The sequence below is a fragment of the Cibotium barometz genome, chromosome 17 (assembly GCF_041138505.1).
Source record: "Cibotium barometz isolate CiBa-2024 chromosome 17, ASM4113850v1, whole genome shotgun sequence".
NCBI classification, from domain to species: domain Eukaryota; kingdom Viridiplantae; phylum Streptophyta; class Polypodiopsida; order Cyatheales; family Cibotiaceae; genus Cibotium; species Cibotium barometz.
Window position 1 is genome coordinate 223,361 of NC_141062.1, and position 72,089 is coordinate 295,449.

The following is a 72,089-nucleotide window of genomic DNA, read 5'->3' on the forward strand; positions in this document are numbered from 1 at the left end:
GATGTAACTATTGCAGGAAACCTGGCCATCTCATGAACGAATGCCGCAAGCGCATCGCCAATGAGAAAAAGAAGTAGTCGGGCATGTCAGTTCTCACGAGGGCACAACAGGTGCGAAGGATGAAGCAATGAACATAGCTCGGTTAGATATACAGTCAGATCGGGCATTTGTGGTCACATGTAGTTACGATCCTTTGTTGGACACGTATTGCATGTTAGTGGCTGAGGCCCAAGATACTTTGTACTTTGACAGTGGTGCTTCAAAGCACATCACCTCATGCAGGGGTTCATTTGTCTCTTCACGGGATGCACCCAAGGGGGGTTTTGTTGCATGTGCCAACAATGCTTCATACGTTATCAAAGGCATTAGGGAAGTTCCGATAGTTGCAGCCAATGGGGGCGTAATCATGCTCAAGGATGTGTTGTATGTGCCAAGCATCAAGAAAAATCTCGTTTCAGTCTCGGCAATTGCACAGGCTCATTTTTTGGTCCTCTTTCAAGAGGACAAATGCACCGTGCATGGTCACAGCAATGGGGATGTTATTGTGATCACCGGCATGTTAAAATGGGCTATACAAGCTGGATATTTATGAGAGGGGTGCATATGAGAATGCTTTAGCAGTTGATGCTTCAGTCCTTGGTGACACTGACTTGTGCCATGCTCGGTTTGGTCATTTGAGCTTTGGTAGTTTGCTTCGCCTGAATAGACATGACATGGTACTTGATTTAGCCTCATTGTTTGAAAGCGCCAGTCAAACATGTGTGCGAGGGGTGTGTACTTGGCAAAATGCATCGATCCTCATTTCCCAAGGATGGATTAGTGGGAGCTGCCCGAAAATTACAGCTTGTGCATAGTGATGTATGTGGTCCGATGTGATGAACCCCATCTATTGGGGGATACTTGTACTTTGTGACCTTCATTGACTGCAAACCTAAGCACGAGGACAAGCAGACCAAGGCTAATGTACATGCAGTTCCCGATGTGCAGGGAAACACAAAACATGATGCAAAAGAGCGGATGGTATGCAAGGCTTGGGGTCAAATCAAGGATCAGCCCGCCTTATTCATGTTTGATGACTGTGCAACTGATAACTTCATTTCTATACAAACATCTCTATACAAACGGCAGCTGCATTGGGTATTGAGGTTGAGAACATGGGACCTCAAATTGAAGCTGAAGCTGCTTTTATTGGTAAAGAGGTGCAGGTTACCCCATTGATAGGGAAGTTGCGCATACATATCCAGGGCTACCTTGATAATGAACATTTCTTAGTTGCACCACTAAATGGATGCGATGTATTGTTGGGCAAGCCATGGCATCATAGGCCCCGCAAAGAGTACAAGACCAATATGATTTCTTTTATGCATAAAGGTCGCATGCATTTCATTGATGCTGGCAAAGAAGGGGATTCCATCCCACTTGTATCTCACATCCAAATTTATAAAGAAATGAAAAAGAGTCTTTCTGCGTACTTGGTTTTTGTTTGTGATAGCATTGTACCAAGTCATCAAAATGTGGATGCTATGACTTATGATAGGTTGAATTTTCTTCATGCATTCAACGACTGTTTTGCTGATGCACTGCCAGGTGAATTACCTCCCCAAAGGCCCGAAGATCATCGCATAGATCTTGTGCCAGGTAGTTCTCCACCTAAAAAACCCGCATACCTTGTGAGTGCTGCACAACAAGAAGAGATCATGAAGTAGGTAAATAAGCTTTTAGAGAAAGGTTTGGTTCAGCCCAGTTCCTCACCTTATTGCTCTCCTGTGCTTCTGGTTCAAAAGAAAGACGGCTCATTCTGCATGTGTGTGGACTATAGAGCTTTAAACAAGCTTACCATCAAGAACAGATTCCCAATTCCACGTATTGATGATATTTTGGATACGCTTGATGGTTCGGCTTGTTTCAGCCGACTTGATTTGAAGAGTGGCTATCACCAAATACGAGTGGTGCCACAAGATGCCCATAAAACTGCATTCAGGACAGCCTTTGGATTATATGAATTTTTGGTGATGCCTTTTGGTCTCACCAATGCTCCTGCCACGTTTAATCGTATGATGGATAGGATATTCCGACCCCATCGCAAATTTACAAGAGTATTCTTTGATGATATCTTGGTTTTCTCCAAGAATGACCAAGAACACAGAACTCATTTAGTCACAGTGTTCGAAGAGTTGCAAAAGCATAAACTTTTCATTAATGCCAAGAAAAGTGAGTTCTTCCTTTCAGAGATACATTATTTGGGTCACATTGTATCCATATGTGGACCCGTATTGATTGTTCCTGACTTGCAAAAATCATTCGTAGTAGAATGTGATGCTTGTGGCGATTGTATAGGAGCTGTCCTAAATCAAGAAGGGCATGCAGTTGCATACGAGAGTCGTCGTTTGCATGATGCTGAGCTTCATATGGATATCTATGAGAAAGAGCTTTTGGCTGTAATTCATGCCTTAAAGATTTGGAAAAATTATCTTCTTGGGGCTGAATTCGTAGTCAAGACAGATCATCAGAGCTTGAAATACTTTCTATCTCAAACAAAGATTTCCGAGAAGCAGATGAGAATGGCAAACTTTCTTTCCATGTTTCATTTTCAGATTGTGCATACTCAAGGAAAGAAAAATGTGGTGGCCGATGCATTATCCAGGAGGCCTTATGTAGCTGCAGTCTCAGTGGCCTCTCATGGGGACTTATATGCTATGCGAGATTTGTATCATTTGGATGCTGATTTTTGCCATATATGGACTGATTTGATGGCTGGTCATTCACATGCCTCTTATGTTATCAACGACGGTTATCTTATGAAGGATAACTGCCTATGTGTCGTGAAGGATTTGTGTCCAAAGGTTATGGAGGAATGTCATGCTCCACCTTATGCTGGTCATAGAGGTATCATGCCACTACACGCATGATTGAGAGATATTTCTTTTGGCCGAGCATGCGTAAAGACATTGAGGCTTATGTTCGTGCATGTATTACTTGCCAAAAGGTGAAATTTGACAGGCAAAAACCTCTAGGTTTGCTTCAGCCCACCATTGCCTATTCCCTCGCAACCTTGGAAAAGTATTACTATGGATTTTATTATGGACTTGCCTAGATCCCCGCATGGTGATGATGCTATTTGGACCATTGTGGACAGGTTTAGCAAGCAAGCTCATTTCTTGCCCGTCAAGAAAACCATTAAAGTTAATCATATGGTAAAGCTTTTTCTTGCTAATATTTTCAAGCATCGTGGTATGCCTAAATCCATTGTTGGGGATAGAGATCCTAGGACTACGAGCCTCTTTTGGAGGGCTTTATTTGATAATATGGGTACTAAACTTGAGTTTTCATCAGCTTATCATCCCCAAACGGATGGCCAAAGTGAAGCTGCAAATTCAGTCGTGTTGGATTTATTGAAGTGTTATGTGGCAGATCAAAAGACTGCATGGGAGAAGTATCTTCCACTTGTTGAGTTTGCCTACAACAATACGATCCATGCCTCCACGGGAAAGGCTCCGTTTGAGATTATTTATGGCAGAGTGGTATTGCCACCCATCCTTCGTACAAAGGATGAGATTTTTGTAGCTGATGAATATGTTCGTGACTTGGATGTAGCCTTTACTCAGGTGCGAACAGCCATTGCAAGGTCACAAGATAAGCATAAAATGGCTGTTGACAAGCATAGAAGGGACATGCAAGTCAAAGAAGGTGATTGGGTTTTGCTGAAATTTGAGAAGGCTAGGCTTCGGAAGAGGCCAGGACGAGAAGGATCATATCCTAAGCTTTCTCCTCGCTATTATGGACCCTTCAAGGTGATTCAAGAGATCAATGAAGTGTCATACAGGCTTGCTTTACCTAGTCACTGGAAGATTCACAATGCATTTCATGCTACTGTACCTACATCTGGTGGCTGCGTAGGCTTTCCATCTCCAGTTGGTGCTCCATCTCCAGCAGGCTGCGCTTGTTCACCAGCAGGCTGCGCTTGTTCACCAGCAGGCTGCAGCTGGGTGTTCCCTTCTCCTCCTCCAGCAAACGGCTGCCTCTTCTCCACTGCAGCCAGGCGACCATACATGCTGCTCTTCCATGCCTCTTTAGGCTGAGCCACCTTCTCCTCTTCAGCTGGCGGCTGTGCTCCTACAGCCAGGCGTTACCTCCCTAAGGCGGCTGCTCCACTACAGCCAGGTGTTACCTCTCCTAAGGCAGCTGCTCCCCTCATTCTTCACTTTTGCAGACGGCTACGCCTCCTTCTCCTCCACAGCAGGCGGTTGTGCTCCTCTGCGTGGAATTGCGCCTCCCTTCCATAGGCGGCAACAAGTGGCTTTGCACCTCCTAGGTGGCTACACCTTCAACACATGCAGCTCTCCTCATTCTCCTCGACAGGCTGCTGTGTCTTGGTGTCCATCACTAGTAGCTACACACAGACACCTCGGGTATTGGTCTTCCATCTGCAAGCTACAAGTAAGTGAATTCAGATTTAAGTAAAGAACTTTGTTGTAAATCTGATAAGGGATTCTCTCTACAGCTAACACCCGTTCGTCGGTGCCGAGTAGTCCAAGCTTTTGGAGAACCACGGTCCAAAGGTGCCGAGATCGGGAGAGCCAGGCGTTAGTACGGGAGCGCCTGTTTGTGCGTGGTCCTGGAACACCAGTGGGGTGCACTCCGCGGAGTCCAGTGAAGGCACAGGACCGTAGAGACTGGACCACTCAAGTGGTCTCTCTCCTTCGAACATCTACTTCGAGCCTCTTGTTTGGTATTGTTTTCATTTGTACATGGACATCATCTGGTTCATTGAACCCATGGAGCATTGTATTTGTTAAATACTCCCAATAATATATCATATATTGAGGGGGGGTCGGCTCGTTCCGGCCCCAGTGCTGGTGTCCATCTATTTCATTTCATTTCATTTCAAATTTCAGTTGTTGTTAAGTTGTCCATTTCAAATTGTGATATTAAGTTGTGCTATTACGCGTGTGGGTGTCCAACGGAGTCTTTTCCCACTTGACGGGATCGGTTTCACCTACTCTTCTCTACCTACAGAGGCAGCCCCTGCTTCAATTTGAGGACCCATGTCCTCCACTTCAATACCCAAAGCAGCTGCCATCTGAGTGGATATGAAATTTTCAGATGCACAATCATCAAACATGAACAAAGCGGGCTGATCTTTGTGAGCTGTCCCCAAGCTTTACATACAACCCTATCTTTGCTATCATGTGAAGTGTTGCCCTACACATCCGGAACCATATGCACATTAGGCTTTGATGCATTTGCATTATCACGCTTCTTCTTGTTTGGGCATGCCTTTGCAATATGCTCGGTGCTACCACAAGTAAAGCATTTCCCCTCACTCATATATTGCTTTTTCTATTCCGGAGTGAGACCATAGTCTCTCAGTTTGAAGGGACGCTTCTTGGTAGTGTTATTTTGAGCCGTTGGACCATTTTTATCTTGGTTTTGGTCCTTTTTAGGTGGCTGTCCATCATTTTGCAGGTTTTGGACAACCCTCTCTTTGCCTTGAAATGAGAGTTTAGCCTTATTGGATCGACTCAATTTGAGTTCCAATTGTTCGGTGGCGGTGGCGGCTGCGATTAATTGGTGTAAGGTATGACCAGGATACATTTGTAGTCGCGCTTTGTACACAGGTTGCAATCCCGATTGAAACCTTCTCTTCCTTTCCACCTCGGTGACATGCATAAATGGAGACACCTCCAAGAGCACTTTCCAAAACTTTTGTACATATGCATTTACCGATTCCCCCTCATTTAGCTTTACCCAATCCCACTTCATTGTTATCTCATTCAATGCATTGGGAGGCAAGAATTGAGCATAGAACCTCTCCTTGAACTCTTCCCATGATCTAACAGGATTCGGTGAAAGCTTCTCCGTGAGCCACCAATGGGTAGCATTGCCTTTCATGAACATGCTTACATGCCGGATCATGGATTTTTGAGTGAAATCCTCATCTCACTGAAAGCAATATCAAACTGGGCAATAAAAGCAAGTGCCTTTGATGCATCATATTCCCCATGCTATGTATCAAACTTCACAGATTTGTCTCCGGCTTTGAAGTCACGAGACTTTGAGGCATGTGTGTGCATCTCAACATGTTTTCCCCCATGTTTGTTCATTGGGACAGCCCCTGTGATGATTGGTATCATTTTTGCACCAAAAGGTGATGCATAAGGCATAGATACATGTGCCCTGTAAGCATGAGGCATGGCTGGCCCCTCAACATGCATTGATACATTTTCAGCCATAACTTCTCCCTCACGAGCACACTCGAAGGCATGAGTGGCATGAGAGATACGCGGAATACCTGCACCAACAGAAAATTGTAGCCCATGTTGCATGTGTTGTGCATGCACATTTTCAGCCAGCAATGGCATTTGACATACATTTTGACCACTGCCATATAAACATTGTATCCTTCACGGGCTACATAAGGTGTTCTTGCATGGCGTGAAGTCACTGATTGTTCCTCTCCCATCACATGGAGATTCATCCTCTTAGACATAAGTTCTTGTTCGGGCACTTGTGGGGATTCCAAGACATGTGGGATTGTTGCCTTTTCTGCATGGGCATCCTCGGTATGAACCAAGTATGCACGTGCTGCATCCCTCGGTTGCATGTGCAACTCTTGAGCAATCATTGCCATTGCATGATCCATATAAGATTCAGCTTTCTTGGCCTTCAAACGATCATGTACCAATGGATCCTCGTGGCGGTAGAGATTCAATTCTTCTTGTTGTGCATGGAGAAGAGCCTGCATACGAGTAAGTTCAGCCCTCAAGACTATGGACTCTTCTTCCTGCATCTTCTCTTTGCCACGAGATGGCTGTCCCACATATTCATGTTCCCTATTGTGCACCACATGAGTTTGCTCATCCTGTAAAGCATTGGAGGCATGCATTTCATTGTCCTTGCCTCTTGTATTAGCATCTCCAACATTCATTGTATGGCTGTCCATAATGTTCTAAGTGTAGAGATAGCTAGTGTTCATGGGTGATTGTCTCTCACGATAGAAGTGAAAGAGAACCGTATGCTCTGATACCAATGTAACTTGGTTGAACACAATGCTAATCAATACACTTAAATACACTAAGATTTGATGGACACTTGCTCAAAATACAAGAAGTAAATTGCTGAATTGACAAGAGACACACAATGAGCCGGAACGGCCGACCCCTCCCTCAAATAAAGTATTGACCTTGGGAGAATCAAGTACATAGTGTCATGGGCATTTCTGACCAGATTTCCATACCAATGCATATGAATACAGTATTGCAAACAAGTGGTTGTCGATGTAGACTTGCAACCCACACTACCCTCTCAAGTGCCCATGTTCCCTACCATCTGCTCTCTATTGTTCCACCAACACATGGTAGCAACAATCTGCAAGAGAGCACGTAGGACAAGAGAACACTACATAGGGTATGTGATCTTGTAATCCGGTTCCTCCCTCCTGCTACTTGCTCCCATATTTAAACATAAAAGCTTACCACCAATAGCAAGTAGAATCGATGACAACGGAAGTCTTCGCGATGGAAGTCCTTGGAGTGTTGAGATCTTTGATTTGTCGCTGACAAAAGTCTTCAAGAGGATGAAGGGAATCTTGGGAAAGCTCCCCTATGGTTCAACTTGAGAAAGGAAGGCTGAAATTAGGGTTTTCAACAAAAAGACTAGAAATTACAGCAAAAATGAAAGTTATTTTGCTAAATTTCAGTCATCATCATTGGGAATGAGTAGGAGAGTGATTAGCACTTGGAAACACTCTTGAAAGCTTGGAAAACACCCTAGCAAGTTGGGTATGGCTATGGAGAGCTTGAAAATGGAGAGATGGTGGAAAAACAGAGTTTTCAGCCTCCAAAAATCTTCATGAAGAGAAAACACGAATTTTCTCTTAATAAGTGAATTGGGGTCCAATCAGGTGAAGGGACATGGGGAGATGCCCATTTATGAGTAAAAGGGGAGGATCAGGTCCTGGACATTGAGTCTTGTCCGCCTCGGGACTTCAGTGAGTGTGAACTTGGAAGCGGTCATAATTTATAAGTGACTTTTGGGCGCCCAAACTTTAATGAAATGGGAACGCACTCACTTATAAATATTGGCTAAGTCCTAAGGGCTATTTGAGCCTAGATTGGGTAATACTTACCACCTCTTCACATGCCACACAACCATGTCAGCAGACAGTTTCACACGCACGGTTCATGGGCGGGCGTCCCCTTACCCGAAACTACACATTGGTCAAGCAAGCATGAAAACAGCATGCAATTTCAATTGCAAGCTGTTGTAATTTCAATTGCAAGCAAGCACATAAAGATGCTATGCAATGCAACATTGGTATGGACAATCCCCGTTCATGAGACTATACCAAAATAGACGTGCTCCAAGCAAGTACACGAGGTACTAGACCCAATGGAACACCAATCCACCAAGCATTTCCGGGCATGTACACGGAGGAACAAGTCCCAACGAAAAGCCAAGTCTATAGTATCACATGAGTGGCATCAATCCCCGGCATAAACAACTGCCATGGACACCAGTCCAATGTACATACATAATAAGAAAGCACGAGTGGACCGATTGGGTGGCCAAATGGTGACAAAGAGCAACACACATCTCTTTCAAGGACGTCATCCTGTGCATCTTAACTTGATCCTCTGCATCCAAATCTCGTAAACAAAGCCTACTTTTGCGAAGAGAGAGAAAGAGACCCCTTGGCTGTCAGCCCCTCGGTGCCTCCTTCAGCTCGCCTTCTTCCCAGAGAGAGATAGAGTCGTGCTATCTAACCCAAGAGTTGCCTTGAGATGTCTCTACTGGCTACTTCCACACATGCAACCTGCCTGCATCCACCTGGCTCCTGTTTGCTAGCTACAGCCCATATGCGCAGCCACTTGGTCTTCCACATGTGCAGCCTCTTCCTGAAACCTGTCTGGTTGCTTTTTGCTGACAGTAGTCCATGCTTAGCCACCTGGTCACCTGCCTGGCCCCCGTTTTGCTGTTTGCCCGCTTGGTTGCCCCTTGCTGCCGCGCCGACTGTAATCCATATGTAGCAGTAGCACCTGGCGGCAGTGGGGCAGTAGCACCCCATGCCGCACAACAGCGCCCATCGGTGTCCTTGTACTATTTGCAGGAGCACTCTAGCTCCCCTGTTTGTTTTACTTTTTCAGGTTCCCATGGGTGATGAAGTGTTTTGTGTGCGAGTGTTTGTTCAACCGCTCAGATTTCTGAAGGCCGGTTTCATGGTTCCATCGCCGGGATATCGTCGACTTTCTCAAGTGGGCCCGTGGTTGTCACATCAAAAGCTTCAACATGTGGAAACTGGAAAGGAAGTACAGGAGATAGTGCAGGATTATGAGTCTTTGCCCATATGAGGTGAAGAGCAAAAGCGGAGGATGAAGCTCAGGGGAAAAGACACCAAGGACAGGAAGTAGTCAGCTAGGAACAAGAAGCAGTTGAAGTGTTATGGTGCAAGAGATGGGTTGAAGGTTATGGCTTTCGACACTTTGTCACTGGTGGTATCTTCACGAAAGCTTTATGGGTTTGGAAGGCAGCTTCTTTCTATGTTTAGCAGTGGTGATCTACTATGCTTCATCAAGGACTTGTGCTTACCACTTGGGTGGAGTGCAAGCAGGTTTTGGGTGCTTGTGGATGTATCAGGTGAGGCTCAGTTGGAAGTAGAGGAACTTGACGAGGTTCTTATTCCAGACCAGATACTGGCACACAAGGACAGAAAGGCACAAGGTAAAGTTTCCCGTCGCTATCTTGTGAAGTTCAAGAACTGTTCACCGATGGATGCGAGTGGATGGAGGAGGGTGACTTAGCAGATTCACCTAAGGTATTGCAGCTTTATCTTGATGCTTTTGAGTTGGAGCCGACTCTTGCGACGGTTCATTCAGGTTCAGCAGAGCATGGGTTTGGAGCATTGCCTGATGCTCAAGAGGGGGGTAGCACCTCCACTCCCTTGTTATAGACAGGCTCAGTTTTCATCTAGGAGTCGCTTGGTGACATCTTTGTATTCACCCGAAGGTACTGAGGCTGACAGTACATCTGCTTATGGGACTTCTATGATATTGTGTACTAGTCACATGAGATGGTAAAGTTGGGTATGGTTCACAGTCGGCCGCACCCTGAACTATAACTGCAACTATGGATGGTTTTTGCCTTTGGAACTAAAGTATGACTGAAGAAGATTGGGACATTGATCTTTGTCATATGGTTCTGGTTGTTCTTGACCACAAGATAGGTAAATTGGATAGTGAGATGATGCTATTTGTGGAGTTGGTCTCCTTTGGAATGGCATGGTTTCGTTGAGCTCAAAGTTTGCAGTAGCAACCTGAGCTAACACTTCGAGACTTTATGGAGGGCATAAGTCTTGCGAGTTGTCCTAGAGTTGGTTTGGTTCATATATGGATTGAACTCTATCTATGCATCTATTTATACACTTTCTGAGGTATTATTGTATTCTGGTGCCATTGGATCCTGGTACCCTTTGGGGATACATGGATAATACTTTGGATGTGTCAAGGTGAGATGCATGTCTTCCTTGTTGTGAGTGAAGACAACCATCTCTCTCTCTCTTCTCCCCACAGTGTGGATAGGCATCAGCTGAATGTGAAAAGGAAACCCATGTTAGTGGCCAGCCCAAGTGTGAAAGGGGATAAAAGGGATTTTGAGGTTATAAGGTTTTTAAAAACCTTCTAATGATAAAAATAAATATTATTTGAAAAGCATGCGTTTGTAATCCTTGGCTTTTGGCAAGAAAGTAATGAAAAAAAGTGTTTTTGCGTACTTGATTTTTGTACGAGTTCTAAGCCCATCAAATAATGTTTTCAAATTTTTAATGCATGGACTATAACAGACAACTCCTTGTCTAGGTGCTATACTTACTAACAAGATAAATTTTTTTACTCTCGAAAGCAATAGGATGACCATCTTGCATTAATACAGCACCAATGTCACTAGCATCAGTTCTTACAACCACAAAGAAAGGACGTGAAAAATTAGGTAATTGTAACACAGGTACATGAGTAAGTGCATATTTTAATGCAAGAAAAGATCTCTTCTTGAAGTTTGGTCCATTCATAGGATTTGGTTTTCTTTTGAGAAGTTCAGTGAGAGAGTGTGCCTTATATGCAAAATTACGTATAATTTTGAGATAATAGCTACACAACCCTAAAAGATCGTAATTCATGAAGATTCTTGGAATGCGGCCATGTCGCAATAGTTTCTATTTTCTTGGGATCAACATGGATACCTTTAGCAGAAACTATATATCCGAAATACTCAATCTTACTTTGAAAGAAACTACTCTTTTTGAGATTAAGGTAAAGTTCATTTTCTTTAAGCAAATTAAATACAATTTTCAAGTGTTTTTTGTGCTCTTCTTTCTCGTTCGAAGTCGGGTCAAATTCAGACGAATTCGGGCTGATTTTGATGAAGTTTTGGCTTGAAGAAGCTTGACGTATGAATCTCCTCTTATCTTTTTAGACCTTTTTGAGTAAAGCAAAGATGTAATTTATTATTATTATTTTCCACCGTTGATTTCTATAGAGCTTCCTCTACTACTGTGTGAATTCAAATCCCAAGATCTTCCACAAAGTCCCTCAGACAAGGTATAAGATTTATGCAAGAGGACACGTCGGACGCATCCAACGGAGCGGACTTCGAATCGGTTACAGAACTAAGAGCCGAATTCCCAACAAGGAAAAAAAAAGATGGCACCGTTCACGTTTTCCAGGGCAGCCTGATGGGAGGAAATCGATGTCCATTAAGAGCTAAGCTTAAGCTTTGTATTATGCCTTTGTTTAAGGCTTTGGGTAAAGTCTTTACTCCTTGGATATATGGTTTGATGTGACCTTGAAAAAGACCTTCAACCAAGCCTCAAAGCCTTGAATTTTTCTTCTTTCACACAGAAACCAGAAAATTGCACGTACTTTCTTTCTTTTGCAAAGCCTTCCTCCCTTTGATTTTTCTCAATATTTTTTTTACCTTCTCTCCCCCCTTTGCTCTGATACCTACTACTGAAACCACTCGGATCATGGAGAGACACACCATCCAACCAAATACCATCTGGTTCATCACTTCCATCATATTACCATAACCAAAAAATTAATAAATAATCATAAAAGCATAGTATAGCATGAAAACACAAAAGAGAATCATTGGGTGCAATCCATCCCCCTCAAGAAGTGTTGGCATCCTTCCACCTCTTGAGTATTTATGCTTTATTAATAAAAATAGCCCATAAGTCAAAAATAGATGCACGCTTATGCATGGGCTTGCCCTTTAGAAAAATGGGGGTTGCTTTTAACACAAGCTTAGGTAAAGTGTTCCTATCTAACCACTAAAGGAGAATTACAAAAAGAACCCTAAGGACTAATTCATGTGCAAATAAATAAGTCCACCCCCAACATAACAAAAGTGGGCGGCTCAATAGGTCCACGCCCGAATACATCAAAATGGGACGGCCAACAACAATACAAAATCTTGTAGTAGATACTACGGTAAAAAAATACCAAAATGAGAACCATCTCGATAACAGCTCACACCATATCGCCGCCATCACGTCCCAGCACTTACGAGCACAAAGCCCGTCAATCTCACCAACCTATAAGGTTGTCCATTCAAACACACTACAAGTTAGCAACACATGCTAAAAGTTCACGACAGCACATAAGTAATAAATCCAACACTTAGTTCCAGCTATCCCTAATTTCATATGTCCTATACATAGAATATTAGGAATCACCCAAGTGCCATGCTACTATGAACATAGTAATATTAGGCGTCCCCAATCAACCACAGGAAGATGGACAAACAAACCATGACACTCTACTACTTTATGCAAATGACATGGTCCTACTTTCAAGAGATCCATTGTATGGGTCTCCTCCTCGACCATGATCCCCTCATTAGCTCCAGATCCATGACATGCTCCATTGCCACCATCGAGCTACCTTTCCGCCCGCATGACGTAGTTGAGGGAGACCTCCCGGCCATACTCACATTAGACCCATGCTTGATATTTTGGAGAGTGGTATACCATCTATTGGGGGTTGATGCTCCTCCACCCATGTAACGTAGCTGAGGGGGGAGACCTCTCGGCCATACTCATTAGACCCATGCTTGATATTTTGGAGAGTGGTATATTAGTTGATGCTCCTCTCATGTTTAATGTTTCATGCTCCTGATATTCCATAATAAGATTTCTATGGATAATTTTGTATCACTCTAGTGAGATAGTTTTGAGTTCTATTTTATTTTCCATTACATGATGAGATATGCCATGGACATTATTATATCACTTTGGTCTCATATAGGCACCTTGGGTCTTTAGTAGTAGACTCATAAGGTCTTTAGTAGTAGACTCGTAATACATTTTTCTTTTTTTCTCAATCATGTGTAAAAGTTCCACGACTGTTGATTTCTCCACCTCTAAGTAAAGTTCATGCGAGTCTCATAGTGCGTAAGAGTTGGTAACCAGCTCTCTGTGAGCAGAGCAACAAGGTCGAACAAGCTGAGTTCTGTAGCTACAACACATTTGCAAAATCCATAGTGCAGATCAAGAGCTGGAAATAGAGCACTGTTCTTGGTGCATCATCTTCAAAAATCTGCATGTTTGAGCTGTTGTTGAAGCGCTCATACCATAGCTCTATGTGAGGTCCATCCTCGGCAAGAATCATGCCGATTTCAGTAGATCGTTGGCCAGAGATCTACACATGTTGGTGCCTTGAGAAGACCCTATGAAAGCTCCATTGCAGCTGCATTCTTTGTGTGTTGAGCTTTCTATGTATGAGCTTAGTGATTAGCTCAAAAAGGGTTTCACTACCAGCAAAGGTGATATTTTCTTCATGTTTTTGGCGAATTTTCTCCTTGAAACGAGGGAGAATGTTGACCTTTGGTAGGTTATTTCGAATTCAGACCTCATGTCTTTGTGAACTTCATTTACACTTTATGAAAACCCTCCTTGGGAAAAGACCAAGCTCCTTTGTAATGTCCTAGAATTATAAAGGACGTCATATGCCTTTGTGAATTGAAAAGATGAAGCTTCTTTGTAATGTCCTAGAATTATAAAGATCCTACACCTTTGCCAATTGTGGAAAATATCTTGGTAATGTTTACCTTTGTAAGCTTTATGGTGACCTTGCCCATTTCATGTGTGAGATGGAAAGTTCTTGATCATCATCAAAACCCTTTGTGAAGATTGTTTATGGAGCCTTCTCCTATGTGATTTATTGGACCACAATGCATGGTGATCATCCTTGGCTCCAATGTGAGCACATTTTCATCTACTTGTGGGCATGTGAGTCGCGACATGTTTCTATCTTTATTGGTGACTTTACTTAGTGGCATTCATCCTTGATAGATAACTTCTTGGTGATTGCTTGGTGACATCATCATCTACTATGACTTGGTGGTTTTGCATTTGGGAGAGAATGGGTGGAAACATGTACCACAATTTGGTGGTTTTTAAATTAAGATAGGATGGGCGGCAACATGGCTAGTCTCAAGGCCTATGTGATTCTTTCCTCAACATGGCATGGGTGGCAACATGTCATTAAGGTTCTATGTTGATTTTTTTGATCGACTTGGTGTATATGATCTACTGCAAGCATCAATGCTCCTTGGAAGAGTGCCATCTTCCACTGTAGTGGGATCTTATCTTTTGGTGAACTTTCCTCAACATGACATGGATGGAAACATGTCATTAAGGTTCTATGGGGTCCTCTTTGGTGTTTACAATCTATTGCAAAGTGGTACTACTCCTTGGAAGAGTGCCAACTTCAATTGTAGTGGGATCTTATCTTTTGGTGAACTTTGTGTGATGGCTCATGGAAATGGTTGTATCTTATTGTGTTATACTCCCTACCTTTCACATCCTACTATATGTGAATGAAGAGTTATGGTGTCGTCCAACCATACAACACTTTTTTAAGGTAATCATTTATAGCCATTGGGATTTTGGTTCTATGAGTACTTGATCAAGCACACCTTGTTGGTGTGAATGATTAGATCAAGTAAGGGTGGTGAAAGATCTATATGATCTAGCATCCATGTGTGCACATGCACATTACTCTAGGTGACATTAGGCCTTAGCAACAGATATGGATGGTGGGCTCTAAAGTCAAAGAAGAGGCATAGGTATAGGTGGTGGACTCCAATGTGGAGGTGTGTCTTACTAAGGCATAAGTATAGGTCTCTAATGTAGAGGTGTGTATCGCAAAGAAATCTATGAACTCCATCAAGTACACACTCAAGCATCTCTGATCCTCATATTGTATTACCCGTGGGAGTGGCCTGAATCCCTCTTGGAAAAGGCAGTAGAATCTCCCTCATATCTTGTAGTAACCCAGATAACTAAACATATAATGGGCCTTATTCTCCTCTACCACTCATGTTGCATACCATGTATATCCTCTCCTTATGTGGGATATTATCAACTCTTCCAGTCTCTATTAGAAAGGTATATTAACATCTCCAAAAGACTCAAAGAGTCTATGAGAGAGAGAGAGGTATATTAACATCTTCAAAAGACCCAAAGGGTCTATGAGACCAAAATGATGTATACAAAGTGTCCATGAGATCTCGTCATGGATGAGACTAAAATGATATATCATTTTGGTCTGAGATCCAAAGGGTCTATGAGACCAAAATTATTATATACAAAATGTCCATGAAATCTCGTCACGGATGAAAAAAAAAAGTAAACTACAGCTAAAAACTGAAAGCTAAGCTCTCAAACTTTGAGATTTGCCATTATTTAAATGCTCATACAAGGGATTGTTTCTATGTATATGAACTGATTTTCATGTGCAACATTCAGATGCTATGATTTCAAAGCTATTTTAAAATTGAGAGTTTACAAGTGCATTTTTTTTAAAGTGTCTCATTTTCATAACTATTTTAGAATCATATTTTTGTTTTTTTATAGATCCTACTATGCCTAGAATAGGGTACAATAAGTGATGGGATATGGGAGAGCTGAATGAAAACAGTCAATCAACCCTATATATCGGGCAAAGGCCTTTCTAGGATGTCCATCATGGGTGAAACAAGAAGGCTAAAGATGTCGATGGTCTAATGTGAGGATGAGGCTACTCGATGGTGCTCCTAAATATGAGGGGTTGTTGGGGTCCAATGAAACAAGGTTGTCTAGCTCTTTGGAGTGTGAGTGGCCAATTTGATGAGCACTGTGGTATAGGCTCCTGTATCCACTTTGGTGGGCTGTGAAGCCTCCTTATCACTCCTCTAGGCTAGAAAAAATTGGTGATGGTAAAGCTAAGAGGAGGGGTGTTGGGGCAAGGATGATTGAGTAGGGACTCTCTGTGTCAATAAGTAGAGTCCAAGGCACCTCTGATCTGGGTACCCACGATTTGAGATAATGCTTCCAAATATCTCTTTGATAATAGACAATGAAACATTTCTCTGATCTATTAGTAGATTGGGCACTAGCAACATAGTTCTTCTTTAACAAAACTCCCATCTCTAACTGAGTGTACATGTATTTTCCTCTCTCAGTATTTGTTCAACTCTACCAATATCTATCCTCAGTCTATGGGATGATATCCTAAGCTAGCCAATGGCTATCCTCGAGATAACCTGGTCTATGTATTAAACCATCTACTATGTATCTCAGGAAATGGTCTCTATAGTACTACATCTTGGTAGACAATGGGCCTATGGTGTGATCCAAGTGTTACATGAGAGAGAGAGAGAGAGAGAGAGAGAGAGAGAGAGAGAGAGAAATAAGGTTTTTTTAACGTCGTAGGAACAATCCCAAGAGACCAAGTATGATCTATCCGACAGGAGTGAGATTCAAAGACAAGACGTGTTGAATAACAACTCCATGAGCTAACCAATCTACTACACTTGAGAGAGAGAGAGAGAGAGAGAGAGAGAGAGAGAGAGAGAGAGAGTAATATTAATGTCTTCAAAATACCCAACAGATTTATGAGATCAAAAGTAGTACAACAAGTCCATGAAAATACTTAAAAACTTAGAAATGACTAGTTGCCTATCTTTCTCAGCATTATAAAAATCATGTGGATACATGTGAGTATAGGAAAAGGTAGAGATCATGTTAGTATGAGTCAAATTGATAGCATTGAGAGGAAAGACATCCTCCTCATTCATCCAAAATATCTAAAATAGAGGGGTCTATAATTGCAAAGAGGGTGAATGTGTGTCAACCTCTTTGCAAAGAGGTTGACCGTGTGTTAACTACTACTTCGAGGGGAATCCTTATGTCATTGTAGAATCTCCCTAATGTAAGTAGTAGTTGACCGTGTGTCAACGACTACTTAGAGGGGAATCCTCATGTCATTGAAGAATCTCCCTCATGCATGTGTCAACTATGACTTAGGGGGGAATCCTTTTATCATTGAAGAATCTCCCTGATGTAAAGTTTTCATCCAACTTTTGATGCACTATAGATGGTGGGCTCTTTGCAAGATGACTCCAAGCATCGTTGCAAGGCCTTGGCCTCACATTAGTACTACCATAAATATCTAACAAACCCCTTTGTAGTATAAATGAGGTTTACAGAGATTGAAAATTAGTCTCTAAAAGAGATGAGTCCAAAATCTTTGCAGAAGGTCTCAAAATTTTCATGTGATAAGTCTTTTGTCATGTGTACTACAATAGATTGATCTCATATACATGGAGCAAGCAGCTAAACATACCTTTAGATACTTACAAGGCACTCAAGACCTTGGATTATTCTATGCTAAGAGGGGTGATTTAAAATTGCAAGACTTTTCTGATTCTGATTGGGGAAGTGATTATGTTACATGACATTCCATATCTAGAAACTGCTTCTTTGTTGGCAACTCATGTATCTCTTGGCTAAGCAAGAAGTAACCAACTATGGCAACCTCGTCCTTTGAAGTTGAATACAGAGTAATATTCACTATAATAGTTGAATGTTTATGGTTGAGAAGATTGATGGAGGATCTTTGTGTCCCTTTAGACACCCCTAATACAATTCTCACTGATAGTCAAAGTGCAATGGCAAGTAGCCAGGAATCCTATCCTTCATGTCAAGCCCAAGCAAATTAAAATGCACAACCACTATGTTAAAGAGAAACTGCCAATTTTTAGTACATAGGTAATACATAAACTCTGAAAGCTATGACACACCAAACTGCTACCTTATGAGTTTCACAAATATATAAGGCATCCAACAATAGCTTGATCATCATAAGTGATTAATTTGAATAGCTCTTCGGGATCTTGCAGACTGAGCTTTATACCAGGTTCTATTGGTATAGAGATTGATTTGTAACTTTCTATATTGAACCTTTTAAGTAGTGCCTTGATGTACTTGAATTGCTTAATGACTATACTATCATCTTTTTGTATAAATTGCATACTCAAGTAGTAGTATAAAAGACCAAGATTAGAAATCTCAAAATTTGAGGCAAGGTCAACCTTGAAAGTTGTAATCAAATCCTCAATGGTTCATGTCAATAGCGTGTAATCAACATAGAGAATGACAACAAGAAAATCTTGCTTGTCCTTTTTGACATAAAAGTGATTTCTGTAGGATTATTTTGAAATCTTTGTCCCATCGAATAAGCATGAATCTTCTCGTACCAAGCCCTAGGGATTTGTTTCAAACCATATAAAGCTTTCTTAAGCTTGCATAACTTCTGTTCTTGACCGGGTTGGGCAAATCTAGCTGGTTGACTCACTTGAACTTCTTTTACCAAGTGGAAGATTCACTAAATCCCAAGTACCATTTTTCTTAATGGCTTGAATTTCATCCTACATGGCTTTAACCCTATTTAGATCTTCTTGAGCCTCTTCAAAATACTGAAGTTCATCTACATCATGTAGAGAATAAAGAAATGAAAACTAATTAATATGTGCTGAAGAGAGTTTTAACACCAAATCTAGTTCTATTTTGCAAAGGAGAAGACAATCTGATATCCTTCAAGGTGCTTCTAACCTATGTAGACATAAGCCTAGGCTCGTTGATTGTTGCCGATATTTCAAAATTTAGTGCATCTTCCAGAGTAGAAGATGGTAAATTAGTTTCTTGAGAATTCTCTCCTTGCAACAACAAATGAGGATCAATAGTAGGCAAAATTTATTGAGTATCAATACACTAGCACTGGAAAAACAAACCATCAAACATGTTCGGGGAATCAACATAAATATGTTTATTGAATTCCATCATAGGATAGATAGAATCCTCAACAAAAGAACATCCTACTGACAATAATAGTCAAAGGATTATAGAGATAGTAGCCATTGCTTTCTGTACTATAGCCAATAAAAATGCACTTCATAATCTTATTATCAAACTTAGTCCAGATCTAAGATGGCACATGTGCATATGCCAAATAACCAAAACATGCATGTGTTCAACCTTAGTTTTTTGGATGAATTAAGCTTCATAAGAAGTGATGGTTTTCAAAGCTTTAGCAGGACACCTTTTCAACACATACATAGCACAAAAAACTACTTCCATCCAAAACTTATGTGGAAGCTGTTGATCTTCAACCATGCATTTATCCATCTCTATGAGAGTCTCGTTTCTTCTCTCATCAATACGATTTTTTTTTGTGATATATAAGGAGACGCACATTCATGCTTAATGCCTTCTTGTGCCAAAAAGTCTTTGAAAGCATTAAACAAATATTTATCCCCTCTGTCCGTACGGAGGGTTTGGATTTTAAAGCCAGTTTCATTCCCAACCACAAAAAGAAAGTGTTGAAAAGGAGAAAATACCTTTTATTTTTCTTTCATGGAGTAGGACCAGTGAAATTTGTTGTAATCATCAATGAAGGTTACAAAGTAAAGATTTCCTCTAAAAAATGGAGTGCACATTAGATCTCACACATCATTGTGTTTGAGCTATAGCTCTATCTGTTCCATTCTTTAGAGAAGATTAGTAGGAGAGTTTGCCAAGGATACATCCTTAACAAACATACTTGGGTCCCATGTTTTTTCAGAATTATTAATCCACTAATTGATGTATGGCCACACCTAGCATGCCTCAGCTGGCCATCTTTCATTGCATGTGAAGCGTCTACCAGTAGACAAGCATCATCACACTTGTCATACATGTCCAATTAAATGTACAAACCTTAGCTTAGAGTTCCAGTAAGCACAATTTTCTTGTCTTATTCTCTATTAGGGATAATGCATTTATTATCAGCAAATTCAACATTAAGACCCCCCTTGCTAGAGTAGGCACTGAAAGCAGCTTCTTCTTTTTACCTAGAAAAAAAAAGTACATTTTGAAGATAAAGATCCTTACCACTAGTAGAAGTAAGGCAAATCTCACCAATACCTTTAACTAGATAGGAGGTATTGGTGGCACATATAACAATGTGATCATCACGCACATATTCCATATTATTGACTAAACTTCTTTGAGAAGTGATGTACTTAGAAGCTCTATGTCAAAATACCAACTATCTGAAGCAGTTGCATTAAGACATTATGGTTAAGATTAAAGCTGCAAATAGCCATAAGTGAGAAGTCTTCAAGGACAACATTCATAGAGTCCTCTTTCTTGGAATAGTAAAAAAAAAACCAAAAATAAGATGCTAAAGTAGTAAAAAGACACGATATCCAAGTTGTTCGTATGCAGAGAAGTTACCTTTCCAATTTTGTCACTTTACTTTCTAGTCAATTCATCCATTTCCTTATTCTCTACCTTTCTCAACTCTTCCTTAGATAAAGAAGACTCATTGGTTATAACTTCTTATGTAAATCTTTGAAGAACTGAACCTATGGAAACCACATTATGCTCTCACCAACACAAAATATCCAATTCATAGACACTTGATACTCGTTGCTTATGTCCTTGTCTTATTGTAAATGAAAATGTCTTAAATGCTAAAGTTACACATGTTAAAACATCTTATTAAACATTAAATAACTTACATTATATACCAATCTGCCTAAGTATCTTTGTGTCAATGGAAACCAAGGCTCAGTTGCCTTTGTGTACTTCTTCTGAATTTTTACAAAATGAGCTTGACATCCTCATTGTTGGGGAACTCTTTCAAATAATCTTCTGGATTTGCCAAAAAATGTTGGCTGTGTTCAAGCACTTCTTGTGTAGGGCAGAGCCTCTCACTTGGGGCCTCACCGGATATCCGGACAAGATTCATCCCTCAAAGAGGTGGCGACCAATGCATGCATGTTAAGGCTACATCAATCCATAAACACCAACACTTTAAAAGTTTTTCATCAATACTTCAATCAAAACATAAAAAGTTCTTCATCAATACTTTAATCAACATAAAAAAGTAAGTACTCTCAAGTTTAAACAACAAAGAAAAAGGTAAGGACTTACAAGTTCATTCTTTGTAAGCCATGAAAGAAGCTCAATCTTGCTAACTTGTGAAGGATCAATAATGGTGGATAATACTCGGACATGCTTGTGTCTTTTGTTAGCAAATCTTTCCCATATTGCCTCCATCCATGCCACTATTCTGTGGGGTTTCCCTCCCATACATAAAACATACGCCCTACAAGAATCTGAAGATTAGGCTGGGTTGCTATCACTTCCTCAAAATCCCTATTCATGTCATGCCGTATAGGATCCCATCTTGCCATAATGTCCTCACTAACTAAAGCTTCACCTCTGTCACATATTAACACTGAAATAATGAAGACACATTTTTCTAACACATAACCCTCTCTCCCAAAAGAGATCTTCAAACCAAAAATATCATCTCTCAAGCCTCTGACTTTAGCATATGGAATCATCTGACAAAGCGGAATTGAAGGACATTCGAAGCAACTCAATATTCTGACCTTCTTGAGGATGTCTTCACCTTGGAACATGGAAATGCTATTCTCATCCTTGACTGTATCTTCTTTCAATATCTTTGGACAGCAGTATTTGCAAGCTTGCCTCTTGCTCATTTAAACGCTCCTATTTTTTATTGTTCTCTGTGGCATCATCTTCTCCCATGCCCACATCAACCCTTTCATTATTTTCGAGCCTTCCATGTTATCCTCCTGAGAATTTGAAATCAAATCTACCATGCTTGATCTTGGCCCTCTTCTACCCCTTCTATCTCTCCCTCTCTATGAAGACTCAGCAACACATTTGCTCCAAAAAAACACCATGATAATCTAATCAATTAGCAAAACATAGAGGCTTCAATGTCAAAAGGAGAGGGTTCCCATGGTATGTTAATTTTATTCGTTTTTAGCAAAAATACAGCAGAGCTCCATCAAAATGTAAAAAAGAAAGGGTTTATCAAAAAGGAAAAACAAAGTCTCTTCGATAGCCCGTGTCGGCACGGTCCATATTGGCAATGTAATTTTATTTTACTTTTTAATTTTTTATTTTTGTTGTTGTTGTTGGTATCTTAGTTTCAAAAGGCACATACAACCAGATGGGATAACTGTTGATATCCAAGTGCTGTAAGCGCCGGTGCGGGTTACGCAAGCTATAGGTGTTATTGAATAAAATTGTGAAGTAGCTCTCTTTAAAAAATTATTGAGTCACGCAGGCAACAAACCAAACAAAGCAACACATGTTTTCTCTCAGCGGCATGGAATGGGCGGGAACTTACGAGCGTACTAGGCTTGAGCTATGCAATAATTTCAAATCAAGCGTACTAGGCTTGAGCGGCATGGAATGGGGGGAAGTTACAAGCGTACTAGGCTTGAGCTATGCAATAATTTCAAATCGAATGAAATGGGCACGGAATGCCTTTATTCATAAAAATCTCTCTCTCATGAAATATTTCAAATTGACTGCAAGTTAGAAAGTATTGAGTAATACAAGTACCGCAGGCTAAACTACATTTTCTCAATAGCATGGAGAGCTCTACAAGTAGTCAGTCCACTTCCACCACTTGACCTTCCCTCGTCTATAGCAAAAAGCAATGGAATGCTGGGGTTCATGAAAGAGCTTTTCCAAGGGTTTAAACCTTGGGCAAGTAAAGGGTTTGGGGTGGTGGACAACCCAAAAAAAAATGGATTGGGTACCCAAACTGTTTTGTTTAGATAACCACTACTAAAAATTTAAAGTGTAAAATTTATTTTAATTAGATTACCACTATTAAAAATTTAATATGTAAAACTTCTCTTTTCTCTCTCTCACTCTCTGTTTGTGTCTGTGCGTGTGTCTCTTTCTCTTTCTATTAATTTACCTCTCTCTGTCTCCTTCTCTTCACTTGGTTCATCACCCTCTCTTCCCTCCTCTTCAAAGAATAAATTTCTTGGTGAGAAGCCTTTCAAATTTTGTGGTGAGAAGCCTTTCAAATTTCCTAAATTTTATTTATTTACTTACATCTACATCCCATCTCTCTAAGAATAAATTGGGCTATCATGATGATTAAAGGGCCATCGCTCTAAGAATAAATTAGGCCATCATGATGATTTAAAAAAATAGTACTCAAATGCCATCACTCAAAGAATAAATTGGAACATCTAAGAATAAATTGGACCGTACAAGAGTTGCTTTTCTTGAATACAAACCCAATTACACTTGTTTTCTAAAATGTTGTGTGTTGCTCGTCTGGAAAGTTCTTTTGTATGTGCTTATATCCTCAATTTCTTCATGTTGTTGTTGGCATTTTAGGAGTAGAATGGTTCATGCTTGAGATCTATTTGGTTCTTTTGCTTTTCTCTCTGTGTCCATATCAAACACTCACTAACGCCTTGTTGTGTCATAATATATGTTCCTACCAGAAGAACAAAACTTGTCCTTTGTTCTAATCATCGATATTGCGAGGTATCCATTTTGGACCTACAAGAGCATTTTAAAATCAGAGAAATCCAGACATTCTCAATGTATCAATTGACACTAGGTGGGGAGAAAGTAAAGATTGAGATGCAAACTCTCAAATTCTCAGAAGAAGGACATGTTCTAGATGCATATATGCATTCTTTTTACAAACTCCTCCTTGCATCAGGTCATGTTGTCTCTTCGATCATTATGGATGATGATGTGGCTATGGATGAACAAAAACCAATGAGCAATGAGGAGAAGAGAAAAATTACACGTGAGTTTGACATGATTAAAGTTCTCCCACTTTATTTGTAGCTTGCATGCTGCATTTGGCAATGTGCAAGATAGACGAGTAGTGCAAGAGTTCCCATCTCTACATAGGATGGTTATATTTCCTTTGAGCTTTCACCATGCTTAAGGGACTCCTCACACAATGGTGGGGATGGAACAAAAAAATAATGACCATATTTGGGTAGATTATGTATCAGGTAGCTTTGACTGCTTTCCAGGTATTGTGTGATTGAGTAGATGCACACGTCATTTACGGTGCTACAATTTGGATTGCCCTAACTTATCATGATGTTCTGTTGTGAATGAAATACATTGGTTGGGAAAGGCAAGAAAGGTGCCCCTGGTGGGGGAGGTGAAGGATGAATTTGGATCTTTGGTGTGTTCTCATTGTCCTCTACCACTAGAATGTGTGAAACATTGCCCTGTAGTTATGTATTACTACATACCAAGAGATCATGTGAATTGCAGTAGATGTGCTATTCACTTCGGTCACCATGACCATACATTTGTAGATGGTTCACCTAGAGTACAAAAAAGAGTTGTCGAAGAAAAGGTAATGACCCATGTAAGAGCTACTCCTTATGCGCGCGACACCGAAGCATGTTGAGATTGTTGTGGCCCAAGACATGGTATTGCATTTGTTGCTTAAAGAATCACAGAATGCATGTGGTGAGTTCAGTGACAAGGAGATGAGTGAGCTATTGAAAATGGTTACTTCGTTTTCTGATAAGAAAAGAATCCAAATATGTTTAGAAGAGGCAAGAAAAGACTCCACTTATGGGGCCAAGGGGCTGGAGGCAATTCTAGATCTTAAGAACAGAATCAAGTACCCATTCATTCATAGTATTTTGTTCCTGGGTTAGTTGGATACAAAACTTCAACCTCATGTTTTCAAGATATCAACACTTGGATCGGGAAGTGACTTGGATTTGGTGAATATGATGAGACCTAGAGAAAATTTGTAAGAAATGTGGGTACAATTTGACCATGTGCATAGAGTACAAGGTTGGTCCACAATGGTTGATCATGTCTATGATCCATACCTCCATGAATTATTGAAAATTTCTACTTGTGAGTTCAAAGTTGAGGATAGATATGCCCAAATAGAATTTTGGAAGATGTTGAATGCCATTGTGAAGAAGTGTGGATATGAAGTCCCTCAGTTCAGAGGATTTATGAGATAGATGAGGCTAGTCCAAATTGGATTGCAGTACGCAAAGTATACTTCAAAGGGAAAGAAATGACTGCCGATAGTCATGTTCATTTCATTGGGAGCAGAGTGTGATACAACACATGAAAAAATGTATTGGGTCTTCTTCTCATGAGACGAACACAAGGTTCTTTGTAGAAAATGGAAAAACGCAACCACGGAGATAGCTATGAAGAATTGTATTCAAGACTTGCAGTAATGGTGGAGAAAGGAACATGCCTTTAAGAGTGAGTTGCCATCCTTGGAGACATGGATTGCATGGTGGGAAGTGTGTGCATTCCATTGGAGTGCCTGGTTTTTAAAGCAAGAAGATGATGGGCCTTTTTTGAAGTAAGAAGATGATGGGCCTTTTTTCCCTACCACTAATTTGGCAGAGAGCACTCTAGTATGAGAGCACTCTAGTATGAGAGCGGTTGTTGGGTATAGGAAGCACCTGACATTATTTGAGGCCACAGTCATTGCCCTCTCATGAAGATGATCCTTCAAATTGCACACTATAATTCCCATCTCACTGGTGGGTATACAAGAACAAGCCTAGGGTTGGAAGAAATCATGGAACGCTTTTACTCTAAGAAGAGTGGTGCCTCCTCTAGTAAGAAATTGGCAGACTTGACAAACTCGACCATGGAGGAGGCTGGTTTTAACAGTCTAGAATACAACATGTTCACCATGAACAAAGAAGTGTCCGACGAAAGTGAAATATATGGACCAACCCAAGTGCTATACTAGAAAATGATAGTTGTAGACTAGAATATGTGATAATGACTGTGAACCAGAGAAAGGCAACATGTAGCATGGAGAGGACTCTCAATCTGTGGCTAGAGAAAGACAATTGAATCAGAGCTTCTGGGCCATTTGTTGAATTGAGCCGCAGAGTAAAGCTACATATTTTGGGCTTCTGGAAGAGACTGGTGGGCGATGTTGTGCTTTTATTAACCCCATGGGTGGGTCTAACCAGGAGGGAGTGCCAACCCCTTGTTTTTGGGGACGTTGCATTTACCCTGATGGTATCAGAGAGGGCTTTATTTAGTTCTATAGTTCCAGTAACACACACTCTTGGAAAGTAGACACTACTATATGTCATTGGGCCACCAGGGCCTGCTCCTGGGGTTTGGCATGTGGCCTAGGGAACTAACCTAAGTATTGATGAAATAGTAAGTTTGCAGTCTACAGGATTTATATTAGAGATGTGTAGTTGTCCCGATGGCTCTGATAGCTACTGGGGGGCCACTACTATCGCACCAAGAGTAACTTGGATGCTACTACTCATGATTTCATATATCAATAAGCACTCACAAAAGTTGAATTGTGTTCGACTCCTTCTAAAACTCAAACAAGCTTGGTCCCTTTCAGCCTTCACCAAGTTATATCTCTCGATCCATTTCTCCATAGCATGTGAGTTTAAGATGCAAAATTTATTGACCTTCTCATGCAATACTACATCCATTGTTCTCACAAGGCCTTTCCCTTGTGGCTCTTCCCTAACTAGTCAATCATCTTCTTCTTGTGTCCATAATCTTGGCATATTGGGATGAGACGTACTGAGAAATTCAGTTATATATACAAGTGATTCTTGAACAAGCCATCCCGCTGCCATACTACCTTTAGGACGAGCTTTTTGACGAACAAATCCTTTAAGTGTCTTCATAAATCTCTCCATAAATCTCTCCAAGGAAAACAGCCATTGGCTATGGACAAACCTAGCCACAGTAACTTCATTAACCACATGAACTAGCAAGTGCAATTGAATGGTTAAAATACTTGTTGGAAAGTATTTCTCAGCCATTGTAACAGCCTCGATGGAGTTTAACCGTGCTGCTTGCAATGTGTCTCTACTAATCTCTTTCCTTGATATCCAATGTACCACTGCACCAATTTTATAAATTGTTGCTCTAATGTCATCATTGAGGCAATCCTTGATGGTGGCTATAGGAAGCACGAATTGCAAGAATTTGTGCCAATCATGACTCTTCAAGCCACTAAGCTCATCGTCCTTTGTAAATGCTCCCTTCAAGCAATGCATGCATCCTGTAGGGGTACGAAACTCACTAATGCACTTCTTTACACGCCGACGCCATTGCTCATCCTTTGTCATGACCCAAGGTGCTTGGTAGCTTCACCTTGGGTCATCGTCCTTTGTAAATGCTCCCTAAGCTCATCGTTCTTTTTAAATGCTCCCTTCAAGCAATGCATGCATCCTGTAGGGGTACGAAACTCACTAATGCACTTCTTTACACACCGTTGCTCATCCTTTGTCATGACCCAAGGTGCTTTTGGTAGCTTCACCTTTCCATCTGCTCTATTTTGGGCCCATAAGTGGTGCATGCATTGAACCTCTTGTAAATCATCTCATTGTGCCTTGCTCTCCTTTGCTCTTGTGATGGTTTTCCAAAGCACCTCGGCTATATTCTTGAAAATGTGCATTGGGTCAAGAAGATGGTTCACTAGAAGGTCATTCCAGTATGGAAGTTGATGAAAAATGGATAGACGCTTCATTCCTGGAGGTGTACAGGTTGGATCTAGCTCCCATAAGGTCCTCCAATCACTGCTCTTCCATATGCAAGGAGACCTCCCTAGAAATCCCTCACGCAAAGGATGGTCCACTGGGAGATACTTCTTGTGGCCCTCGTATACTATCTTCTTCATAGACTTTGAGTATCGAGCCTCAAGTTGCGGCCCACATAATGGACATCCATTATATACCGACACTGAAAGCCCTGTAAAATATCAAAAAAGATTGTAGCAGGTAAGTTTGGATGACAATCATGACTTAACATAATATGTTAACAAGCTATAGTATTACCTAAGCACTCTTCATAGCCAGGCCAATCATGCATAGTCTACATAAGTATTCCTCTCAATGTTAGCGCATGTTGTCCAAACCTCTTGGAAATAGCATGAACTTCAATGCCCTCCCATAGAACACGAAGCTCCTCAACTAAAGGGACTAAATACACATCCATGTTCTTTACCTTGTACTTTCCAGGAAGTATCAAAGATAAAAAAAATGCTCTTTTTTTATCGCTAGCCATGGTGGAAGATTATGGTTAACTAGACAAATTGGCCATGTACTCCCATGATGAACTTCGTAGACCAAATGGATTCACTCTATCCATCGCTAGTCCGAGTCGAATATGGCGAGCCTCATCTTGAAAGGCTACCCACTTCTCTTCAATGTGCTTCCATACAGGGGAATCTGCGGGCACACGCATAACACCATCCGTGGACCTAGTGTTACGGTGCCAAGTCATAAATCCTGCAATGGATTTGCACTTGAACATTGTTTTAATCCGAGGGATGATGGGAAAGTGTCGTAAAACTATTGCTAGTACCCTTTCTCCTTGCACATCTTGTCTATATCTTGATGTACCACAATGTGGACATTGTACTGCGTTGTTATATTCTTGTCGATAAAGAATACAATCATTTGGACAAGCATGGTGTGTGTTGAAGTCCATGCCAATCGAGTGCAACATTGCTTTTGCTCGACTATGGTCCACTGGCATCTCATTATCTTCTAGCAATATTTGATGTTTCAATAAGCTGTTACACAAAATAGTCAGGCTAAGAAAATGCAAATAAAGGTACATAACTCACTAATTGCATATGATATTATCACTTACGCGCAAAAAGTTTTGATACGCTCGTATCAGACCATCCAAAAATTGATTGCAAGTTCAATATGGATAGGCAAGCGCGTAAAACAGACACATGTGCTCCACGATATAGTGAAAGACGAGCAAGCTTGTGTAGCTGTTTCTCTTCTTGGGAAGCGTATTCCACACGACATCGTGTGTTTTCTTCTACCCCTTCGTGTTCCAAACCTCGATCTTCTGTTCCATCGTGTAAGGCATTTATCATGTCATCCATGTCATGTTCTAGTATTTGCTCCGAATCCACCTCAAGTTCCTCGGGTTGTTGGATCACCTCGTTTGTGGCTACTATTGTTGGTCTCCATCGTCCCCCCTCGTGCCGTGCGGTGCCGTCATGCCCCGCAGCCCCCCCTCCGGGGCCGTGCCGTCATGCCCGCAAGGTCTAATGATCTGTTTGCAGAGTGAAATCAACCCCAACCAGATAGTGTTTTCATGTAGAAAGTGCATGAATTACAGCCCAACATCTCTTTCTCATAGGCTATCACATGTCCTTCCTACATGAGAACTATCCCAATGGCGTTCCCACATGCATCACACCGGACAGCAAAAGCCTTTCGGAGATCTGGTAGTACCAATATGGGATCCGAAGTAAGCTTTTCTTTAAGCTTCTTAAAGGCTGCAATTTCACGATTAGCCCATCGAAACGCAATTCCCTTCTTTGTCAAAGCATGAAGGGGCAAAGCAATCTCAGCAAAATACCGTATTTACCGCCTGTGATAGGAACACAATCCCAAAAAGCTATGTACATCATGCACGGTCTTTAAATCTAGCCATTGAGAATTGCTTCTACTTTCGAAGGATCCATACGGACTTCATCTTTAGACACAATGTGCTTCAAGAAGTGTATTTCTTCCAAGAAGAACTCACTCTTCTTGCCATTTATGACCAACCTATGCTTCCAGAGTTCTTCAAACACTGTGGCCAAATGCTCCCTATGCTCCTCTGAGCGTGAATGCGCAATCGTGTCATCAAAGAATGTGCCCACAAACGCTCTATGAGACTGGAAAATCCTATCCATAATCATGTTAAAGGTGGCGGGAGCATTTGTGAAGCCAAAGGGCATGACCAAGAACTCATATAGCCCAAAGGTGGTTCGAAATGCTGTCTTATGCACATCCTCGGGTCTAATGCTGATGATACCCGCTTTTCAAGTGTACTCGACTAAAGACTGTGGAGCCCTGTAAGCAGTCGAATATGTCATCGATTCTCGGAATAGGAAATCGATTCTTGATGGTGTTCTTGTTTAGCGCCCTATAATCTATACACCTGCACCAAGAACCATCTTTCTTTTGCACTAAGAGCATAGGTGAGCGAAAGGGTGATGAGCTTGGCTGAATCAACCCCTTTTTCAACAACTCCTGTACCTGGCTCATAATTTCCTCTTGTTGGTCTACACTAACACGGTACGGCTGTCTATGTGGTGGGGTACTGAAACCAACCTTTGGTAAAAACCAAAGTGCGGTAGACTAGCAGTCACCCAAACATAGTTGTAATCCAGCAAATAAGAGTCAAGACAGATAAAAAGGGAGCTAGAGTGCTCCTACACAAAAAAGAACATTGACACCTGTTGGCCCCAAAGCTTGGCGTCCCTTTCCGTATTTCTTTATTCAAATTCAATGGAAGAGTTCAATTGAATACATCATGGGCTTATACATGTGCATGTCCAAACTGCCAGTCCTCTGGACCTCTCTGTGCTTAAAACACCACACTGTTTTGCACCTCTACTCTGCCAATAAAGTACATCCACGAGGCCCTGATTGGCCCATGGACATAGCCAAAAACACAGCCATACATAAGCCCGTAGACTCTTCCAAAACAGCCCAAAAGCTTGCCTTGTTTCCACCCTCTGAACTGCCAAACTCTTCCTCTCACAAAGGGCCAGAGGTGCACCTCCGAGACAGTCACGAGCCAGCGAAAAGAGAGACTGTCATACCCTATTCAATCCTGTGTATTTATGCAATTCTGCACCTCCGTCTCGCACCGTTTTCCACGGGAGAAATGGAGAGAAGAAAGGCTTGCTTGGCTGTGTGTCGCCTTCCACAGGAGAGAGAGAGAGAGAGAGAGAGAGCACGTCTAACTGTTGTCCGCAGCCACCTGCAAGAGACCTTGCTGACCAGTCTGCCTCTTGCAGTCCAGCCCGTCTCTTGCAGTCGTACCTGCTCGCCTGTTTTTCCACCAAAGAGAGAAGCATGTGTCTGCTCTGCCCGCCGGACTAGCTTGTCAGCCTTTCCACGCATCCAGTTGCAGTCAACGACTACTCCAAAAAGAGAGTCCCCGCAAGTAATAGTGTAAACTCCCCATGGGTTATGAAAGGGACTTTAATACTTTAATAATTCATAATGTCACCCTTGCCCCACGTGTGAACATTCAATAAATATCCTGCACACTTGTGTCCTGCATACTGACCACCATGCCCATACGCTTGTACAAATTCATAGGGTCGTGACATACCCCCCTCTTGAAAAATCGCAAGCGTCCTCGATTCCATTCTGGTGATACAGTAAGACATCCAAAGTGGAACCATACTGATAACGAAGGCTGCCCAATACAGTAAGATATCAGCCATGTGATCCAACTAAAAATGAAAAGTACAAAATGGCAAGATCAACGTCATAATCTCTCTGAGCCATGCATATGTAGCTACATTCATTGCAAGCCAATGGTGTAGTAATAGTCCAAGTTGTATACCACTATGAACCATACATAACCCCAATATCCAATGTGACTAGTACACGTATATCATAGAAGTCCCATAAGCAGATGTACTATCAACTGTCAGTACCTTTGGGTGAGACAAAAGCTACACCAAGCGACCTCTAGATGACATCTGAGCCTGTTTGTATCAAGGGAGCGGAGGTGCTACCCCCCTCTTGAGCATCAGGCAATGCTCCAGACCTATGCTCTACTGAACCTGAATGAGCCAAGCAAGAGTCGGCTCCAACTCAAAGGCATCAAGATAAAGTTGCAAAACCTGTGGTGAATATGCTAAGTCACCCTCCTCCATCCACTTCGCATCCATGGTGAATAGTTCTTGAACTTCACAAGATAGTGACGGGAAACTTTACCTCGTACCTTTCTTTCCTTATGTGCTAGTTTTTCCTTCCACTAACGACCTCAAGGACGACCATGCCAAAGCTATACACATCAGCTTTTACTGTAAGCTGTCCACGAAATGCATACTCCGGTGCCATGTAGCCCCTGCAAATATAGGTTTGCATAGAATCGTATAACCAGTCAAAATAAACCTACAATTGACTCAGTGATGTTAATGCATGCCAAAGAGCTTACCAAGTTCCTGCAACACGTGTAGTGACATGACTCGTATCCTCAACGAAAAGTTTAGCTAGTCCAAAGTCAGCGATTTTAGGCTGGAACTTGTTGTCAAGAAGAATATTGCTTGCTTTGATATCTCTATGAATTATTCGAGCTTGAGATTCTTCATGAAGGTAGGCGAGACCCCGAGCTACTCCGACAATGATATTGAACCGAGTTGGCCAGTCAAGAACCATGCTTTCACAAGGCTCTATAAAATCCACAAACATCAACCAAAACAAGCTTCAAGGACAAATTTTCAAAAAGGTAGATAGGTTTCAACCCCTCTTTCCTCAAGACTGAATCTCCACCCTCCACATGTTTTAATTTCCACCCTCATCCACTTGTTTTTCATCTTGGTCCTCCAGGAAATTTTTATCTCATCCACACACTTGATTTTTATCTCCATCCAACATTTATATTATACGGAGTCTTATACCTGTAGTTTATCCTTGTTAATAATCTCCACCCTTCATGTGTTGTTTATGTCCACTTACAAGTGGCAAAGATTTCAGCTATCCACTTGTGAACATCTCACACATCCAATCTTCCAGAGCTAAAAAGTCAAAATCAATGACTCAAATGGACATGCAGTAAGAGCAAAGATGGAAAAGATTGAAACACGACCTAGTGCAAGCCTAGGCTGTGCTGGTAAGAAAAGAAGACATCCACTCATGAACAGATTACAAGCCTCCATAGAGGTAAGACCCACCACCCTACATGGTTGCCAGGTCTCGGAGAAAGACCACATCCACGGGGATGGGGAAGAGAGCCAAACTTGGCGTCTACAGTGCCAGAACATCCTGCATGCGCCTCAGGAAAAAAAGCGCCTCGGCTCCAGGAGAGCTGTGCAACGCTGTTGCATAATCTCCGAATCTCCCCATCAGTGTTCCCACCAGCCTGGATGGTGTGGTGGATCTGTCCAAATAGAGCGGATGGCCTCTGCCAAGGATATGACAGGCTGCTTTGCTGCTCTGATCAGTGTGGGTCAAAAGAGTCCATGAGGCCGTTGGCACCTCAGTGGCAGTGATGGCTGTAATCCAGTAGTGTGAAACTCTCAATGCATGACCCCACACCATCCTCCTCGAAGAGCAGCACTGGCCCTGCATCCAGCCCAGGCTATTGTGCACCAACTAGGAAAACGAACCGCACCTTTGACCATTGTGAAAATGCAAAGAATACACGACCAAATCTGCTGTGCCTGCAGGCAGTCCCAAAGGCAATGTTGCTGGAACTCCTGAGGGTGCCACATCTGCCAAAAGGTGGCGGAGCCATAGACACGAGAGACATTATGAGGCTTTTTTCATTTCAAAATTTCTAAGGTTTTGTCTCGACTCTTTCACCCAATTAAAAAAAACCAAAAAGTTGCGAAAAAACATACAAAAATGCCTTTTTCCCAGGAAAAGAGACTTCTATTAAGTACGAAAAAAATATACAAGTGGGTGATTTCAAACCAAACAAGGTGGAAATCTCACCAATCCAGTACCTTGTGCTAGCAACAAGGTCCCATATGAGTGGGAGTGAAAAAGATGCCATAATCCCACTCTCTCATAAATTGGCCGTGCTTTCTCTTCACATCCTGGATTTTGGCCCTAGAGGCCATGAGTGTGTGGATGATATCACTCCAAATCTAGAAAATGCACTGTGACTCAGAAACCAAATTGCCATCAATGGACTCAGTGCATCTGGCCTTCCAAATGTTCCTGGCTGTAGTATTGGCAATAATCTCCCATGCACTGTCCAGCCTCTGTGCTAGGGGGATGTATCCTGAATCTGGCATGTCTTGAAGATGGCACTGCTGAGCAATACCATCCATTCTCTACAGAGAAAAAGACTGGTGCATCATCCTCCCCGGACTGGGGAGGCCCATAACCTGAAGAGGTGCATCTGTCTCGCAGAGAAAAATCGAAACCACGAGTGATGAAGGCCTTCCAAGAAGGTCCCTATGATGCAATGGTTGGGTATGGCAACATCAATCTGCACAATCCTCTGACTAGTGCCCCTCAAATGATGCTTTTAAGGCTCTTCCAATCCAGCACTGTGGGGAAGAGAGTCTCCTAGCCAGCCCACTTAATATGCATTACTGCCCCAAGAGGTCTACCATAATCAATCCAAGATTAAGTCATTCCACACAATGGGTTGTCTATTAGCTGCCTCAGCTGACTACGGAGGTATGTGAACAAAGAACTCCTCATGCAATCCCAAGCCCGAAGAAGGGATCTAACCAAGCGGCACGATGGGAGCGGATGCTCTAAAACGCGGGCTGTATATCCAGTCACCTCCCCTAACCGGAGTACACCTCGTAACCTGATCCATAAGAAATTCTTTCCATGGCCTATAACAATCATCTTACAAAGCAATGCCTTACATTGCACCTCTGGGTCTAGGATGTACAATCCCCCCGCTTGCTTGGGTAGGACAATGCTTTCCCCAAGCAACTTGGCCCCTCATGTGTACTGTGCCATCTAATCCTGAGCAAAGAAAATTCCGAATGAGGCAATGTAACTGGCCAATGCATCCCCTATTAAGAACCCAACAAGAAGTGATAAATGAAGCATTGGCCAGCAACACACTTGGTTAATGACCAAGGCTCTAGATGCCAAATCAAGCTTCTTGCTACACCAATGCTGAAGTTTGCTTTTAATGCTCATGTGAGTAGGCGCAAAAGTGTTGTGTTGGGGAGATGTCAATGCCAACTTGGCAGCCAAGGTATCTAGCAGTTCATCCTCTCTCAAGTGAACCCCACATCCAAACCCCAATCTGCCTGCAGAGAATCACTGATCCAAAATCCCCCAGTCTTGTGCCAATTAATGGTGGCTCTTGCTACCAAACAAAACACCTCCTAGGCTTTCCACAAGAGGCACAAAGACATGCATGTGAGGCCTTCAAAAACATCACGGTGTCATCTGTTAGCTCCAAGTCCAATAACTCTTCCTCTGTATGTAGAGGCAAACTGAGGCCCGAGACCCCTGGGGTAGCTTGAATGAACCTCGTCATAGCCTCCACTACTATGAGGTATGGTCAAGGAGCTAGGGGGCATCCTGGCCGAACCAAGAGGCATATTTGAAAATCCTCACCATGTCCCCTGCATACTAAAACTGTGCTATGGGCCTCCCTATACAAGCATGAGACTCCTCTAATCATGTCCTGGGAAAACCCCATACGTGCCATTGTGCCTTCCAAGAAGTCCCAATGGTGAGCATTATAAGGAGCATAAGAAACGGACCATCAAGTAGTAAGAGGGAAACTTGGTATAGGGTCCAGGTGTGCTAGGAGTATTCACTTGAGGGGAGGTGTTGAAATATACAAGTGAATAGGGTGTGCGCGGGAACAAGCCCTTGGCTAGAGGCTGTAAAAGAGAATCTGTAAATGTGAGAGAACCTGTGAAAAGGTGAGAAGAATCTACTAGGAGAGAATAAAGGGTAGCATGAGAAGATTTAGGAAGTGTGGAGATATTTTGGGAGAGGTGGAGAGAATCAAGCAAAAGAGGTGGAGTGAATCAAGAAGAAATCAGTGGGATTAGATGCTTGGATGTAAACTCTATAAATTGAGGCATTGGCCTAATGAGAACTTGCTGGTTTTTGATTATCCATGCCTACATTAAGCTATTAGTTAATTACTCACTAATCATGTCTTAATTATCATCTAATCACTTTGTTAATGATGTTGATTCTAGCATTTGATCCACCATAGCTCATCACATTGCTGTAATTTTAACATCAAAGAACGAGGCAAAGATGTAATGAAATCCATTATGATACTTTCCCAATGTTCATTTGGTACTTGAAGTGGTTGTAGAAGACCAGTTGGAGCTTGTCATTGGCTTTCATTTGCTAACAAGAGAAACACGTTGTAACAAACTTTATAACATTTTGCTTCATTTGAGGCCAATAATAAGAAGCTGTCAGCAAAACCGATATGTCTTGTTGATACCAGGGTGAGCTGCATAAGGAACCTCACAATGTTCCTTCACAAACTTTATAACATTTTGCTTCATTTGAGGCCAATAATAAGAAGCTGTCAGCAAACCGATATGTCTTGTTGATACCAGGGTGAGCTGCATAAGGAACCTCACAATGTTCCTTCACCAAGATTTTACGCATACTTGTGTTATGAGGAACACAGATGCGATCCTGATAATATATATATATACCTAGATGAATCCAGGAACATGCCCAAATTCACCAAAATAAGAAGGACTAGACTGTGGAGTCGTAATCATTCGAAAAGCATTTGCAAAATCTCGATCGTCTGCATAATGATCCACAAAAGTTACTGGAATGTCGACTTGGACTGTAGAAATTGCCATTGTTGAGGCCTGAGGCATTCTGCTAAGAGCATCGGCCACCACATTAGAAAGACCAGGAACATATTCAATAGTCATATGGAAGTTTGCCAAATACTCCACCCCTGCCTTGTCGTGCATTCATAACCGGTTGTGTTAAAATATACTTCAAGGAATGATGATCTGTCTTCACAACATAATCTGCTCCTAAAAGATAATGTTTCCAAGTTCGATAAGCATGGACAATTGCCAAGAACTCCTTATCATACACTGGGTAACGTGTTTGAATTGTTGAATGCCTATGACTGTCAAAGGCGATGTCTCGGCCTTGTTGCATGAGAACTGTGCCAGTTGCAATATCAGAAGCATCCGTCATGACTTCAAAAGGAAGATTGGGATCTGCGATTGCCATTACTAGGGTTGTTGTTAAAGCAACCTTTAACTTATCAAAGGCGTGAGAAGCATCATATGCCATCGGAAAGCAGGTGCTGATTTTAAAACCTCTGTCAAAGGTGCTGCAATTTCTAAAAACTTAAAGACCTTCGTATGATAAAAATTGGCAAGACACAAGAACGATCTGACATCATGAATATCTTGCAGTGTCGGCCAATCCTGAATAACTTGTATCTTCTTAGGATCAACGGAATGCCATCAGCTGAAATGATGTGTCCAAGGTACTCCAGTGATGTCTTGAAAAATTCATTTTTCTCTAGATTGACAAAAAGCGCATTCTCGTAAAACCTGAAAAACTTGATGCAAGTGCTTTTTGTGCTCATCGATTGAAGCACTAATCGTCTGGATAAATAATCACGAACTTGTCTAAAAATGGTCAAAAAAGGCCATTCATGAGACTCATAAAAGTTGTGGGAACATTGGTTAACCCGAAAGGCATGACCAAATACTCATAATGTCCGTACTTCGTGCGGAAGGCAGTCTTGTGTTCATCACCTTCATGAATCTGATGATATCCTGACTTTAGATCAATCTTGGAAAATACCTTGGCGTGAAGCAACTGATCAAAGAATTCATCAATCCGAGGAAGAGGATATTTATTCTCAATAGTGAGTTTGTTGAGGGCACGATAATCAATGCAAAGTCACATTGACTTATCTTTCTTTTTTACGAGCAAACTGGTGCACCAAAAGGACTCTTACTATTGGGACGAATATGACCTTTGTCCAAGAGATCCATTAACTGGCATTGAATTTCTTGGGATTCTATAGAAGAGACTCGATATGGAGCATGAGTCCGTGGAATTGCCAGGAAGTAAATCAATTGAATGATCTACTAGGCGTCGAGAAGGTAAAACTAGGGGTAGTTCCGTAGGAAACAGATCCAAATGTGGGGCAAAGGAGGGTTGGGCCAAATATGCCACCTTGGAATTTTGGTCAGGCACCATCTCCTTTGTAGAATAAACCATTAAGAGTGTCGAAGAACGACCGGCCTTTTGAACCCACCGCTTTGCCTATAGTGCGGACAAGGTTGGTGTGGAGGGTTGATCGCGAGCACCTCGGAGATTTATGTCCCTACCATCTTTGACAAACTGTAAGGTGTGGCTGCGAAAACTGATGAGCGGATCATACTGATGTAGCCGTTGCTAACCCAAGATCGTATCGTATCGAGATGAAGGCATAACCTCAAATTCCATCTTATCGCAATATTGGTGAATGCAGAAGGAAAGTCAAGGAGCCATAGTGTTGCAATTAAAACCCAATCCGTTTGCCAACTCGATCTCATAAGTGTGGGGGCTGCGAATAGTGTGTATCTTCAATAGTTGCACCATCGTGGTAGCCACAAAATTTTGAGAACAGCCGCTATCAATTAGAACTGTGATGATAGGATAGTCGGAAATTGAGCCAGGCAATGTCAACACTTAAGTGGACACGGAGGCTGGAATTTTAGAGGCATCTTGTGTTTTTGCCACTGAAGTAATTACGCAAGCTTGTGCATGTTGGGATATAACCATAACATGTTTGCCTTTAGAATTATCTGAAGGCTAAACCTAAGACTTGTCTTCCGAGGTCCACATTGGAGTTCTGCCGAATACTGGAATGTTTAGGGTACTCAAACCAACGGTGGCTTCATGAACAAATGGTGCATAGGCCTGTCTTCTGTTGGCCTATAGAGGAAGACTGCTTTGGGTTGTGGGTTTGGTCGCATCCAGAGTCTCATCCACGGTCTGATCCGCGTGGTTGATAAGACTGTTGGTGCCATGGGCCGGTCTGGGGATGACCCATCTTGTTGTCGAGGCTTCTGGAATGACTGCTTGCTGAGAATTGGGTTGAGGTTAAGAACCGCCAAATGAAGATTTGGAACCCTCACGAAAAAATTTACCATTTCCGAGAGTAGAAGAGACTGGGCAACCTTGTGATGAAGATCCCCGAGGAGTGAATGTGACATCGGCTATGCGTTCGGCATAGCGAATTGCAACTGCTAGATCAACTAGATCGTATTTGTGAAGGTCCATGCGCAACGTGGGGGTAAGTCCCTCGACAAAAGCATGTAGCTTGGCTTATGGGGACAATGTTGAAATCTCCAGTACCAAGCTAGTAAAATGCGAGATATAAGAGGCCAATGAGCCGGTTTGGGTCAAATGGCATACGCATGATCGTGCTTAAAAATCCACATTGGCAGGTATGACTTGTTTACGGATGACACGCTCGAATTTCTCCCATGCTGACGGTCTTCCCATGAGACAGTCATCGTTGCCACCATAAAAATGCATTGTCTTTCAGCAAAGATGCAGCGAAGGTAATTTTTTTTGCATCTATGAGGTCCATGGAGTCAAAGTACAAGCAGAGTTTGTACAACCCTTGGTCAAGGATTTGCTTATTGCAATGACCAGAAAAGGACTCAGGGGGTTTAATGTCTAATTTCTTAGTTTTTGATGCTTGTAATAAACGATAAATAACCTTTAAGTCATCGGCTTCCACCTCTAGGAGTAAAATGTCAGCGTCTGGAACTGGTCCGTCGATTGAAGCCGTCGAACTTGCAGGTTGACTCATGTCTAGACTACATCTGCTGCATCTGCGATGTGAGAGTCTCCAAAGTCTTCTGGAATTGACTCTGCATAGCTGCTATCTAGGTCTGCATCTCTTGCTGCCATCGAGTAAGAACGGGCTCGTCTTCCAGGATCGGTTCATCTGCCATGGTAGGAGATGGGCCTTGGTTGCTCTGCTGCAACCCTTGTTGGCACTGATGTGCCCTAGTAAGAACCATCTATTGTAACACAGCTCCGATCACGATGTTACTCATATCGGTGATTACTAAAACAGCTCGTCCCACGAGGCAAGCGGTAGGCAAGGCGCTTCTGACAAAGCCACCTTGAGATTCTTGAATGCCTCCAATGCTCGTGGAGTCATTCAGATCCCCTACCTCATAGTCACAAGGGACGGGGGACGGGGGCGGGGACGGCCATAAGTAGGGAACAGGGAGGACGGGGGAGGGAACGGCACTCAAAAAATACTTTTTTTTTAATTTTTCTACTCTACACTTTGGAAGTACATTAAAATGAGCACAAATTTACACTAAAATGGTAAGCTTTTGAGCCATATTAATAATTAAGTAGATACAAAATGAGTCATGACTCAAGAGTCAGGACTAAGCCTTAAGGAGGCAGAATACATGGACGGACTCAAATGAGTCAATGACAAAAAAGTGCTGTGAAGACTAGAGGCTAGAGGCTAGAGCTAAGTAGTAAGGCCCATGAATCATGATCCATGAATGATCATCCACGTGAAGTGCTCGCCTCATGGCAGCTTGTGCCAAAGAAGCATCAAGCTCATCCTCAGTCTCATCCTCACTGGCATGATCATCCACGTGAAGTGCTCGCCTCATGGCAGCTTGTGCCAAAGAAGCATCAAGCTCATCCTCAGTCTCATCCTCACTGGCATGCTGCTCTTGCACCTCATCCTCTTGTTGCTCTTCTTGTTGACTCATCTCCCACTCGATGAAGGAATCTGCCTTCTTGGTCACGCTCTTGCAAAGCGTTCGCAAGTTCGCGCTGACGAAGACAAGGTCATTGGCACGCTCTACCCCGAGTCGGTTCCTCTTCCTAGAGGCAATGTGGCTGTAGGTACTCCAAAGTTGCTCCAAGCAAGAGGAGCTGACAGCCTCGCTAAGTATGCGGATGGCAAGCTGCTGCAACTCCGGTCCATCCAAACCAAAGTCCTCCCACCATAGAGCAGCACCAACTTTGGAGCAGTCAACCTCTGCATCATGACAGCCATAGGAGCCATGAAATGACCTGTACATCGAAAGCTGGTCCCTGATCTTGCGCCTAACCGATGCATCAGGCACAAGATGATCCAAGATGATCCTCCATCCACCAGCGCTCACCTCCCAGTTGCTCTCCTGCTTGTTGCCTTGGAATTCTGGGTCCACCACAGAAGCTGTTGCATGCAATGGAGAGTAGTAGGAAGTCCACCTTCCTAGACACAAGGCATGGATCTCCTCGTATCTGTCTTCGTCAGGCACGAAGTCGTTCAACTTCTCTATCATGCGATCCATGGCCTCGTAGACCTTGCCTATGCATGGTTGCATAGCGTCTACAATCCTCAATAGGTGGACTATGGGCCTCACCATAGCATCTGTGGTCTTCACACACTCCCACCAAGAGGCGTCATCCACCCGTAGCCTACACTCTTGGTGGCCAGTGTTTATATGGGACTCTTGGCCAGTGTTTATATGGGACTCTTGCATGGTGACAAACTCGTCGCTAAGGAAAAGCCCCCTCAAAGCACCGCTACAATCCTTCAACCGGCCCAACATGAGAAAGTTGTAGGCAAACTGGGTGTCGGAATATTTGAGGAGAGAGAGACAGGACCTCTTGTTGAACTCATGCCGAAGTCTTTGGTGGTTGAGGACAAAGGAGACCATGGTGTTGGCCTCCTCAATGAGCGGGCTGATCCATGGTAACGCCCCGATGTCCTTGAGGAGGTTGTTTAGGCAATGAGCCATACAAAAGGACATTGTGACATGTCCATACATACCTTGAGAATAGCTCCCGCCGCCCTATTGGAAGGCTCCCCATCCGCAACAAAGCCCACTACATGCTCGGGGCCAACTATCTCCATGGTGGTAGTGTTAGAAGTTATCTCCTGTCTATATTTATACACCAGGGCCTCTGTTGTGGGTGTGCCCGCCCTGTATAGGCGTTTTATCATTTTTCCTCACTCCCCGTATTTTTTTCCTATTTTTCTTCATTTTTTCAGTGGTGTGGATGGATGCCAGATGTTGGAGGAGCTTCTGGTGGCTGGCCGACTGTCCATTCAGCCAAGCGTGGAGTATTTACTCCTGGCCGACTGCCCAATCAGCAAGCGTGGAGTATTTACTGCTGGCCGACTTGCTTTATGCAATCGTGGAGGTGTTTACTACTGGCCGACTGCTTCATGCAGTCGTGGAGAGCCACCAGCGCTGGCCGACTGCATGCATAGGGCATATAAATAGGCCCCATGCCCCCCACCACTTATTCATTCAGTATTTTACGGGATCTTGTGTATAGAGAAGAGTTTACACACCTATTTCTCTATGTCTCTTGTGCTGTCTATTTTCTGCATTCTAATTGCTCTTGTCAACCCAAGTTTGGTTATCATTTCCGCTGCATATTCTGACATAGTATCAGAGCCCTAGGCTCGTGATAGATCTTGGGAGTTTTCTGAGCAAGAGGGGGATCGTTAGGTTGCTGATCGGTGGACTGTTGTGGACTGTTCGGGAAGAGAAGTTGCAAGAGGAAGGCGGGCTAAGCTGCTGGATAGCCATTTGCAGGTTTTAGAGTTTTTTTTCCCCACCCACCCACCCTTTTCAGTTTAATCCCCGCGATGGCAGATTTACTAGAGATGGCTAAGAAGCACGTGAAGATTCGGACTCTCCCCAATTTCCCAGTGGACCGTCAGTTGGACGGGTCCAATTACGACATCTAGAAGGTCATGATGGAGTCTGTGCTGCAGTCATATGACCTTGTTGATTTCATCATCATCGGGGTTCCACGGCCGGAAGCAGAGGAAGGGGAGTTACTGTCGATGAGGAAGGACCGAGAGGCACAGGCACACATGTGGGATCATGTCAACACCAAGGTCCGATCATTTATTTTCCTCAACTGCACACCACAAGTGATCAATCATGTAAAGCACATGACGCTGGCGAGAGGCATATGGGAGCACTTGGCTTCTCTTTATAACAGGGTATCACCCATGAAACGGATCTCCTTGGAAGTGCAGATGCGGGTTATGAACCCTGCAAAGTCATTGACGATGCGGGAACACATTAACAAGTTGCAGGCCCTTCAGCAGGAAGTCCTCCAAGCTAGGAAAGAGATATCATCTGAAGACATGGCCATCACTTTGCTGTCCCACTTGCCTACTCAGTATTCTGCTTTCTACTCCTCGTTGATTACGAGTGGCAAGCTCAGCACCATTACCTGGGAGGAGCTTGTGCCAATGGTCTTGGACCAGGAGGAACGTTTCACGAACCCTCCTCACAACGGCGGTTCGGAGGCCTTAACTGGCCAACGTTTGAAAGGCCGGAATAACAACAAGGGCAAAGGGAGAAGTCTTCTGAGAAGAAGCCTGGCTCAGAATGAGAGAAGCTGAAGGCCGAAAGATTCTGCAATGATTGTGGCAAGAAAGACCACTATTGGAGAAAGTGTCCTACGCAGACAGGAAAGAGTGCTGATTCCTCAGCCTCAGCTGCAAAGACTCCGGCATTTGTGCACTTAGAGATGATGGATTCCGACGCTTCATCACCTTCGAGTGAGGAGGCAGTTGGCTTCACCGCAAAGGATACCCGGGAATGGATTCTTGATAGTGGTGCTTCCAGGCACATGACTCCATCCCGTGACTTCTTTCTGGATCTGAAACGACAGTCAGGTCGCATCTTTATTTGGCGACAACTCCACTATTCCGATACATAGTGAGGGCTGGTGGATGGAGATTATTCTCGAACGGAAAGGGGGGCAAGCATGCGTCCCGTGTTCTTTATGTCCCTCCTTTGGGTTTTCATCTTCTGTCAGTGCATGAAGTATGCAAGACTGGCTTTCGGGTGGAATTTGAGGAGCATTCAGTTGCTCTACGAGACCATAAGACTGGCCAGGTTGTTTGGGAAGGCGGTGTGGAGAATGGTATCTACAAGCTCTCTGCACTCTCCTCGTTGACAGGTTCTCAGGTCGGAGATTTGTGGCACTTTTGTTTTGGCCACTTAAATGTGGATGCATTGAGGCGAGCTTTTCGAGCAGACCAAATGGTGGTTGGCTTGCCAGATGTTGGTAGTAGGCAAGGGCACTGCAGTTCTTGCATATGTGGTAAGCAGCACAGGGAATCCTTTCCGAAGCAGGCTTCTAGGCGGGCTTTGAAACCATTGGAGTTGATTCACACTGACTTGTGTGGACCTCAGCAAACACCATCTTTGGGAGGATCTCTCTACTTTATGCTGCTTGTTGATGATTGTACTAGATTCACGTGGGTCTACTTTCTTTCCCAGAAGGACCAAGCTTTTGCACGGTTCAAGGATTGGCACGTGATGGTGGAGAAAGAGTCTCGATTTCAAGTCAAGACTCTCAGTGCTGATAAAGGAGGCGAATTCTCCTCGACTGTATTTCTCAGATTTTGTGTAGATCATGGCATACAGGATCGCCTTCGGAGAATGGAGTTGTCGAACGCAAGAACAGGACTTTGGTGGAGATGGCGAGGACCATGCTGGAGCATCGTGATCTTCCTCGTCCACTTTGGGGAGAGGCTATGGCAACGGCTGTCCATACCCTCAACCGATCTCCGACGACTTCAGTACCCCATATGACTCCATTTGAGGCATACTTTGGTAGGAAACCTGATGTCTCGCACTTCCATGTCTTTGGGAGTGACATGTATGTACATATTCCGAAGAAGCAGAGGGGGAAGCTTGACTCCAAGTCTCGCAAGCTTGTATTTGTGGGGTATAATTCTCTTTCCAAGGGATATTGTATGATCCAGACAAGAACGAGATTGTTGTCAGTCGCGATGTGGTTTTTGACGAGCATGTTCCATCGAGGAGCCGCCACTTCTTGGAGATCCAGAGGAGTTTGATGATGATTCCCAGACCATCATTCTGGTTGATCAACCTCAGTCAGTACAAGAGGTTGAGCCCGCAGCTAGAGTAGAGCCCCCGCGACCACAGGAGGCTCCACGATCTGTTCGAGTACCTAGGTGGTTGTTAGACACCCTTCGGGAGTCAGGTGTCACGGAGTTACCCTCCGAGTGGACCACAGAGGACGGCCCTCGAAGATCACACAGAGTCTGAGATAAAAGCAATACAGCGGAGCATCTTCAGGTGAACTATGCTTTGATGTCTCGTATTATGTGGGACAAAGAGCCCACTTCCGTAAAGGAAGCCCTTTCACAGGATACTTGGAGGAAAGCCATGCAGGTGGAACTTGATGCCATCAAGAAGAACAACACTTGGGAGTTGGTACCGAGTCCGTCGAAGCGGTCAGTCATTGGTGTCAAATGGGTCTTTAAGACCAAATATGCGTCTAATGGGTCGGTGGACAAACACAAAGCCAGACTTGTGGCTAAAGGTTATGCTAAGCCGGCCAGGCATCGACTACGAGGATACCTTTGCACCGACATCACGGATGTCCACGATTCGGACTGTTCTTGCCCTTGCCCGTGTATCAAATGGATGTAAAATCTGCGTTCCTTAATGGTGACCTGCAGGAGGAGGTGTATGTTGAGCAGCCTCCACACTTTATTGTTCCAGGATCTGAAGGGATGGTTTACAGGTTACATAAGGCCTTGTATGGTCGTAAAGTAGGCTCCCAGGGCTTGGAATCAGAAGATTGATTCCTTCTTTGTTCAGATTGGATTTCAAAGATCGGTTGCAGATCCAAACCTGTCTCTTTCGGGAATGCGGCATGGTCACGATTATCATCCTTTATGTGGATGATCTCATTCTCACTGGCGGTCATGTGGAGCACATTGGAGTGACGAAGGCTGCCCTGTCAAAGGAGTTTGAGATGACCAACTTAGGATTACTCCACTTCTTTTTGGGATTGGAGATCTGGAAGACCCAGTGGGGGTTTTTCGTCTCTCAGCAGCGGTATGTTCATGAGTTGCTTGAGGCCTTTGGGATGGAGAACTGCAAGCCTGTTACTTCGCCGATGGACCCGAACACAAAGTTAACCATTACTGATCCTTATGAGCCAGTTGATGCCTTGGGTTGGTTCATTGATCTGGTGCTGAACACCAGATTGGACTTGAGCTTCTCCGTGTGGGGCTGTTGAGCTCTTTTATGCAAATGCCATTAAAGTCTCATTGGGACGCAGGATTTCGGATCTTGCGGTATCTGCAGAGTACGAAGGATCTAGGACTCTTTTACACAAGAGGGGATGGAGTCAGGGCTCCAAGGTTGGAGTGACTCAGATTGGGGAGGAGATCCAAACACGAGGAGATCTACTTCAAGATACAGTTTTACCCTCGGCTCAGGAGCAGTTTCTTGGAGCAGCAAGAGGCAGCCAACTATTGCCCTCTCTTTGACAGAGGCAGAGTACCGAGCTGCTTGTGGTGCTGTTTGTGAGGTTGTGTGGCTGCGAAGGCTGCTAGGCGAGATTGGGTTTCCACAGAAGGAACCCACAGTCATACAGTGCGATAACCAGAGTTGTATAGCTATTGCTCGGAACCCGGGCTTCCATGCCCGGACCAAGCACATAGAGATACAGTATCACTTTGTACGTGAGAAGATCTTGGCTGGTGGCATCTTGCTACTTTATTGTTCGACGGAGGACAATGCGGCGGACCTCTTCACGAAGTCTCTACCTCAGGCTATGCTCAGGCGGCACTCCAGCTCCCTTGGGTTGATTTCATAGCCAGGAGCTAAGAAGGGGTGTTATAAGTCATCTCCTGTCTATATTTATACACCAGGGCCTCTGTTGTGGGTGTGCCTGCCCTGTATAGGTGTTTTATCATTTTTCCTCACTCCCCGTATTTTTTTCCTATTTTTCTCCATTTTTTCGGTGGTGTGGATGGATGCCAGATGTTGGCAGGAGCTTCTGGTGGCTGGCCAACTGTCCATTCAGCAGTCGTGTGGCTGGCCGACTGCCCAATCAGCAAGCGTGGAGTATTTACAGCTGGCCGACTTGCTTTATGCAGTCGTGGAGGTGTTTACTGCTAGCCGACTGCTTCATGCAGTCGTGGAGAGCCACCAGCGCTGGCCGACTCCATGCATGGGGCATATAGGCCCCATGTCCCCCACCACTTATTCATTCAGTATTTTGTGAAATCTTGTGTATAGAGAAGAGTTTACACACCTATTTCTCTGTGTCTCTTGTGCTATCTATTTTCTGCATTCTACTTGCTCTTGTCAACCCAAGTTTGGTTATCATTTCCGCTGCATATTCTGACATGGTAGCCCACTCTGCCGCAAGCACATCCGCGCTCTTCCCAGTACCGGATGCATCATGAGATGAGATGAAGTACATCTCTCTGCTAGAATATGCAACCACGCCGTGAATACTCCTCTTGCGGGTGTCACTCCATCCATCCACAATGAGGGAGACTCCGTTCCTCTCCCATTGCCGCTTTGTGTTGTCGGCCCCGCTTGCTCTACAATGCGCTTCTCCTTCTCGAGCAATGTAGTGCGCAAGCTCTCGGATGAGGGGGGCGTATAGGTTGAGCCATACTCCCCAATCTTCTTAACCATGACCTTGAAGTATTCCGACCTATTCAAGAAAGTAATTTACTAATGAGAAGGGGACTAGGATGTTGAAAACATTAATGATGAATTGGCAATGATCGATTGCACTTACCTAGCCGCTTGTTGAAAGGCAATGTGGTCGTGGAAGAAGAAGCGGGCCACCGCCATATCCACCTCCTCCTTCAACTTGGGGTTCCAATTCTCCCCAAGTGTAGATTGTCATCATGGGCCACGTAATGGTTGAGAGGCCGTGGAGATGGAGGGTGCCGACGTCGTGGATGGAGTAACATTCCGACTTGATGGTGAAGGTGATGGTGTGATGATCCCGATCCACCACATGACTCCGTTGTAGAGGCTTGAGTTTCTCTCCCCATCGTCACGGGATCTACGGCCACTCATGGTGTCCTTGTCGCTTCGACCGCCTCGTAGAGACGCTAAGCTTGTCAAGAAGTTCCCGTCTCTTCTCGGGCGTGACATTCGTGCAAAACCTCACCTCATGCCCACTCTCATGCAAGAGGTGGGCTCGCACTTTGTCGGCGCCACCCGTTCGCCGGTACGGGCAAAGCTTGCATACCCATGGCCGAGAACCGCCTCCGTGAGTGGATGGGGTGTAGTTAACCTCCTCCCACCATGTCCATCCCGTTGTCCTTCTACGGGAAGCCCCGACACGTGAGGAGGATGCCATGGTTGAAGATGGCTCAACTCTGAGCCTTGAGGAATGAGAGAGAGAGAGAGAGAGGCCTAGAGCCTAGAGGCTTGGAAGTTGGAAGACTCAAGACTCAAGAGGCTTGAGGGAGAAAGAAAGAAAGAAAGAAAGATTTTATTAACGTCTTCCAAAAGACCGAACTCGGCCTATGAGACAAATCGGTGTACCTGTATGGGGTGTCCTCTGTCATCCCAACAAAATGAAAAAGTACTGAACTAAAAAAAAAGCTGAATCTAGGTGTGCAATAAGTACAATGAGCGGGGCGGGGGGGGATGGAGCTCTACTACTAGGAGAATGCAAAGCTATATGCATGGAGTATACAATCATGATATGCAACCTAGCTAGCTCCATCCTGTACCATAGTGGGGGTATAAAATGGCATACATCAATGAAGGGGGTGTCCACAGCTCCCTGAAGAGCATGCCTGGGTGTGCTCGCGAGCTAGTCGCTCCGCACCCTCTCTGTGAAACTGAGCTCTGATCTGTAACGCGCGGAAGCTCTGGGTAGTCTTCTTCCAGCCCTAAACACTCTTGAAGACCTCCTGATGCAAAAACGCACCATGATGCAAAAACGCAGGTAGAGAGAGAGTAGAGAGAGAGAGTGAGAAGTGCTGGAATTTCAGTATATACTATGTACAAAAAAGGTACAATTCTGTACAGCACTTGGCTGCCCTCTTAAAAAGGTAATAAACCCTAATTCTGGCCCCCTATGGGACCTCTAAGTGACCCACACCCCTAGTGGGTGGAATGACTAAGACATTGAGCAAAGGGGCTATTTATAGCCCCTTGGATTAAATGATGAACTGGCCGACTGCTGGTCGGCCAGTTACAGCTTCATTAAAATCCCTTAAACTCAGCCGACTGGCTCTGGTACTTGTCCTTGATGCGCCGGCTGCTGCTACACCTTCTGGTACAGTCCACCATTCAGCCGACAGCCATCTGGTACTACTGATGTCAGCCTTCCTGCAGCCGACAGCCTTCTTGATCCAATCTTGGCTCCAAGTCCTGCTCCATGTCCATCTTCTATTGGTTCATAATCTTTATCTGCTTGCCTCTTCTGGATCTAGCCCTAGAAATGTCCATGGCATCTGTGATGCACATGACATCCCCCTCTGCTAAACTTGATGACGGGAATCCAACCTGCTCTTGGATGACTGTCATCATCCCAATCCTGTTCCGAAGTCCCTCTGTCATCATCCATCCCTGGCAAACCTTTTTCTCTGAAAATCCGGTCTGTTCTCCAAACCACTCTGTCTCTGATGAAGATCTATGCATCTGGTCTTCCTCTAGTCCACAATCCATTCCTGCCCTGGCTCTGAACACCGTCTTGGTCTTCGTTCCTGGAACTGAGTCTGGCACTCTCACATCACCCTTGGAGGATCAACCTCCCTTGGGACCGTTCCCTTAGAACCCATCTGGCTCACGGAACTGACATCCCCATCTGGCACTGTGGAACACCACCAACAAACCTCCTGGGAGTTCTTCCCGATCTGTGTTCCCGTCTTGGGCTTCGAATCCGTGTACTTTCCTGTACCTTGGACCTGTGCACCATCATATGGGACTGAATCAGTGTTTAGCTTTGCTGAGCCTGATGCTCTGATACCAATGTAACGCGCGGAAGCTCTGGGTAGTCTTCTTCCAGCACTTCTCACTCTCTCTCTCTCTACTCTCTCTCTACCTGCGTTTTTGCATCATGGTGCGTTTTTGCATCAGGAGGTCTTCAAGAGTGTTTAGGGCTGGAAGAAGACTACCCAGAGCTTCCGCGCGTTGCGGAAGCTCTGGGTAGTCTTCTTCCAGCCCTAAACACTCTTGAAGACCTCCTGATGCAAAAACGCACCATGATGCAAAAACGCAGGTAGAGAGAGAGTAGAGAGAGAGAGAGTGAGAAGTGCTGGAATTTCAGTATATACTATGTACAAAAAAGGTACAATTCTGTACAGCACTTGGCTGCCCTCTTAAAAAGGTAATAAACCCTAATTCTGGCCCCCTATGGGACCTCTAAGTGACCCACACCCCTAGTGGGTGGAATGACTAAGACATTGAGCAAAGGGGCTATTTATAGCCCCTTGGATTAAATGATGAACTGGCCGACTGCTGGTCGGCCAGTTACAGCTTCATTAAAATCCCTTAAACTCAGCCGACTGGCTCTGGTACTTGTCCTTGATGCGCCGGCTGCTGCTACACCTTCTGGTACAGTCCACCATTCAGCCGACAGCCATCTGGTACTACTGATGTCAGCCTTCCTGCAGCCGACAGCCTTCTTGATCCAATCTTGGCTCCAAGTCCTGCTCCATGTCCATCTTCTATTGGTTCATAATCTTTATCTGCTTGCCTCTTCTGGATCTAGCCCTAGAAATGTCCATGGCATCTGTGATGCACATGACATGATCTCTGTCATCTCTCTCTGATATAGGCGTGGTGTCCGAAAGCCAGGTGTCCTCTGTCTCCTGCGGGCTCTGAGTGTCTCTGCTCTCTGGAGAGTAATGCCGTGTAGGGACTGGGAGTGGGATGGATCTCTAAAAAAATGTAGTAATCTGTGTCTGTCGTCCCCCCTCTGGAGCTGTCTGAGCCTGTAATGATGTCTCTCTGTGGCGCTGTATGTCTAGACTGAATCTCCCCAGTATGCGCTGGTCTACTACCTCAAAGATCTGGTGTAGGGAATGTGGCTCTCTGAATAAAATGGGATATCTCTCTCTGATGGCTGTATATGCTCTGCATCTGCATACATAATGAGAGGAGAGAGAGAGAGAGAGAGAGAGAGAGAGAGAGTCTAGATAGTAGGGCGGTGGCCCGCGGGCCTTGTGTGAGAGGCTTGGAACTTGGAAGTTGGAAGTTGGAAGCTAGAAGAAGCTTGAAAGCTTGAAAGTTGTGTGTGCTTGTAGCCTTGTAGAGGCTTGTTCTTATATAGATAGGCAAGAGAGAGGCAATCCTCAAGGGCAAGAGAGAGAGAGAGAGGGCCAAGCCTCAAAGGCTCAAGGGCCAAGGCCCAAGGCCAAGGCCCAAGCCATAAACGGCCAAGCGGTGACTACAACGGCTAGAAACGGCGACTGCAACAGCTAGAAACGGCGAGTGCAATGACAGAAAAACACGCAACAGCTCCTTGCCGTCCCCCCCCGGTGTCCCTGTTCCTGGGGCGTCCCCGTCCTCGTCCCCTGTGAGTGACGCTTCTTAGGGGATGTCCGTCCGTCCCCGTCCCGTTTCGGCATCCTCCGTTCCAAGCACTCGTCTCTTCTGTCCCCTGTGACTATGCCCTACCTTCTAGCCTTGACACCCTTTAGCAGATCGGTGAGATCCACTGAGAGGTCAAAGAATCTGTCTATGTGAGTGGATTATGCCTAGCATATACCCACAAAGGATCAGATGTCGTATGCGGTCTGTGGTATCTCCCAATTGACAATCTCGGCCACGGCCAGATCAAGTCCCTCAGCATTGATTATGTATCCAAGGTGTGTGAAAATATGCCAAGAATGGCATTTAACCAACTCAAAAAGGGTATTTTTTAGATATTTTATGTCTTGTGGTGCTGGCCGACAACCTTATCTGGGCTGACACTTACTTAGATCAAGACCACATGATAAATGGGACTTCTTACTCATTGGAGAACCCCGTTCGAGGTCTTACATTGGGAGTCGACCAGCCTGTCTACACCTACTAGCCCTCTACACCTTTGACATCACGACCTTTCTCTCGGAACTTATCAAACTTCGCTTCTAGAGGGGGATAAATGCCTTCTGCCAGTGTGCTAGTGTGGGACCCTGGTATCCTTTGCCTTCAACTCATCTTCATTCATGGTCCCTTTTTGGCTTGAGAGGGGATGTGTGAACCCAAAAAAGATACTTTTTAGATATTTTATGCCGTGCTGATGGCTGACAGCCTTATCTAGGCCGACCAACAGCCCAACATATATATATAGAGCACACTATTATTGACCACTTGCGTACACAGTTCTGAGCGCACCATTCAGCTCTTGCACACACCAGATTGAGAGCAGTTTCAGGGCGCACCTTAGCAGAGTCATCAGCGCACATCACCTTCCATTCTGAGCGCCACATCTCCTGCAAATTACTTGGCAGTGCCCAGTTCTCTGCTGTGTGTACCTGCACCTTGTTAATCGCCTACAGCTCTGATCCCTATACATGAAGCACACCTCAGGAAGGATAGTAGCCCATTCTCTGCTCATTCGAAATCGACTTGGGGCAACAGCCCTCTCTACTCATCCATCACCTAACGACATCGGGACAGCAGCCCTCTCTACTCTTGTAACGGCAGCACACCATCTGCCCGGGACAACAGCCCTCTCTGCTCTATAAATCTATGTTTCTCTTGCAGTCCACTCATCTGCAAATTTGCGTTTGTTTGCATCACCTCACCTTCGGAGAGCCATTGCCTCACATTGACACGTGCCTTCGACACCTAGATCGAGCTACCTGCTTCGACTCCATCTTCGCATCTAGATTACCACACCGGAGCCTCACACTGAGGCCTCTTGTACTAGATTACATTCATCATTTTACATACACTCATTCATTCATTTCATGTTGTGTTGATTTGCTATGATCTCTCGCACATTTGGTCCTTTCATCCTTTTGCCTTCACACAAGGTAGTGAACCTCGAACAAATAGAATTCTGACTTCCTCTCATTGATGTAGAGCTCGTTGCTTTCCAGCAACTTTAAGACTTTCTTCACATCAATGTCGTGCTACTCAACCGTAGCTGAAAATACCAGTATGTCGTCCAAAAATATGAACACACACAGTCCAATTAAGTCCTTGAAAACCCACATCACATGTGGTTGAATGTGTGGCTGGGGCATTCCTCAAGCCAAAAGGCATGACCACAAATTCATAGTGAGCCCATTCTGTATGAAAGGCTATCTTGGGAATGTCCCTCTCAACAATCCTCACCTCGTGATAGGTACCCACTCTTCAAATCGAGGTTCGAGAACTCCTTGGTCTCATTCAGCCTCTCGAGAATGTAATCTATTCGAGACATCCGGAACCTACTCTTAATAGTCAGCTTATTGAGTGCATGCGACACACAATCGGGAAGACCCATATTTCTTCCTGACGAACAGGATTGGGGTTGCAAATGGCAACACACTAGGGCGTATGAAGCCAGGTTGCAACAGTTCTTGGAGTTGGCAGTCCAACTTCGGTGCCATTGCCTTGGACAAACGGTATGGAAACTTGCTCGAGGGATCTGAGCCTAGAAGGAGGTCTATCTTGTGGTCCTTCGATCTAGACGAGCGAATCTAGGAAGGGAGATTGTCCTAAAGGAAAATCTTCTAGAACTTTTCATGGAGAACTAGTACTTCTCTGAAGCCCGGGCCACCATTTGGGCAGTCTGGATATAAATCATCGCACATTGTGCGCCTTTCCTGATTTCTCGTTTAGTTTGCAAATCACTTATGAGAGGAAAGTCTAGGATTCCTAGCTCACATTTAATGGTCACTAGGGCTTTGGACACATTCGAGCTAATCCGAAAAGTGTGCCTACCCCAATCAATATCTAGCTGAAACTTGTGCAACCATTGAATTCCCAAATTATGTCTACTCCTACAAGAGGGGCAACCATAAAATCTCGCACAAACTCAATGCCGTGAATCACCAATTTAGCACCTTGAGCTTCAAACTTGATGCTTGTTGTCATTCCTGTGCTAAATCCCTCAACCTTTTTGTCCACCGAAGTCAGGACAAAACAGGCTCGCCGAGCGGCCTGTTCTGTGACCACATCCTCCATGGTGCCGTTATCAAAAAAGATGACTCTAGCCACCTATGTAGTCAAAGGTCTTGAGCAATTCGTTGCGCTCATACTCCTGGTCATAGGTGCCTTTCTGCTTATCTTCGAGCTCCCAATTAACGATTGCACCAACCGAAGAACTAGGGATAGTCGATGGAGTCTGTGTGGGAGCTAGGCTCACCACGGAAGCCGTGGAGGCTAAGGTGGTCATCTGTGGAGTGGTAGTCTTCTTTGGATAATCCTTATAAGTGCGTCCTTTTGTGTGACAAAAGAAACACCTACCCTCCTCGCTGTACTGAGCTGTCTCCTCAGCACTTAGTTTCCCACCGGTCTTGCCTGCCTGAGCTTTTTGGTGTGGAGTAAGCTTGGGCGCATTGGTCAAGTTCTTGGATCCAAAGGCTCCCGTGCTCTGTCCCGAGAAAGACCCCATCTGGTTCTGGCCTTTCTCCCCCCGAGGTGGGTGTCTTGGGAGTGGAAGGCTAGAAAGTCTTGGGCTTTCTGCCGTTGTACTTCATTTCAACACTCTACGCAAGCGAGAGTGCATCTTCGAAGGTGGCTAGCCTAAACATACGCACTTCCCACTAGATTTGCATGTCAAGGCCATAAAGAAACTGCCCTTTTCTTACCCTGATTAGATATGCCCAATTGCAAACATAAGTTTGAAATCTTATTGGCAAACTGTGGGACTGGTTGCACCCCCCTAAACTCGTCTTCTAGTCGCTTAAGGTAATGGGCATTAGAAACCCCCACTTAAGATCAAGGACAAACTCGTCCCAAACATAAGCCGCCATACCTAATCTGGTGTGGGCATGAGCCCACTAGGTCCACCAAGAAATGGCCTCACCTTCTAAATACAAATTGGCCAAGATCACTCTCTCAGTATCATTCTTTCTAATTGCAATAAAATAAGCTTTAAATTAATGCAACCAAGAATAAAGGGTTGTGGGATCGAAAAACTGGTCTCCCATCTGTCCTTCTCTAGTTTGATGAGGAACTAAGTTGGATGAGATAGAGATAGCACTGCTTCATGTGCAGCACAATGCACACCTGACCTTGGATGTGTAGAATGAAACCCTAGTGGACTCGTCCCAGACTGGGCTCACATGGGACCAGTTTCCACTCCAAATCCTACACCTTTTTGCTCAAATATGTCCACGTGGAATCCAAGTGCAGGATGCACATGACAAGTGAGTACTTTTTTGTTGTTTTATGAACACACTATGATCTACACACAATGTTGGTATGTATGTAGATCGAGAGGGTGTTGAAAATGTGATCAAGATACATGTGTTTTATGGTCACATATAAATCTTTGTGGTAGATTACATCAAATTATAGGCTAAGGTCTAAGGTTCACATAAATATGGTTACTATGTGGTACCATGGTCAAGTAGGTCAACCCAAGCATTCATGGAACCCCTATTTGGTGGAGGGAACATGGAGTGGGCAAGGCAACTTCCTTGTAAACATCCTTGCCCTTGTGTTGTTGGTGTTGTGTCCCTTGAAGCTAGCGCCATTGCCTAATGGGAGTAAAGTTCTACAGTAGGCAACAAGCTCGTGTCACTGCCGATTGCTCCACCTGTGTGTGGGCCAACAATATTGTCTGCTCCATCAAAGTGCAGATCAAAGCTGCCAACTGATCCCCGGAAGCCATGATGGAACCGAAAAACTTGGAAATCAGCAGGATACCCAAAACTAACTCTTCCCATACCCTGATTATGCTCTCCTCATTCTATGGGCTGCTCCCTTATTAGGCACACAACACATGCAAGATGCTGGAACAAAAATTGCAGATATCATAGGCTCTGATAGCAACTGCAGAGTGCGTACGAAGTGTGAACAGAGATTCTCAATGCAGCAGAAGTCTAACAAGCACACAATCATACACAAATATTCCTACGCTAAACTTGTATTATATGCAATTTAAGTATCAACACTCTGATCTCAGCCCTAGTTGCACAAGATCCTGCTGGACAAATGCAAAGACTGGCTGCAGGTCCTTCTCTCTGCCCTTCTAACAGCCTGTGGACAGCAGCATGCAAGTGAAACTCACCATCTAAACGTGCAGCAAATTCCCTGCCAGCTGATGTGAAAAAAGCAAGTAGCATTCCAACATGGAATGTCGCCTCCCAAAGCCCATGACAGCACATAATGGTGTTGGGGACCCATTCTACAGTTGGGCTCCTGTCGCCGCAGTTCACCCAACTAGCAGAATGGGTGCCCTTCCACGGTCCACCCATTCTGTCCTCCAGTTAGCTTATTGAGAGCTCGTGTATCGTTCTATTGCAGTTTTAAATGTGAAGGACTGAGGAACTACTTAGAGCATTTAATATTGTAAGATTAAGCTTAGGTGTACTTGTTTGAATGGAGATAAACGGAGGAGGATCAGTAGAAAGGTGGAGGAGGTTCCAGCGACCCGCTCAAAGGCCGATAAAGCACATCGAATTCTCAACCAACAAAGAAATAATGTATGGTAAGCAGCTTACGATCGACCGGGTCCGTGATGGCTTCAAAGTGTGTTGGTCGAAAGCTACTGCATGCGATGAGCACCGATATAAGAAGAAGAGCCGCAGAAGATGATGATGATGATGATGATGATGGCGGCATGGTGAGATGGCTTCCCATGTCGGGAAGCATGGAAGCCCGTGCTAATAGCTCATTCTGAGCGGAGACTGCGGAGTCCCTTCAAAGAATTGATGATGATGACAACGACGATGACGAGCCCATATCGGAAAGCATGCAATTCAATGCTAGTGGTAGAGTCCCGAGCGAGAGCGAGAGAGAGAGAGAGAGAGAGAGAGAGAGAGACTAGAGGAGACTCCACCGGCGAAGAAGCCAGTGCTAGTAGCCGAGTCCCTTGAACCTTCAAAGAAGAGATAAGAGAGAGAGAGAGAGTTCTGAGTCCTGACTTGGTAGCAGAGAAGAGATCAAAGAGGAGAGAAACACGTGGGCGGCTGGGCAAAAGTGGGTGAATGATGAGTCATGCTTGTCGTTTGTGCCTGGCGGTCCATTGAACATTCTTTCACGAACCACTCTCATGAAGTCGCCTTATCCTGTTTTTTTTTAATGATTCTTTTTTTCAGCAAAAGGGACTTCTATTAAGTATGAAAAAATGTACAAGAGGGAGATCTCAAACCAAACAAGGTGGAAATCTCAACCAATCTGGTACGTTGTGCTGAACAAGGAACCATCTAAGTGGGGTGAAAAAGATGCCATAATCCCCTCTCTCATAAATTGGCCACACTTTCTCCTCCGAAGCCTTTAAACATGGCTGGTGGATTCTGGTCCAAGTGGCTATGAGAGTGTGAATGATATCACTCATAATCCGGCAAATATACTGTGACTCATAAACCAAATTGCCCTCAATAGCCTCAGTGCATCTAGTGTTCCAAATGTGACAGGCTGTAGTACTGTCAACCTCTGTGTTGGGGAGACGTATCCTAACTTCGGCATTTCATGTAGACAACACTGCAGAGCTCCCTGACTGATCATAATGACCAAATGCATGACGTTCCCTTGTACATGAGGTGTGGGCCTGACTATGTCAACCAAATGATAGCATCAAAAGAAATGTAAGCATCATTCCAAGGAGATGTGCTATCGGAGTCCAAATCAATCCAACACTCCCATAAGCAACGGTAAACCATCTTTGAAGCTCCTACACATCTCAGGCATACTGTGCTAACACCAACAACAAACCGATACAAGTCATAGGTTATGGACTAGATATATATAACAAACGAATGAGAGAAAGCACACCAAATCTGACTCACACTCACAAAGAAATATAAATCCATGAACAACCCCTTATGGGTTAAAGTTCATAGTGCTTATCATGTGTCATGTGTTATTCATGTTGCATGATATGCATAATGACATGACATGTCATTATTTACATGACATGTATCATGTAAACTTGGGGGCTTTCTTCTGCACAAGATTTCTTTATGGAGCACCTTATCAAAGAGGAGCAACACCTTCAACATACAAGTACAAGTTAAATGTTTAATGTTTTAGGATTTTGACTATGTGCACATGTACGGCCACATCATCTTTTGCAAAGTGCTTTAACACATCAAATAGAAGAACAAGATAGAGGGAAACCATAGCATATTTTGTTGAACAAGACAGTGTGCAATTTTCTTGAGAGTTGATGAAAGGGAGAAGGCATTACACCACGTATATCACATAGAGTTGAAAGGGTGGAGGCATTACGCCATGTATATCACAAACATGACAACACTTGAAAGATAGCAAGAAGAAAAGCTGGTTGGTGGCAAGAACACCAAGAAAAGAAAGCTAAATAAAGGAGGATATATGTGTCCTCTTGTAAGAACACCAAGAAGAGAAAGCCAAATAAAGGAGGATATATGTGTCCCTATAAAAGTGCCACAACCTCCTCGAAATGTCAGGCGTGATACCACGACCTCCTCGAAATGTCAGGCGTGATACCATAAGCCTCCCAATGAGGTCTACGAGTAGGGACACTCTGAATGTGTTTCTCTACTTTTCATTGGGTTGATAGCATCCCTACACACCCATTCACCGGGGTCCCAATGCTAATAGGGCAATCACCATACAACCAAAGGCTTCAAGTATATGTGATTATCCGTGGGGCAGGATCAATATAAAAGAAATTCCCTACTCTGCCAACTCTCATAGGACGCATCATTGGGCCCTTAGTGAAATCCTGCACATCGCATCTCTCCAAAAACCAGCCATCTTTTATAGAGGAAAAGACTGGTGAATAGTGCGGAAGCCCATAACCTAAAGAGGTACACATGTCCCAAAGAAAACTCCAAACCACTAGTGATGAGGCCCTTCCAAGAATCTCTCTATGATCCAGTGGCTGGGTATGGTAGCATCAATCTACACAACCTCTGACTAGTGCCCCTTAATGTTGTGTAAGCACCCCTCTCTGATCCTCTGTAGTAAGGCTTTGAAGCATCTTCCAATCCAGCACTGTGGGGAAGAGAGTCTCCCAGCCAGCTCAATAAATATGTGTAGCTACCCCAAGAGGTATACCATACTCATCCAAGATCAAGTCATTCCACATAATGGGTTGTCTATTAGCCTCCTCAGCTAACCACGGAGGTATGTGGACCAAGAACCTCCTCATGCAATGCCAAGCCCGAAGAAGGGATCTAACCAAGGGGGAGGATGGGGGTCGATGCTCTGCCTTTGAGAAGATAAAAAACCAAAGTTGTATATCCAGTCACCTCCCCTAACTGGAGTACACTTTGTAACCTACTAAATGAGAAATTATTTCCATGGCTCAATGCCAAGAAGAAATCCTCTACAATCATCTTACAAAGCAATGCCTTCCACTGCACCTCTGAGTCTATGATGTTCCATCCCCTCTCTTGCTTGTGTAGGATAGTGGTTTCCCAAGCAACTATGGCCCTAGTGTGTACAGTAGCATCTAAACCTGACCAAAGTAAGTTCTGAATGAGATGACGTAATTGGCTAATACATTCCCTACAAAGAACCCAACAAGAAGTGATAAACCAAGCAGTGGCGAGTAGCACTTGGTTAACCACCAAGGCTCGAGATGCCAAATCAAGCTTCTTGCTACTCCAATGCTAAAGTTTGCTTTTAATGCTCATGAGCATAAGCACAAAGTGTTGTGTTGGATGTCAATGCCAACTTGGTAGCCCAAGCATCTGTCAGTGTATCAACTCTCAATCCAAGTGAAACCCACATCTGAACCCCAATCTGTGTGTAGAGAATCATGGATCCGAAATTCCACAGACTTGTGCCAATTAATGGTGGTTCATGCTACCAAACAGAAAACCTCCAAGGCTATCCGAAAGGCACAAAGACATACATCTAAGGCCTCCAAAAGCATTGTAGTATCATTTTCCAGCTCCAAGTCTAATAAATCTTCCTCTATGCGAAGAGGCAATCGAGACTCTTGGGGTAGCCTAGATAAACTTGCTCATAGCCTTGGCAACTATCAAGTATAGTAAGGGAGCTAGGGAGCATCCCTGCTACATTGAGCGGGAAATATGAAACGTCCATATGTACCAAAATTATGCTATGGGCCTCCCTATACAACCATCAAACCCATCTTATCTAGTCCTGGGGAAACCCCATGTATGCCATCGTGCCTTCCAAGAAGTCCCAATCCACTCTATCATATGCTTTTTCAAAGTCCAACTTGAGGATGGCAAGGGGTTGTCGGCTAGATTTAGCACACTCCACAGCTTCCCAAAATGAGAAGATGTTATCAAATATAATCCTTCCTTGGAGAATCTCATTTTTGTGTGTCGTGAATAACCCTTTGAAGAACACGTTGTAGCCTCATACTCAATACCTTAGCTAATATACTCAAGTAAATGGGCCTCCAATGCTTGATGTTGTTCTTATCCCCACCTTTTGGGATAAGGTGGATAATCCTTCTTCGAGAAACCCATTTTTTGTGTGTCAAGAATAACCCTTTGAAGAATAGGTTGTAGCCTCATACTCAATGCCTTCACTAAGATTTTATATGCTGATCTAAGTACATTGATGGACCCCGCTGCTTGGTCCCCCATCTTTTGAGATAAGATGATAAGACCATCCACTAAGATTTTATATGCAAATCCAAGTAAAGTGATGGCGTGGATGTTGGTCCCCCACCTTTTGAGATAAGGTGATAAGACCATCCGTGAGAAAGGGGGACATCATACCTGTATGCCGCATTGCTCTGTATGTTGGATATGATAGTTCAGCTATGAAGATTGATCAAAACATACTCAAGGTGGATCAAAGCTTGTACAAAACATTATGAACATGAGGGACAAAAACTGGTATATGCAAAAAATTACTTTGAGATTAACACAAGATGACAAGTGCTAATTATGATTAAGCATGAACCAAACTTACATAATCACTTGATCACGACTTGTACCTTATTTAGAGACTCCTCTACCCTATTTTTAGTTGCATGAATTGCATGAACCATATGCACCAAACCATTTGTAGGCTTTACACCAACCACTGACCACTAGCCTAACAACAACACATTAAATTGGACTAAGGAGTTGGAATTACATTTATCCAACAATCCCCCCTTAAGACCAACTTCTTACAATAACATGAACAAGTCTAACATACCTCCTTGACACAATGAGTAAGAGTCCCCCCTTAACAACAACATAGGGTGGTGTACTCTCCTCTACAACTTGTCAAGTTGGAACAACATAAGTCTTGACTCAACCACATAATTTAAAAAGCATAATCATCGTCTACATCTTTTATACTAAGACTAGAACAAATATTTGTTTCTTTCTGTTGGTTGACTTCTTCAACCACATGTGCCTTTGCTATCTTTTGATCTTTTTGGTAGTACTTTGAGGATGGATGATTCGTCTTTCCACAATACTCACAAGGACATTTGGAGAAACAATCCTTAGTAAGATGATTTGTACGACCACAAATAGTACACTTCTTCTTTGCCGATGTCGAAGTAATAGCATATGTCAAGTTGGAACAACATAAGTCTTGACTCAACCACATAATTTAAAAAGCATAATCATCATCTACATCTTTTATACTAAGACTAGAACAAAGATTTGTTTCTTCTTGTTGGTTGACTTCTTCAACCACATGTGCCTTTGCTAGCTTTTGATCTTTTTGGTAGCACTTTGAGGATGGATGATTCGTCTTTCCACAATACTCACAAAAGGATGTTTGGAGAAACAATCCTTAGTAAGATGATTTGTACGACCACAAATAGGACGCTTCTTCTTTGCCGATGTCGAAGTAATAGCATATGCATAAGGATCTATCACATCCTTTGTAATCTTCTTGTCTTCTTCCTGCAAAGAATTTATGATACTTTCCAAGGAAGGGACTGGCTCCTTCTCTTTAAGTACCGTCACAATTTGCCTAAAGTTTGAAGGTAAGCTTTTAAGCAAAATGGCAATAGCATCCTCTTCAAGAACAGGAGACTTAACATAAACCAATTGTGTCATTAAGCTCTTTAACCTGTTAATCATAGCTATTAAATTTTTATTACTCTCCATGGTTAAATCAAAGAGTTTCATCTTCAAACTGATCTTGGAATGCTTTGCCTTTGCACCAAAAGTACGTTCTAGTAATTCCCAAGCTTCCATAGCTGACTCAACATTATCAATATAATGAATAAAATCGTCTTCTAAAGCAGTAATGATAATACCAAGTGCTTGCTCATCTTTTGCTTGAAGTGCAGCCGTTGTAGCTCTTGTAACTACAACAAAAATACATGCTTTATCTTCAGTAAGTGGCTTGACCGTACTCCACAGATTTTTCTTCATGAGGTAGCCCTTCACCTTGATTTGCCAGGTATGAAACCCAGTTTCGTTGAATTTGTCGGGGAATTTGGAGCTCATGATGATGCAATATGATGCTTGATGTTGATAACTTGCTCATATAGATGATTTAAGCCCAAATAATAATAATATCATCAATATAGATCAAAATAATAATCACCATGTTGTTGGAGCAAAAGAGGCAGAAAAAGGCGACTGGAAAACAGCTCTGTAAAGCAGCTCCTGTGGACCAATTGCTTCAAGATTTGGTATGTTGAATCCTCACATGATAGACTTGAAGCACCTAAGAGGAATTAGCCGAATTCGTAGAGACGATGCGCCGAATGAACTGGATTAGCAGAAAACGGCCTGTTTTGATGGCGATGGCAAATTCGTGAAGATGCGATCAAATTGACCTTCGAGCTGCGTTTTAGGGCAAGTGTGGGAGAAAAGCAAGAGGCTTATATCAAAATTTTAAGGTATCATCACCTCAGATGCAAGCATGAAGGCAATCTACAGCATGCTGTCCAAAACAGGCTATGGTGATTAAGAGAGATTAGGATTGTTTCTAGCTGAGCATCTTCAATCTGTTTTAGCCTTTCTGCTACTAAACTTTGGCAGTTGCTTAGCTACTGATTTACATGTTCTAGTACTTTTGCCGGTGGCTAGTCAACATATGATCAATTTCCTCCTTCTTTGCTTGGATTACCTCATTTAAAGCTTTTAATTTGTCAACCTATGCTCTGGTTAGCTGCTCTCTTTCAGTTTGAAGACTGACCACCTTTTGTTCTGTTATAATAATGTCTTCTTTTAACTTAGTAATTTGCTCTTTAAATCCATCTTCCTTGGATGTGAACGTGTTCTGGGCATCCTGAAGCTGCTTTGTAAGTTGGGCTTATTTCTCTCTTGCTTGTGCTACTTCCGTTTGAAGTTGTTCTTTGGCTTGGTCAACCATTGCTTGTTGGAGCTCTATGTTTTCTTTGATCTTCTGAACAATTTAGGAGATGATTAGGGGTACAAGCAAGCACTAAGCCGCATTAATGCAGTGTAGCCACCCACAACTAGACGTGTCCCACTACACTACCTACAGCACTATAAATGGACATAGTTGGCACAAGCTAAGGCATGCAATTCTTGTTAGCATATATTCCCTATACTCTCAGTATGCCCTCCATCCAAAGGCTATTCAGATCACCATATAAGGTCTATACTAGAGTGCACGGGTGGACAACACCATCATATTGTATCTATCTCTTGTTTGATATAATCGGAATTTTAAAATTCACTCCATTCTCTCTATTATTGCATTGTCTAGTGTACTTTCTTTTGCTGTATCTTTTTTTGCTATGCCATATTCTTTTAGGAAAGCCATTGGGGTAGTTTTAATGCAAGGGGGATGCTCGGTTATATTTGAAAGCAAAAATCTTGACCATGCCCAACGTAACTACTACGCTTATGAGCGAGAGTTACTTGCATTAGTTCTTGCTCTTAAAAAGTGGTGACATTATTTATATGGTGCTACTTTTAAGGTCCATATGGACCATGAAAGTCTAAAATGTCTTTCTAGTCAAAATGAGTTGAAAGGTAGAAAAGCAAGGTGGGTAAAGATCCTATGAGAGTTTGACCTTCAACTTTGTTACCAAAGAGGTAAATTTAACATAGTAGCAGAAGGGCTAAGCCACATGCCAATGGTGAACCAATTTAGCTTCATCATATTCAAGAACAAGTTCTTGGATTGAATACATGGTTTGTGTGAGCATAACCCATCTGTTTGGCTTGCTATATGCGTGCAAACTTGCCAGCCATTGCCTTCCTTATCAAAAAGGAGTGCTAATCCAAAGCGATTAGCCAAGGTTTCTAAGTTCTAGTCCGAAGAGACTAGATGGGTCTCTTGGGTTATGTATCAAGACAAAGATCTTGAGAGTGGACTCTTCAACCCCATTTGACATTATTTCAAATGGGGTTGATATTGTTTGTCAAAAGGAAAGGTTTAGGAACTTCTCTATTGAATATGTGGGTACTTTACAAAGATAGAGTTTGTGTACCATCCATTAGTGACTTTCCGTGCCAAATTCTTATTGAAAATCGTGATAGTCCAAGTGTGATCACCCTGGGGTACAAAAGACCTATGCACTAGTTAAAAGACAATTCTTTAGCCTAGTTTATTCAAGGACGTCCAAGACTTCATGCTAAAATGCAAGAAGTGCAGTCAATAAGCATGAGCATCTCAAAGTAGGAGGCTTGCTCCACCCATTGGATATTCCCAAAGGAAAATGGAAGCCATACATCAACAAGACTCACTACAAGGGAATGGTTGGTTACGGGCGACTATTATAAGTGCCGGTATAAGCAGTGGTAAATCAAAGGGAAAATGTCATTTTACGGCCCCTGGTATGTGCACTGGTATCTACGATGGTAATGAAAAAATAATAATTTTTAAAATTTATCTAAATATTTCAAGAAAAATTCACTAGTTATATTTACAAATGCAAAGTTCACTTATTACATTTATAATCAAAGTTACTAATTCATAGATCATCATTTGTTCTATCATCCTCGGCTAGATCCATGGCCCCAAAAAGGTCAATTTTAAGAAATGTTTAGATATCCTCTTCAATGTCACCAAAAGAGTGTTGAACCATTTGGTCACAATGGCTTGCTCTTCTGTAGGATCAAGGTCATCTATGTGCGCCTTGTCGGATGTACTTGGCTCTCCATCAGAACTTGATGAGTACATTTCTTCCATATGCTCTTGAATCTGTCCCTCAAGCCACATAGGTTCCGCAACTAATATACTTAAGGCAATTGGCTCTTGGATTTCAACATCAACTCTATTATTTGGCTCTTGAGTTTCAATAACATCAACTCCATCATTATGACTCTATGGTTCTTCTTCTAGTTACTCGCTTTCTAAAATTTGTTTGCTATGAGGAACAACTTGGACTACAAACACCCACCTTGGATTCTTTTGATCTGCTTTAAAGATGACTTGCTCACAATGTTCTAGCAGGACAAATGTACCCCTCTGGTCAGTCTAACTTGGGCAAACCCACTCTTGTCCTTCCTTACAGTTGTATTTGGTTCATTTGTTTATGACCTTTACATCAAAAATAAACATGTGAAAGCATCTAAAAGCAACTTTCATGATGTTTTTAATAGTTCCACAATAATCAAGCATGCCAACTTCTGCATTCAAGTCACTTGTACTTAACTGGCTTTCTTGCATGAAGTTAGCTTTGACGCTGCTATCAAAAGTTATTCTTTTATGATCTATTCGTTCCACTAAAAAATGACCCCCGTGTGACCAAAGTGCACCATATTTACGATACTACAAGCACAACAAGAATCAACATGCAAGGTGATGCATGATAAATAAACTCTTTTTTAATTAATGAGATAGTAGTCAAGGAGAACGATTACGTACATGCCAATCACAACCTTTTGCAAGCTCCAAGCTGCTCCTCCTTTGTGATAGTCTCACCGTTATACTTTGCTTTTGTGAAACTACCAAAATACGAACGTGAGAAACCTGAAGGCTGTTAAAATATTGAATACTAGCATGTGCAGGTTGGCTATGGTGGCTCAAAGACTAATTCAAGGTTAAAACACATGATGAGTTAAAAATAGTAGAAGGGTTGTGTACACATAAGAGAGACAACAATATTGGAAAAAGTAGTTTATTGATTACTTCATAGGCAAGTTTTCTTTTATAGATTCCATACAACTCAATACCACCTAGTGGTTTCATCAAAACAAGTGGTTTAACACAAAACTAGGTGCTAGAGAAGCTTCACCCCCACAAGCCATGTGATTTGGTCCCTTTCACATGGACATGGTCCGTTTGGCCCCATTCTTCTAGCGATGTGTTTGGTGCATATTTCAACACCCCCCTTCAAACAAATAATCATTACAATGGTATTGATGACCTTTAATGACTCACCATAACTTATGCTTACCTAACATACATGTTAGATATGGTTTCCCTCTTACTATTATTGCTCACCATGACCATACAAGTTTAGGATGACAATTTAAGCTTGAGGCTAGTAGTTGGGCTAGAAGTTTAATGGCTGATTTACAAGACTTATGTAAAGTTGGGCATTAAGAGTTTGGGGCTAGGCCCAAGATATAATCTAGAAGAGATGGTCACTTTGCATTATTGTGTGAGGGCTTCATGATGCCCCTTGTTGTTCTCCTTTGGTTCTTCATGCTATTCTTCTTGGTCTCCATACTCTTCATGCATAATGTAGGACTTTTGAGCCTTCTTTTGAAAGAAACAATATTTCTCAATGTGTCTAGGTTTGTGACTAAAATCACAAATTATTGAAGAGTTCTACTGAGCCTTCCCCTTGTAGCCTTTGTTTGATGTGTAGTGTTTGATGTGTAGAGAGCCACTTCATTTGATAAAGTGTTGGACAAGGTGTCTTCTTTTGCTTTGACCTTCAGCTTCTTCTCTTCCTCTAAAAGAGAAGCTTCAACATAAACTAGCTTTATGATATGCATGTTGGTTAAAGTTGTCACAATTAAAGAGAATGTGGGGGAGAGAGAGAGCTTGAGTTCCTTGCAAGCAAACATACACACACACAAAAGAGAGTGCAAGACACAAGAGACATGGATGGCTGAATTTTTCTCTCTCTCCTTCTCTTCTCTACACGTGCATACAAAATGCCAGTCCTACCCTGAAGCCATAGAACTTAAGGAGAAGTTAAGACAACTATTAGATTAGGGATTCGTCAGACCCAGTGTCTCACCTTGGGGTGTGCCCGTTCTCTTTCAAAAGAAGAAAGATGGAACGTTAAGACTCTGTATTGACTATAGAGCACTGAATCAATCAACAATTAAGAATAAGTATCCTATTCCTAGGATTGATGGACTTCTGGATCGGTTAAGTGGTACCCAAATGTTTACAAAGATAGATCTCAAATTCGGGTCCTACCAGATCAGAATCAAGGAGCAGGACATCCCAAAGACAGCATTCAATACTCGCTATGGGCATTATGAGTTCATAGTCATGCCGTTTGGATTTGACTAATGTCCCAGCGATATTCAATCGTCTTATGCAGGATATTCTTAGTAGAGAATACTTGGATGATTTTGTTCTTGTCTTCTTTGACGATATCTTAGTATACTCAAAGAATGCTGCAGATCATGAAGATCATGTGCACAAGGTCCTAGAAATCCTAAGGAAACACCAACTCTTTGCAAAGAAGAGCAAGTGTTCTTTCTCTGTTGACCAGGTGGAATCCTTGGGATTCACAATTTCAAAGGATGGGATTTCTCGTGACCCTACAAAGATCCAAGTAGTAGTTGAATGGCCAGAACCCAAGTCAGTAAAGGAAGTCAAAGGATTCCTAGGGTTAACCGGATGGTATAGGATCTTTATACCTAGGTATGCTCAGATAGCATCCCCTTTAACTAACCTTCTCAAGAAAAGTACACTTTTTTAGTGGACTGCAATGTGTCAGAGTGCCTTTGACAAGCTGAAGAGACAGCCTTAGTAACCATTCCTGTCCTTAAATGGCCAAATTTTACCAAGCCCTTTAAGGTAGTTACTGATGCCAGTGGATTTGCCTTAGGCAGTGCTCTAATGCAGGAAGGTCATGCAGTGGCCTATGAATCCAGAAAACTCAGAACACATGAGAGGAATTATGCTGTCCATGACTTGGAGTTACTCTCAATAGTGTATGCTTTGAAGTTGTGGAGACATTATCTCTTGGGACAAAGGTTCATCTTCATGACAGATCATCAAAGTCTAAAGTGGATCTTCACCCAAAGGGATCTCAACATGCGTCAAAGGAGATGGATGTAGACATTGCAGGAATTTGATTTTGAAATAAAGTATCGGTCGGGGAAAGAAAATGTGGTTACAGGTATGCTCAGTTGAAAAGCCTCCTTGCTTGCAATTACAGTGGTTTCAAATCCATTGATCAATGAAGCAAAGGAGAAAATCATGTAGGACAAATTCTTTGCCCCTATTGCTACCCTTTCGGTGCAAGAAAGCAAAACTCCTCAGGAAATAAGTCAAGTTCTTGGGTACAAACTGGATGAAGGATGCATGTATTATAATAATTGGCTATGTATCCCCAATGATGAGGGAATAAAGGGAAGAATTTTGAGAGAAGCCCATGATAGCTTGATAGCTGGACATCTAGGGTTTATAAAAACCTATATGTCTGTGAAGAAAAGCTTCTTCTAGCCAGGACTCAAAAAGGATGTACTTGATCATGTGCGGAAATGCTTGATGTGCAAAGAGTCAAGGCAGAAAGAGTCAAGATGCCAGGGAGAAACTGCAGCCTCTAGACATTCCACAGATGAAGTGGGAATGCATCAGTATGGACTTTGTCACTGGATTACCTTCAGTGCAATCAGGTTACAACTCCATTTTTGTGGTAGTTGACAGCTAACCAAAGTTGCCCATCTGATTCCAGTGAAAGAAACATATTCTGCAGTGGATGTTGCCAGAGTTTTCCTTAAGGAGATCTTCAGATTGCATGGTTTACCCTAGGAGGATAGTAAGTGACAGAGATCGCAAATCCACATCAAAATTTTGGACTGCGTTCTTTGAAGCAGTAGGAACTTTCTTGGATCTCAGCACAGCCTATCACCTCGCAACGGATGGCTAGACGAAAAGGGTGAATCAAGTAATAGAAGATATCCTTTGCATGGTTTACCCCGGGAGGATAGTAAGTGACAGAGATCGCAAATCCACATCAAAATTTTGGACTGCGTTCTTTGAAGTAGTAGGAACTTTCTTGGATCTCAGCACAGCCTATCACCTCGAAACGGATGGCTAGACGAAAAGGGTGAATCAGATGCAAATGACTTAACCACTCCTTTGATAAGAAGTGGTAAAGTCATTTGCATCTGGTCAAATTTGCTTACAATGCTTCTTATCATCGGAGCATTGGGATGAGTCCTTTCAAAGCTTTGTATGGACAAGATTGCCTTACACCATTGACTTGGTCTGATCCATTGATTAGAGTCAAAATGTCCAGACAAATGCTTGATGACATGGACCAGCAGATGTAATCAATCCGTAAAGATATAAAGGCAGCCCAGGACAGGCAAAAGTAGTATGTAGATAAAAAGAGATCTGAGAGAGAGTTTGAAGAATCAGATATGGTCTTCATTCGAGTACGACCAAAAATAAGTTCCTCATTCTTAGGGAAGTACAAGAAGCTCTCTCCCAAATACTGTGGGCCGTATGCTGTCATAAAGAAAGTGGGCAAACTAGCCTACAAACTTCTTTTGCCTCCCCATCTCAAGGTACATGATGTATTCCATGTCAGCTTGCTTAAGAAATATGTACCTAGCCCGAGTCACGTGCTTGATGATGAGCAATTGATCTCTCCGACGCAAGGCTAGATGGTACTCCAACCTGAGGAAATCCTTGATGTTTGGGAGAAGATTCTCAGGAGCAAAGTCCTCAGAGAATTTTTAGTAAAGTGGAAGTTCTTCCCTCTAGAAGACGCCACCTGGGAGAAAGAAGAAGAGTTGGCGAAGGATTACCCCCACTTTGCGAGATGAGGTCATCTCGCATTTTTCAAGTGGGAAAGGATGTAAGATTCCTCCTCAGGAGGCTGAATATTGAATAAGCCTCTACTTCAATCCCTTGCAATCATTCTATGTTTCTGAATACAAGAAAATATAATTTTTCCTTGTTTTGCCTAGTGAGAAAAAAATTTCTAGAGAGTGGTAAATCAAAATTGGGATATTTTTGGATAAATAAGTTCTACAAATATCAAAAAAATGTTTCCCTGAAACAGAAAATCAAAATAGATTTTCCAAGGTGCAATTGGAATTAATTAAAATTGATTCAGAAGACAGCCTAAGGGTCCAGATTTTCAAATTTTTTTTATTATGGTCCAATTAAGGTTCCTATGGACCAATAAGATTAATCCAAGTGTTGGGACAAGATAAATCCAAAGAAAAAAAGAAAATACCCAAAAATGAGTAAATGCCCATATAAGATGAAGAGTTGACCAAGTACAAGGTTTATTAGTTAAAAATTATGAAGTATTAATTAAAAAATGAGATATTTTGGAGTAATCATTCATTTTTGACACATGTGTAAGGAAAAGGGAGACCTTCAAGGAGGTGCCTACTTCACATGCTTGGATGAGTTTAAAACTCAAAAATAATAGGATATTTTTATCTCTCCTCTCTCCTGGATCAAACCAAATAAAAAAGGGAGCCAAACTGGTCCAAAACTTGTCCAAATTCAATCAAACTGAAACTGAAAAATTCTAGAACTCAGTTGGACTCAGTTAGTGGCCTCCCTCTCTTATAAATAGACCCTCATTCCTTTGTATTATTATTTGTGAACTAAACTATACCGGTATTACTCTAAACTAAGCTTAATTTCTATTATCCTCTAAAAACCTCTACAAAATTGAAGAGATTGGAGCTTCTCTCTCTCTCCAATCTTCCTTGGTGACTCCTACAACATACCAAACCAATTGATTGGTTGGGGGCCTCTACTGTGATCAAAGAATCAAGTAAATTAGAAGGTAAAGTGTGGATTATTGTCTTTTTCTTATTAAAACTCCAAATGCTTCTCTTCTCAACCCCTCTCAAGCTGAAGAAGCTTTAATTTGAATGGCTTTTGATTACTATTGAAGTTCTTTTATGAATTGTAATAAAGAAACACATAAATTTTCATTTTTTTATGCTTAATTTTAATGGTTTTTAAGCATTTCTCTCTCTCCCCCCCCAAAGAAAGGTCATTCCTATGACATATTCTCAATCCAAATGAAGCTTCTCATGAAGCATTTCTCTAATCCAAAAGTAATTTCTATGCTTGTCTAATTGGAGGCCAAAATAATAGCTTTTAATACTTTTATAATATTTATTTTATAGAGAAATTATGAATCAATCCATAATTGGATAATGATCCAATTAGTGGTCATTCTAATCATATCAATAATATTAAACTTCATTCTTTCAATTAAATTGAGAATTATCAGTAATAGCAGAAGCGGAGCTATGGCAAAATTTTTGTAAAATTTACACATAAAACATTTTCATTCATAATATGAAAAGAGGACTTCCTACCATATTCTAGGAATTATCATCCTAGATTAATTGAATGATTCTCATTGTAATTATGGAGAAATTGATTTTTATGTTTATGCATAATTAGTAAATTAAAAAAAAGAGAAATTTCTAGTAATTTATTTTTATGATAAAAGAGTTTAAATCCCCATGACATTGGAAATCCATGTATTCCAATGATTTAGAGAAAAGAATTGGACTGCTAAAATAATGTATATTTTATGATTTTAGTTAAATTTATCTTTTTGTATAGATAAATTTTTATGATGAAAGAGGAATTCCCACCATATTGGAATCCAATTAATTAAATGAAGAAAGTGTAATTCCTAATGCAAAGGAATTAATGGAGATTTTTATTTAAATTTTAAGAAAAAAATTTAGTTTAATTTATCTTTTTGCATAGATAAGTTTAAATGATAAAAGAGGAATTCCCACTATGTTGGAATTCAAATGTTTAGATGAGAAAAGTGGAATTTTGAGCTTAAAGGAATTAATGGTTATTTTTATGTAATTTTAAGAAGAATTTTAATAGATTCAATTTATGGAAAAGTGGAATTCCCATGATAATTGGATTGCACTCATTGAAATGAGAAAAAGAAGGATTTCAAGTTTATTCAAAAAAATAGGTATTGATATTTTAGTTAAAAGATGAATTTCCATGATATTTGAGAAAAGATGGATTTGAATTAAATTCTAATATCAAAAGATGAATTTCCATCATAATTCTACCTAATGAATTAAGGTTGAGAATTTATGTGGGAAAAAGAATATCTTGGATATTTGAATTGGTAAAATCAGTAAATGGATATTTACCCAAAAACTAGATGATTAGTTGAAAAGAATCTTGGTAGAACTAAACTGAATGAATTTAGTTAGAGTACGTGAGGTCGGACAGTAAACCTAATTGTCCTTCTCTCGAATTGAATTAGACAAAAAACTTCGTGACCAATTCCAGTTACTAAATCCAAAGAATAGACTACCGGAACTAATCTAGTTTTTCCCTGACCAATCTCACCAAGAATCTAGTTGGATAAATGGATAAAATGACGAGTAGATTACCCTCATGAGAGATCAAGGATCCTCATTATGAAACTAAGAATTATTGGGAAAAGGGTCTTTGGAACCGATCTCAAACTAGAATCTCACTTGCATTGGAAACTCTATATTTCATTCAAAGGATTGTTTTACACCAAAATGCTGGTGGAGGAAGCATTTG

General features: G+C 42.7%; 2 protein-coding genes across 2 annotated transcripts; one reads left to right on the forward strand and one right to left on the reverse strand.

Annotated features, from left to right (window-relative positions):
- Positions 1 to 127: 127 nt before the first annotated feature.
- On the forward strand, positions 128 to 592 carry LOC147629557 (uncharacterized). Its single transcript, XM_086811914.1, has one exon. It carries the CDS (start codon positions 128 to 130, stop codon positions 590 to 592), a length of 465 nt encoding a protein of 154 aa, XP_086668040.1.
- A 29,831-nt stretch (positions 593 to 30,423) lies between these two features.
- LOC147629558 (cysteine-rich receptor-like protein kinase 43) lies at positions 30,424 to 56,460 on the reverse strand. Its single transcript, XM_086811055.1, has 3 exons — positions 56,033 to 56,460; positions 32,132 to 32,366; positions 30,424 to 32,041 (listed from the first exon to the last, which is right to left on the reverse strand). Exons 1-3 carry the CDS (start codon positions 56,181 to 56,183, stop codon positions 31,933 to 31,935), a joined length of 495 nt encoding a protein of 164 aa, XP_086667181.1. The 5' UTR covers positions 56,184 to 56,460; the 3' UTR covers positions 30,424 to 31,932.
- Between the last annotated feature and the right edge of the window lie 15,629 nt (positions 56,461 to 72,089).

Bases quoted from the DNA above. Each gene is read 5' to 3' on its own strand.
- LOC147629557 (XM_086811914.1), top strand. From the start codon at position 128: ATGAACATAGCTCGGTTAGATATACAGTCAGATCGGGCATTTGTGGTC.
- LOC147629558 (XM_086811055.1), bottom strand. From the start codon at position 56,183: ATGCTTCCCGACATGGGAAGCCATCTCACCATGCCGCCATCATCATCA. The intron at 32,367-56,032 runs GTAAGCTGCTTA...TGGATTTTATAG, and splicing joins CATCACGGACCCGGTCGATC to AGCCTTGTGAAAGCATGGTT. The intron at 32,042-32,131 runs GTAAGCTCTTTG...CTATATTTGCAG, and splicing joins ACACGTGTTGCAGGAACTTG to GGGCTACATGGCACCGGAGT.